The sequence below is a fragment of the Echeneis naucrates genome, chromosome 7 (genome assembly GCF_900963305.1).
Source record: "Echeneis naucrates chromosome 7, fEcheNa1.1, whole genome shotgun sequence".
NCBI classification, from domain to species: Eukaryota; Metazoa; Chordata; class Actinopteri; order Carangiformes; family Echeneidae; genus Echeneis; species Echeneis naucrates.
The window spans coordinates 1,267,429-1,329,928 of NC_042517.1; the positions used below are offsets into that span (position 1 = coordinate 1,267,429).

General features: G+C 45.7%; 2 protein-coding genes across 6 annotated transcripts in view; both read right to left on the minus strand.

The window, feature by feature from the left end:
* Nucleotides 1-18,092: 18,092 nt before the first annotated feature.
* gripap1 (GRIP1 associated protein 1) lies at nt 18,093-44,376 on the minus strand. Of its 4 annotated transcripts, none has more exons than XM_029506895.1 (29): nt 44,240-44,376; nt 42,348-42,414; nt 41,151-41,212; nt 41,019-41,045; nt 40,529-40,636; nt 39,955-40,117; nt 39,527-39,693; nt 39,234-39,273; nt 36,253-36,323; nt 35,787-35,834; nt 35,654-35,685; nt 35,525-35,572; nt 35,252-35,351; nt 34,644-34,721; nt 34,034-34,126; nt 32,363-32,497; nt 32,039-32,134; nt 31,824-31,934; nt 31,529-31,630; nt 31,249-31,362; nt 30,620-30,697; nt 28,183-28,278; nt 27,569-27,625; nt 27,217-27,316; nt 25,711-25,841; nt 24,769-24,885; nt 24,411-24,504; nt 20,258-20,430; nt 18,093-19,652 (listed from the first exon to the last, which is right to left on the minus strand). In XM_029506895.1, exons 1-29 carry the CDS (start codon nt 44,285-44,287, stop codon nt 19,572-19,574), a joined length of 2,637 nt encoding a protein of 878 aa, XP_029362755.1. In that variant the 5' UTR covers nt 44,288-44,376; the 3' UTR covers nt 18,093-19,571. The 4 variants fall into 4 exon arrangements, with proteins under 4 accessions (XP_029362755.1, XP_029362753.1, XP_029362756.1 ...); XM_029506893.1 differs by having other exon boundaries at nt 36,253-36,419; XM_029506896.1 differs by lacking the exon at nt 44,240-44,376 and adding an exon at nt 42,743-42,844 and having other exon boundaries at nt 36,253-36,419.
* A 2,876-nt stretch (nt 44,377-47,252) lies between these two features.
* LOC115046480 (neural cell adhesion molecule L1.1-like) overlaps nt 47,253-62,500 on the minus strand; it is a 27,995-nt gene continuing 12,747 nt past the window's right edge. The window contains exons 3-28 of one of the 2 annotated variants that reach the window (XM_029506888.1): nt 62,433-62,447; nt 60,999-61,101; nt 60,156-60,325; nt 59,545-59,667; nt 59,253-59,423; nt 58,912-59,023; nt 57,556-57,740; nt 57,206-57,337; nt 56,707-56,850; nt 56,501-56,612; nt 56,146-56,306; nt 55,574-55,733; nt 55,177-55,304; nt 54,992-55,093; nt 54,680-54,886; nt 54,497-54,567; nt 53,772-53,997; nt 53,529-53,635; nt 52,754-53,012; nt 52,295-52,417; nt 51,669-51,839; nt 51,478-51,588; nt 50,923-51,072; nt 50,491-50,622; nt 50,331-50,403; nt 47,253-49,839 (exon numbers count right to left, since the gene is read on the minus strand). In XM_029506888.1, the coding sequence (XP_029362748.1) occupies nt 49,581-49,839; nt 50,331-50,403; nt 50,491-50,622; nt 50,923-51,072; nt 51,478-51,588; nt 51,669-51,839; nt 52,295-52,417; nt 52,754-53,012; nt 53,529-53,635; nt 53,772-53,997; nt 54,497-54,567; nt 54,680-54,886; nt 54,992-55,093; nt 55,177-55,304; nt 55,574-55,733; nt 56,146-56,306; nt 56,501-56,612; nt 56,707-56,850; nt 57,206-57,337; nt 57,556-57,740; nt 58,912-59,023; nt 59,253-59,423; nt 59,545-59,667; nt 60,156-60,325; nt 60,999-61,101; nt 62,433-62,447 (3,707 nt within the window). In that variant the 3' untranslated portion in view covers nt 47,253-49,580. The remainder of the gene's footprint in view (nt 49,840-50,330; nt 50,404-50,490; nt 50,623-50,922; nt 51,073-51,477; nt 51,589-51,668; nt 51,840-52,294; nt 52,418-52,753; nt 53,013-53,528; nt 53,636-53,771; nt 53,998-54,496; nt 54,568-54,679; nt 54,887-54,991; nt 55,094-55,176; nt 55,305-55,573; nt 55,734-56,145; nt 56,307-56,500; nt 56,613-56,706; nt 56,851-57,205; nt 57,338-57,555; nt 57,741-58,911; nt 59,024-59,252; nt 59,424-59,544; nt 59,668-60,155; nt 60,326-60,998; nt 61,102-62,432; nt 62,448-62,500) is intronic. The other variant, XM_029506889.1, reaches the window with a different exon arrangement.

Sequence of the window (62,500 nt, forward strand, 5' to 3'; positions counted from 1 at the left end):
TTAAAACATTAAAATTTAAATTTTCTTTTCATTCAGTTAAAACTTAATAAAACAAAATAAAGTGAAGGAGTCATCCATCAGCTCAGGTAATAAAAACTGTCCTGGGTCAGATCTGAAAACTGAATCCAGATCAGCAGCAACATTTATAAACATTTATTCTAAAATGGCTACTTCCTGTTTCCTTCATCATCACTGTCACATAAAAAAGTGTTCCACACCGACTGATTATATTAACATCTTTACATCAGCTTTTAGACTATGATGATAAGTTCTTGCAAAAATATAACTATTTTCTTTTTATTAGTGAGAAAATGTGAAAAACAGGAAATGACAGAAGATTGTGTGACCACAAAAGATAACGACAAACAACAAAATAGTGTATGTAATTTTAGGACGTGTGTGCATCGTTATAACAACAACATGGATAATATTATATCCATGATAATGGGATGATAGTGCTTAAAGTTGTTATAAAAATGTTACAGAACTACAGAGCCGCAACTAAATACACAGAAAAGTTGATCAGTAATAAATGTGTATTGCAACAATAAACAGTAAAACTAAAAGTTATTTCAAATGGATTTAGATTTGATTTTATCCATGTTTTATTATAAAACGACAAAGACTGAAACCTTACGTCTCTGTTAAGTTCTGTTTTTAAGGTGAACTCTTCAGTTTTGTTGGTTGAACTGAGCGGAGGTCAGCTGTCATTGTTTGCTGAGACACGTGAAGAAACACAATCAGCTTTAACCAATTAGTGAGACAAAACACCACACACACACACACACAGCTGGACACTGGAGCCGTTTTAAACATTTAAAGAGAAAACTGAGGCTCAACAACACAGTCGTCCCAGCAGGTTGTGTATTTGTCGATATCTGTCATGTTGTGGTATGATTGTGTTTGACTGCCGGAGGTGTGAAGTTCTTCTGCAGTTTAAATGATTTGGTATAAAAATTCACCTCTTTTAATCACATAAGTGACTGAAATGAGGATTTCCACAGCCGGAGGTGGCCCGATGAGGCTGCTCCGTGTTGGGCCAGAAGTGTTTTTATTTTGTTCGTAGCTCAGTGGTTAGCCTCGGTTAGCAGTTAGCATCATTTGAACGTATTGTGTACCGTTTTTATTCAGACTCAGTAGAGGAGTCCACCATCAGCCTTGGTCAGTTTTGTTATTTTTGTGGTTTACAATCACCTGCTGTAACCTCAGTGGGCGGTTAGCGTAACTTCATTAGCCGTTAGCATTTATGTATGAGGTTGTTGTCTCTGTATCTGTCACAACAAATGTGTACTTTTGTGAGTGTACGCAACAACAACAGTTTTAATGGATATGTTTTCCTCCAACTCTGACCAAGCGTGTTCAGAGATTTAGATTAGTGTCAGCATAAGGCAACAACACGCACACACACACAGCTTCAAGGTGAATGTTCAATATGTGTATATAACTACACAAAAACAAACAACATGCTACATCCCATGATGATTATAAAGACACAAACAGTTCGGCTCCAGCTAAATATTAATAATGAATGACCAGAATCATTGGTCAGCTGTCAGAGTGTCACTGAGGTTGTCATCACACACACACACAGACACACACTGAATGAATATTAAATGAGGATGTTTTGTGGTTCAGTCCTTTAAAGCTTTGGTCCATCTGAGGCTCAACTGGATGACACGTCTACAAAAAGAAAACCAGAGCCTACATGTCCCATGATGCAATTCAAAATTGGGTCTGATTTTATAGAGTCCTGACCCGAGTCAGGATTTTTGATCAGGCTGCTGAGATCTGGCCTTTCATTGGACCAGATCCTGAACAGGAAGTGACAAAAATGGGACCTGAACAGAAGGATGGTTTCTTCTTCTCCGTCCTTCCCGCCTTCTGCTGTCTCTCTTTCAGTCTTTCATTCTCTCTACCTATTTTGTCCTCCTCCGCTCTGCTGAAGAATAACCTGTAATTGTGTAAACTTATTTATACTGTATTGGTAAGACGGGAAACACCAATACACACACACACACACACACACACACAATGGAAAAATCAATGGTTAATCAGGTAGTGGGGGGAGGACAGGGGAGGGCATTAGGACTCAGGGGACCGTTTGTTTAAGCCCCCATTACTGCTGCATTCCCCAGGTAGACACACACAGACACACACAGACACACACAGACACACACACTCTGGGTTTCCATTAATATCACAGACTAGTTTTAGTCTCTGTTGCTCACGCCGCTCTTTGCTTCCTGATTCTTGTTCTTTTCACAGTAAAATTAAAGTGTATTCTTTCATATTCAGATTGGACGATCTAATCTGATGACATCTGATCCTGACCGCCATTTTGGTTTTTATTTCTAATGATGGCGTCACACAATGAGACGTGCTGCTGCTGCTGCTGACGGATAATCCAGCTTCCTTTTTAAAGTCTTTACAATCATCCAGTCGTTGGCAGACGTTTGTTTTCAGGTCAGCATGGAGTCACAAAATCAAACTGAAGTAACACAAAACTAAACACGTCTACATGGTGAGAGTAGTGTGTCTATAGTGTGCATAGGCTATGTGTTGTGTGTGTTGTCTCCTCCTTATCACACCTGGGAGCGATGACAACCGTCCGTGTCAGGAGGTAAAGTGGGCGGATCCCCTCATCTCCTTCAGCTCAGAACACCAGAACCTAGTAAGGAGCTCACTGTGCGTGTGTGTGTCTGTGTGTGCGTGTCTGTGTGTGTGAATTGCTGAATAGAAGAGAACAGAAGCCACCATCAGTGATGTTTCAATAGGAAAGAACAGAAATAGAAGAAGAAGAAGAGGAGGAGGAGGAGGAGGGTCGAGGAGAGGCTTTTTGTGGACATATTGATCGTAAGAGGAGACACACTCTGACTCTGTGTGTGTGTGTGTGTGTGTGTGTGTGTGTGTGTGTGTGTGGGACCTCATTAATAATTCAGCGTGGCCCAGTGCAGTCTGCGAGGGAAGGACAGAAAAATGAAAAACGGGAGGAATCCAGAGAAAGAAGAAGAAGAAGGAAGGAGAGGTGGAAACACACACACACACACACACACACGAATGGTGATATTCCCCTGTGTGTGTGTGTGTGTGTGTGTGCGTGTGTGTTGTTGTGTCTATATATAGGCAGCTGCACCGAACAGACTGACATTTCCCAGACAAACAGGGAACTCCCAGACGTCCCAGAGTTCATAGGGAGGCGATCAGATTCAGACTGGGTCTGCAGGATTCAGCCCTCCTCAGCTCAGGCCCCTCCCACCTCATCAGAGTCACAGAAAGAGAGCTGAGCGGTCCGGAGTCTCCTTTTCATGTTCATTTCATCCCGTTTCCACAAAAACAAACTTCCAGCCATCATGGTGCTCCACAGGGGTCTGTCCTTGGACCACCGAGCACCTCTATCTATATCCCCCCTTTGTCTCTTCCTGTAGTTTGTGTTTTGTCCGTCCCGTCCTCCCTCTAACTGTCTCTCTCTCTCTTCGCCTCTCCTCCGTTCCCACTGTGATGTCTTCCTGTCTCTCTCTCTCCTCACTCCTCCGTTCCCACTGTGATGTCTTCCTGTCTCTCTCTCTCTTCGCTCCTCCGTTCCCACTGTGATGTCTTCCTGTCTCTCTCTCTCTCTATCTTCTCTCCTCTGTTCCCACTGTGATGTCTTCCTGTCTCTCTCTATCTTCTCTCCTCTGTTCCCACTGTGATGTCTTCCTGTCTCTCTCTCTCTCTATCTTCACTCCTCCGTTCCCACTGTGATGTCTTCCTGTCTCTCTCTCTCTCTTCACTCCTCCGTTCCCACTGTGATGTCTTCCTGTCTCTCTCTCTATCTTCGCTCCTCCGTTCCCACTGTGATGTCTTCCTGTCTCTCTCTCTCTCTCTCTTCACTCCTCCGTTCCTACTGTGATGTCTTCCTGTCTCTCTCTCTCTTCACTCCTCCGTTCCCACTGTGATGTCTTCCTGTCTCTCTCTCTCTTCACTCCTCCGTTCCCACTGTGATGTCTTCCTGTCTCTCTCTCTCTTCGCTTCTCCTCCGTTCCCACTGTGATGTCTTCCTGTCTCTCTCTCTGTCTTCGCCTCTCCTCCGTTCCCACTGTGATGTCTTCCTGTCTCTCTCTCTCTTCGCCTCTCCTCCGTTCCCACTGTGATGTCTTCCTGTCTCTCTCTCTCTCTTCACTCCTCCATTCCCACTGTGATGTCTTCCTGTCTCTCTCTCTCTCTTCGCTCCTCCATTCCCACTGTGATGTCTTCCTGTCTCTCTCTATCTTCGCTCCTCCGTTCCCACTGTGATGTCTTCTTGTCTCTCTCTCTCTCTTCGCTCCTCCGTTCCCACTGTGATGTCTTCCTGTCTCTCTCTCTCTTCGCCTCTCCTCCGTTCCCACTGTGATGTCTTCCTGTCTCTCTCTCTCTCTTCGCTCCTTCGTTCCCACTGTGATGTCTTCCTGTCTCTCTCTCTCTTCACTCCTCCGTTCCCACTGTGATGTCTTCCTGTCTCTCTCTCTCTTCGCCTCTCCTCCGTTCCCACTGTGATGTCTTCCTGTCTCTCTTTGCCTCTCCTCCCTTCCTTAAAAGTTTTTCCCTCCACTGCCTCGGGCTGCTTTCTCTTGGAGGGATTTGTTGGGTCTGTTAAGCAGCTCCGTAAAGAGCCTTGATGTAACTATGTTATGATTTGTTGCCATATGAATACATTTGATAGATCAGACTCAGCCAAGAGCTCGGCCCCTAAAATCATCCCCCCGCCCCGACGGGGACTTGGTCACCTCGTCTCTCTGACGGAGGGGGTATCTGTCCCTGACCTCCACTCGTACGTCCTGTCCCTTCCTGTCAGCTGCTGCCATCTGGTTAGAACTCATCTCACCGTCACCATCTGTCCTGAGTCAGACCCTCCAAGACCACAAGACCTGGTCCCTGAAAACCTCATGGGACATCCTGACTATGATCAGAGGACCCGATGTGGGCCCTGCTCTGATCCAGGACCTGGACCTGGACCTGTTCGGTGTTTGGACCTTTTCACCCTTCTGACCCCGGACTGCCCTTCACGGTGTCGCCCTCATCAGTGTGAACACTGAAGCACTCAGACTGGGAGGTGTTGTTGTTGGTCGAACGCGATTTTCCTTTGAAACGTTGTAGTTGTGTTCACTATCCTGTTTTCTGTTTTACTGAAAGTGGATTGTGACCCCCCCCGCACACACACACGCACACAAAAACACACACACACACACACACGCTATGCTGCTGTTTGTACGCTCAAAGCTGCACATTTTAAAGCCATTAGATAAAAAAACCAAAGTGTAATTTTGATGAGGCTGATGTTTGGTTTGCTCTCCGGTTCTCCACCAGAATAGACACATGACTTCCTGTCATCAGTCATAAGTTAAAAACTCATCTCATCAACAAACACTTCACAACCCGCTCTGTCATCCCCATTCAATCACAGCCTCTAATATCATCCCCGTCCTCCCCGTCCAATAGTCTGGTTTGAAGTCCCCTGAGGGAAAAACTAATAAAGCCCACTGACTGTGTTGATGTATATAATGTGATGATGATGTATGAAGTGAAGCTTATTTTACTCGGAGCATTGTAAAGCAGCGCTGACTGTGAAAAGGTCGCCACTTCTATCATGTTATTCTTCAAAACAGCATTTTTATTTTCTGTGTAACTGATGGCTCCATCATCTGTGCAGCCGACGGGGCCAAAACCAATCAGTCAAACTGGTTTTGGCCGTCCAGTGTGGAGGTTTTCAGTCAGGAATCGAACCCTGAGGTGGCTCTGAGAACTGAAAACTCTTATTTTCTTGTAGCCAGCAGCAAAATGTGCGTTTCATGTCTAATTTATAGGAGTTCCTTCTTGCTAAATGATTCATGCGGAGGTGTAAATAGTTTCGCAGATGTTAGCCCAGATTAACTGAGCCAGCGTGGTTCGGTGTGGAGCTGCTGTTGGCCCACATCAGGAGGAACCGGCTCACATCACCAACGCCGCCCTCCGTCTGAGGATGGATGTGATTTCCTGCCTTACTGCACCTCATTCACACACCGTCTGTGAACCTGGACCAGAACCTTAAACCCTCATTCTATCTCGTTCCCATCAGGAGGTGACTCCGCTGGTGGTAAACATAGGTCAGATTGTATTGAAGTCTATGGGAAAATGGGGGTTTTTCACCTGCAGCCTAAATTACATTCTTTTGATTTACTAAATCATTTGCACATTAATGAAGTGTGAAAAGGGTCATTTTGGACTGGTGGGGTGGCGTCTGACGGCCATTAGAGAGAACGAAGGTTTAAAGCTGTTCGGCGTTGGCTTTATTTCTCAGACTCAATGTCTTTTATAGTCTTCGGTTTGAAAGTTTGTCACATTTATTAAGAAAAATCTTTTTTTCTCGCTCTTACAAAACAACAAAAAGAGCCATTAAAGTCTCGGATCGATGAACAGCATCAGTGAAAGTATTCTGGCTCCGGCATAAAGCAAATCATCCATCCTGTACAAAAGGATAAAAAAGTACACTGAGTCCACGTGGATGATTCAGATCCTAGAAAGTGGTCTGAACTCTGGACCTGGATCCACAACGCAGACCGGACTTCTAAACCTCCAGATACAGAAGACTGCTGCAGGACAGATGGAGGGAGAACAACTTCAGCGTGTTGCCCGATAACATCGAGACCTGCTATCCATCTCCTGTTAGCTCTCTCTCTCTTCCCCTCCTTGTGTCTGCCTATGTCTCTCTGTCGGAGGCTGAGCATGTTAGTGGAGGACGACGCAGTGACCCAGAGTTTATTTAGCACTCATGAATGATAGATGAGACACTCACACAGAACGAGCCAAATCCAGACACAAAGTTCTGCATGTGAAAACTGGAAAGAGAGAGAGAGAGAGAGGGAGAGAGAGAGGGAGAGAGGGAGAGAGAGAGGGAGAGAGAGAGAGAGAGAGGGAGAGAGAGAGGGAGAGAGGGAGGGAGGGAGGGAGGGAGGGAATATGGACGGAGCAGCAGAAACAGTAAGTGGAAAGAGAGGAAGGAGTTTTACTACGTGTCTATAAAAGGAGGAAGAGGTGACGAGACGAGGCGGAAGGAGGGAGATGAGTGTGGAGCCAAAAAGGAAGCGAGGAGGACGGCGGCTAAAACTCAGCTGGTGGAAGTCTCCACCCCTGGAGAGCTGAGGACTGTGGAGTCAAACTGCTCAGAGACATTTATCAAAACGTTTAATGGACTCGTGTTTCCTTCGAGACGCTCCAGCAGTTTTAGAAAGGCAGAACGGGCGAGGACGGGAAACGGGCACCAGCAAAGAAAGAGCAAACAAAAGGTCGAGTCCAAAAATACACAGAGGGTCAGGTACAAAAGGCCGGAGGACTCCAGCTGGGCGGCACCAGATACTGTGGACCAGGGGACGAGGAAGGAGACGAGGAAGGGAAGGAGGGAAGGAGGGAAGGACTCAACTCATCATCAGCATCTTTTTTGTTCCACTGTTTCAAAGGGAACAGGTGAGAAATGTGGCTGAAAGCTAAATCTCCACTTTCCGTCCCGTTAAACTTCAGCAGACAAAGAAATCCTTTTTAGGACTTCAGCTGTTGAAACTTCACAGTTCTTATTTTGCATTTTGGCAAAAATCACAATCAGGTTGGGCGCCGTTCTTTTTCCAGGTGGAGCTGCCGTTTGTGACCAGAACCAGAGCTGGACCAGACCAGAACCAGAACTGAACCAGACCAGAACCAGACAAGAACCAGACCAGAACCAGACCTGGACCAGAGCTGGACCAGACCAGAACCAGAACTGAACCAGACCAGAACCAGACAAGAACCAGACCAGAACCAGACAAGAACCAGACCAGAACCAGACCTGGACCAGAGCTGGACCAGACCAGAACCAGAACTTAACCAGACCAGAGCTGGACCAGACCAGAACCAGACCTGGACCAGAGATGGACCAGACCAGAACCAGAACTCAACCAGACCAGAGCTGGACCAGACCAGAACCAAAGCTGGACCAGACCAGAACCAGAACTCAACCAGACCAGAACCAGACAAGAACCAGACCAGAACCAGAACTGAACCAGACCAGAGCTGGACCAGACCAGAACCAGAACTTAACCAGACCAGAACCAGAGCTGGACCAGACCAGAACCAGAACTGAACCAGACCAGAACCAGAGCTGGACCAGACCAGAACCAGACAAGAACCAGACCAGAACCAGAACTGAACCAGACCAGAGCTGGACCAGACCAGAACCAGAACTCAACCAGACCAGAACCAGACCAGAACCAGAACTGGACTCCAGCCTGATGGTCACAGGTCCCCACAAAGGCAGAGAAACACGAGCAAACCGCACACAACATACTTATATGTGATCGTGCAGCCGAGCAGATGACCATCGTCACACACATGCTGACACGCAACTGTGTGTTTAAGGACACACACACCCAGAGAGAGAGAGAGAGAGAGGTCAGCTGATGGTCGAGTTAGATGAGACGGAGCTAGTTGGCTTCTTCTTCTCACGCAATCCAGTCACACACTCATTCATATGATGGAGGCTGTTTAACTTCTGATAACATCTGCCTGGCTGATTACACACAAATCCACACAACGCAAGCGAAAGTTCACCGATGACAAACTGCACAATGGTGAGCTACAGTCTGTTTCTGTGTCTTTTTGTCCTCCCCATTCAGGTTTTTCTGGCCGTCTCTCTGGTTCTGATCCGTCATGTTATCATGTTTGTGAGGTCACAGTCGTCGGCGTCATCCTAATCTCCTGTCAGTTAAAGCCTCAAACCTCCGAGTCCGCAGACACAAACAGCCGTCAGGACTTCCTGAACTATGTGATGTCACAACAAAGCAGTCCCTGCCCGCAGGCCCCGCCCACCTGGACCCAACGTCCAACCTTTTAGGATTTGGTTCCTCTGAGTGTTGACCTGAAATCTGCTTTATTTTTAACTGCTCACCCAGAAAGCAGTCGGCCAATCAGAAGAAAGACTCCAGTCCTCTCTTCTGATTGGCCGACTGAAGCCTGAGCAATGATCTCAATGTAATCTGGACAAACCAATCATGAGACAAAGTTCATTTTCAAAGTGTGAACCAGGTCCTGGTTTGGTTCTGGACTGAATTCACCATCAGCGGCTGTCTTCTACAAACTGGACCTAAATATTTTATGACTCGTCCCGCAAACAGGCGGGCACGGCGTCCTACAGGTGACTCCATAAAACATCACTGTGAGCCCGCTGCTGGGTCAGAGGTCACCGTGGGGTCAGAGGTCACAGTGCCTCCCATTTAGAGAGAGGGGAAGTGTCAGATGGTGGTGATCTATGGTTAACAACACCGTCCTCAGACTCGGGGGCAGATATCATCTCGACATGCTTGTTCTATAATTAAACTGTCGTCCTCAGGATTAAACTGCAGCTGCAGACACACAACTGACCAGCTACTGTTACACAAAGACCCACACAGACACACACAAACAAAAGGAAGATGTTCGAATCCAGAACTAATGAGGCCAGACCTGATCCTCAACATCAGACAGGTGGAGACACAGATGGACATTTAGGGAGGGAGAGACAAACGCAGAGAGAAGGAGACGACGGTCCAGAAAGACGAAGTGAAAGAGACAGAGACAGAGACAGAGATAAATAAAGACGGACAGAAAGACAGAGAACAACAGAGAAACCAATTTAAAAAAATAATTAGACAAAGAAAACGACAAGACACACCAGAGAAAGTGTTTCACTGAAGACCACTGTCCGAGAAGGGACAAGTAATTACTGACCTGTCAGGTTACTGATCTATCAACTGATACAGGACGAGGAGGGAGGAGGAGGGGGGAGGGGGGAGAGGAGAGGAGAGGGAGGAGGAGGGGGGAGGGGGGGAGAGGAGAGGAGAGAGGAGGGAGGAGGAGGGGAGAGGAGAGGAGGGAGGAGAGGAGGAGGGGAGGGAGGAGGAGGGGGGAGGGGGGAGGAGTGGGGAGAGGAGAGGAGGGAGGAGGGGGGAGAGGAGGGAGGAGGAGGGGGGAGGGGGGAGAGGAGAGGAGAGGGAGGAGGGAGGAGGAGGGGGGAGGGGGGAGAGGAGAGGAGAGGGAGGAGGAGGGGGGAGGAGGAGGGGGGAGGGGGGAGAGGAGGGAGGAGGGGGGAGAGGAGAGGAGAGGAGGGGGGAGGAGGGAGGAGAGGAGAGGAGAGGGAGGAGGAGGGGGGAGGGGGGGAGAGGAGAGGAGAGGGAGGAGGAGGGGGGAGGGGGGGAGAGGAGAGGAGAGAGGAGGGAGGAGGAGGGGAGAGGAGAGGAGGGAGGAGAGGAGGAGGGGAGGGAGGAGGAGGGGGGAGGGGGGAGGAGTGGGGAGAGGAGAGGAGGGAGGAGGAGGGAGAGGAGAGGAGGGAGGAGGGGGGAGAGGAGAGGAGGGAGGAGAGTGGAGAGGAGGGAGGAGAGGAGGGAGGAGGAGGGGGGGAGGAGGAGGGGGGAGGGGGGAGAGGAGGGAGGAGAGAGGAGGGAGGAGAGGAGGGAGGAGAGGAGGAGGGGAGAGGAGAGGAGGGGGGAGGAGGAAATTGTCTGTCATCTTATAATGCTCCACTCTCTGTCTGGCCTTCAACAGGCCCTTTAGAACCAGCACCGGCTCCACACTGCCGACACCTTGTGCCCGGTTCTTATGTGTCAACCAAATGTCCAACTTGGCAGAACCGGATATAAAGTCTATCAGTGTGTGAGCGTTTTTCTTCCGTACTTTGGGCCAAAGATGAACACGGTGAAAGAAAAAGTCTCTCCAAGCACCTGAAACCACCTTTTAAGTGTTCAAACAAAGCTGACAGCCGGGAACACTGTACAAATAAACGAAACAGAGTCTCCCTGTGACCACAGAAAATGCACTCCCCCCCCCCCCCGGATCCAGGTGCCCCCTGTACCACCCTCCATTGGAGGTCTGCTGTCCGTTTTTCAACAGGCAGCTTGTACAGGGACCGCCAGCTGCCTTTTGGAGAAGCTCAGTCCACCTCGACTCCTTCAGCCTGCAGTGGTAGAGTGCCTTTTTCCTGCATCTTTGAAAGTGTCCAGATGAGGGGTTGCAAAAGACAACAACTGACCTCCTCCTCCCTGCCACTCCCCTACTGCTGGGGTGATGAGCAGGGAGGGGAAGCTGTATTCACCCTCTTCAGTTCATTGGTCGCACCGAGTTCGACTTCCTGCACCACTGTGTTAATGAGCCTGACAGAAGTAATGTTGCTCCTCATTCTCAGTGCCTTCATCAGATGGCCCAGTTTGGTGCAGCCAGCTTCTCTGAGGCTGGCTCGCAGGCTGGTAGACTGCATCGTCTGAGTCCCTAAAAAGTTGTTAAAAAACAAGGGTTCCTCAAACAACGAACATTCATTCGGGTTACATGTAGCCTTGAAAACCCTCCATGCCTGCAACATCGAGCTGTAGAAGAGTGTCAGTCCTCCAGGCAGACTAGGTGCTGCCTGATCCCTCCAATGTCCCAACAGAGCTTCACTTTTGAGGCCTTTTCATACAGGGACAGAGTGTCCTGCAGACACTGAACATCCCCCTGATTTGTAATAAAAACACGGACGTCATCTGCATAAGCAGACACAGTTAGGGGATGATCAAGATCCCAGGACCCAGCTAACAAGAGGCCACTGAGTCGATCCCTCAATTTACACAGCAAGGGCTCAATAGCCAAGCTGTAAAGCTGACCTGAAATAGGACAGCCCTGCCTGATCCCTCGCTGTACAGGGACTGGCCGACTGAGCACTGCCCCTGTCTTCACCAAACATTGTGCCCCACTGTACATAAACCAATTCAAGCCAGAAACCCATCACCAGAACTGAAAGCCCTGAGTGCATAAAATAAATATGAGTGATCCGCCCTGTCGAAAGCCTCCTGGTCCAAACACACAATGCCAAAATTGACATTAGTATCAAAGTACTTTATAGTCTACAGAGGAGAGCCACTGGCCTCCAGTTCTTAAGTAAAGCCAGGTCTCCTTTCTTGGGCAGCAGGGAAAGTACTGACAGGAGACAGGGAGAGATCCTGCTCTGAGGCACTCCAGAAAAACAGCATGCAACTCAGGTCCAAGAATTTTCCAAACACGCTTCAAAAAGTCAGCAGAGCCATCAATCTCAGGCGCCCGTCCTGATGCCAACTGGTTGACAGCAACCGTCAGCTCCTCTAGAGTAAGCTCACAGTCCAGCACAGCTTTCTCCTCCATACTGAGCTGAGGAAGCCCCTCCAGGAGCTCCTCACGACACTCTGCCCCGAAGAGGTCAGTGCAGAAATCCAAAGCACAGCTCCGCATCTCATCTGCGTCATCTGCTTCCTCTGTGCCACCGATTTCTCCAGATTAAAAAAGAAATAAGTCGGGGCATCCGTTTCTTTTAATTGAAGGAAGCGAGACCTGACAAGGCCTCCCCTCCTCTGTTCATCTGTGATGACATCATTAGGGACAGCCAATGAGAAGATGAGCTGTGACGGGAAGAGGAATGTTTGATTTCCTTCACAGATGAACAGAATGAGGTCGCCGACCTTTTGGCGAGAAGTTTCTGTCTGCTGTCATTTTGTCACTTCGATGTAAATTTAGACGTCTGACGGCGTCCTGATGGAGCGAAGGCTTCGGGTCAGACCGTCCACGGCTGACAGGGCCCTGAAGGTCACGTGATGCGTTCAGGGGCTTTTCTGCCTGTCTGTTATTAGAGAGTCACACAGTCGACTGTCAACGGAATCGTCTCAAACATCAACATGTTTTTATTTATTTATCAATAATCGGTGGACACCTCGACCACCACGACACAAACACAAACAACCAATCCAGGCCAGGGGGCGGAGCTAAAAAAATGACCTGAAACCTCAGAATCAGAGTTAGCATTAGCACAACACAAGCTAACAAAGCTGTCCTCTCATCTTGTCTCTCTGTCCTGGTGTCCTTTATGTCCACGTCCCGTCATACTCCGCAGCAACATGATCACGAGCGCGGAGTCGTACCTGTCGCCTCACCTGCCCGTCTGTCCTCCCTGTCCAAACCCCTCCAGGCTGTTTGTCCTGATGAAACCTGAGCTGTCCGTCTGCTGGGGGACGCACAGTGACAGAAATGAGACGCTGTCCAACCTCCAAACAAAGTGAACCAACGCTTTGGAGCGACTGAGGAGTCCCGTCCACGTGTCCCCGGAGCTGGGACGTCCAGCAGACAGAAAGACAGGCCGCCGGGTCAGGTGAAAAATACAAATCCAACACACAACAAAAATTTTTCTGTTTTTAGTAAAAACAGAAGATGACGTGATTATTAAAGAGCAGCAGATCGTCTGAGGGTCAAAGGTCAGGGATCCCAGAGAATCAGAACCTTTACTGCGTGATATGGCAACTACAGGAACGTTTACTGCAGTACGGCTGTTTAGCCATTGTAGTATTGGTATTCTGTCCTCCACCTGGTTTCTCTGCGAGGCGTTCAGGGACCACCGTTTCAGCTTCATTATGTTTCCATCTACCTGTCATCGTCCTCCACCTGTGGATCAGTCGGCGCCTCGCTGAGCCGACAGTCTGCCGCTGCTCTGCCGAGCTTTGGCCTCGGCCCCAGATTCAGTCCGTCCCGTCTGCCAGCTGGAGCCTTCGCACGGCTTCGTTTCACTGAACGCTGATTTGGCTCCTGCGTGAGGCCTTCAGGGACCGGCCTGCTGCACCGACGATGCAGGAGGTTCAGAGATGGAGGCCGTGAGTTCCGTCGGAAACGTGATGAAACGACAAAATGGAGCAAAAAAAATGTATCCAACATCGGATCAATAATTGAGGTTGATTAAGTTGTCGATCAGGACGAATAAAGAAACCAGGAGGTGCCAGATATTTAAGCAGGATCAGGATCAGACCGGATTCTGATTCACAGATAATCAATTTTAAAGGTCTCAGATCTGGATCAGGACCAGATGGACCAGAGGAACCTGATCCAGCCGCTCTAACGAAGTCTCATTAGGACCAGATCACAGAGATCAGGTCAGTCTGCCTCTGTCTCAACACACACAAAGACACAGATGGACGCACAATCAGAACCCGATGACGCTCTTCACAATAAGAGCTTAAAATGTCCTCCATGAACAACACAACCCTTAGACTGCACTGAAGTCTATGGGAAAATGTCCCCCTGATGAGTTCATGGTCTCAGTCTGAAATACAATGTGATGTTCATTTTGAGGGAGAGGGGAGGGGTTGGGGGCGGAGCTACTGTGTGATTGACAGGCTACCTCGCTGTCTTTTCATTATCACCACGTCACAGCTCGTTTTCACAGCAGACTCGAACTCGAAAAGATTAAATTTTCATCTGAAATTAAATCTGAAGGTCCATTAAATAAAGTGAAGTCTCAGTTTGTGTCTCCTCTGAACGGAGCAGCTGTAGATTATTCATGTTTTTATGTTTTAACCTTAAATAACCCGCCGTGAGCGAGTCCACATTGTACACGTCCGGGGTCGCGACCTCAGCGTTACGTCTGACTGTGACAGCTGATGAATAATTCATGAGCTCAGAGAAATCCTCTTATTTTATAGTTTCGCTTCCACTGCTGCTTTAATTTATTCCTCCTCAGGATGTTAAAGATGTTACTTTAACCCAGTGCTTCTCCATTATTTTCTGTTACGCCCCCCTCCCACTCTCCGCCGCGACTAAAAGTTGTGTCATTTGTCTATGAAACTGTTTTAAGTACACCTCTGCATAACACGGCATTCTTATTATCATTAAAGAAAACAAAAAAAGAAAAAAGAAAGGAATACAGATCACACTTTATTCTAGTACGGCAGAAAAAGCGTGTTCTGCGGGGTCACACATGCCCCCCCCGGCATCGCACCGCACCCCCGATATTTGAGAAGCACTGCTTCAACCACAAACTGAGCTGATCAGAGATACACAAACTACACAATAAAAGTTCTATCAGAACACTTCATGGCTCCACTGGATCGCTGACACACAAACTGTGTAGGTGCTCATTTCTGTTTAATTTGTGTGTTTCACTGTTTGTTGTTTAGAGGAAAGAAAATGACACTCAACAGTCTTTTTAGAGAAGAGGTCTTATCATGGACCAGCAGAAACCAGGAAGAGGTCACATGGACCAGCAGAAACCAGGAAGAGGTCTCATTATGGACCAGCAGAAACCAGGAAGAGGTCACATGGACCAGCAGAAACCAGGAAGAGGTCTCATTATGGACCAGCAGAAACCAGGAAGAGGTCACATGGACCAGCAGAAACCAGGAAGAGGTCTCATTATGGACCAGCAGAAACCAGGAAGAGGTCACATGGACCAGCAGAAACCAGCAGGAGGTCTAACCATGGAGCACCATGAAGCAGTAAAAACCAACCCCTACCTCAGCTGAGTTCCTCCAGGAACAGATCCAAAACCATCAAAGTTCTGCAACGTAGGAATGTTGTTGATTGTCAGGCAGCTTCTTCTTCTTCTTCTTCTTCTTCTCTTTCCTCCTCTGTGGTTCATCACTGCCACTTACAGCTCTGGAGGGGGAACAGAAGATAACATCTTTGATATTTTCACCAATTAATCCAAATGACGCAACGACTAAAAAATATTCATTGTAATATTTCCCTGAACTCGACCTGAACAAGGTCAAACAGTTTAGGTCAAAAGGTCAAAATGGAAACCAACGCGGCCCTGAACGTCTCAGAGTCTCTGGGGTCATTTAACAACGTTGAAGTTAAACTCAGCGATTAAACGTGACTCTTCACAGGAAAGAGCTTTAAAACGAGGCGGTTCGTCCTCAGGAGGTTCATCCATGATGATGTTGTTGCTATGAGACCACTTTGGCTTTTACAGACACACAACTCAAAGGTCAGTGTCTGCTGTGGACGTGGTTTGTCTTCAGAGAGGACGAGATGAAAGGAAAAAGAGGGCAAGGTCGCTCAGAGGGGGTTCAACAGCAGCAGGGAGTAAAAAAAGGAAAAACATCCGTCCTTTAGAGAACAAAACACTTTCACTGCACAAACTGGAAACAAGTATTTAATGAACACAATCATGAAAGACACACAAGTTCATGTCGTTCACAACACAAACTGACAAGCTGCATTTTTTCATCCACAAAAGTTTTTGACTTCATTATTGTTGTGATTCTGGTTTTCATTGTAGAATATAAATTTTTAATGATAGATGTGTCACTTCAAATGACCTTTGACCTGTGATGCCCAAAATAAGCCTTAACTTTGGTGCAGTGAGTCAGATGACGACACTGATTATTGATTTCCATAGCTTGGCTGTTTACAGTTCATCCCCAGGAGAACACGAACGCCACGTTTCGGCGGCTGAAAAGAGACCGAAGGACAAATTGAAATGACAGAAACGGTTTGAAAGAACGAATGAAAACAAATGACATAAATTAAAATAAACAAAAAGAGAGAGAGGTGCTGCAATCAGACCTCAGGCTGTTCCCTCAATTACAGCCTCCCACACTGCTCACTGTGCGGCTATATAAAGACACGGACATCTCTGCTTATACATGTGTGTGTGTGAACGTTTGTTGTGTGAGTGTGTGTGTGAACGTTTGTTGTGTGAATGTGTGTGTGTCTTGCCGCAGTGCCACATCTCTCTCCTCCCACTCCGAAGCTAAAAGCAAACGCAGCGGCTCTCATTACACACACTGAGAGTCCAATCAATACACCGAGGCCTCTGGGGGCCCACACTCTCTGAGTGTGTGTCTGTGTGCGCGCGTGTGTGAGTGAGTGTGAGAGTGTGTTGTGAACAGTCAGCTATAACTTCAGTCTGTTTAAAGTGTTGAGTGTAAAGTTTGGCTTCAGAGAAATAAACAAACAAAAGAAACAGGAGAGGAAAACATGGTGATGCATTCACTGCCCACTCTTATTTCTTCTCTGCTGATGAGTTCACGGCCACCGTCACTCTCCCCGCTGCAGTGGCTCGGACAGACATGTTGGCTTCGCCGTGGTGACCTTCTGGTTTCCGGGGGCGATGAGACAACCCCGTTACATCATCCTGTCTCTCCCCTGAACATCTGGGAGACGTTCACTGACTCACTGACATCACAGACATGATCATCTACTGGACCCTGAACCCATCACAGGGTCTCTGTCCTGTGAGGCAGCAGCAGTTATTATTATTGTCTGATCTGACTGATTCCTTCCTTCCTCACCGGACCTCGTCTCCTCTTTCCGCCCTCATTCCTACGGCAGCCCCAGAAATGAGATGTGACCGGACTCTGAGGAAGAGACGGGTTCTGAGTCCAGTTCCAGCAGTCGGAAGAGAGACTCCCGATCCTCTGAGATGTGGAGGAGAAACTTCTCCCAGACAGCTGATGGACGGACGGAGACACATCATCCCTCCCTCCCAGTCCTCCTGTTAATCAAAACACCTTTTTAAGACCTCATCAGTTCCTTCCCTTCAATTAACCCCGGGCTCAGCCAATCAGATGCTATCTCGTTAAGGCGGCCCCGTTCGCAGCGAGGGGTCACCTCTCTAATCTGTCCTCCTCTGTGGGACAGGAAGTACTGGACAGTTAATTAGCGCTGAGCGAGACGGCGTCTCCCTGCTGAGGGACCCCAACGCGACCTCAGACAAACTTCACCAGCTGAAGTTTGAGTCAGAGAGGATTGTGGGAAAGGGGGGGGGGTCTGCCTCCTTCACAGAGCTGAAATCTGTGAAACCGAACCAGGAAGCAGACGGAGCCTTTTCAAAAATATTTTCAAAACGCAGAAAGAACATTTAATTCATGATTCAGCTGACTTTATGGAGGCAGTCTCCTCTTCAGCGGTGTTCATTTTTCACGACAGCTGTCTTCTTCCTCCTTCTGACACAAAAACCGAATTCATAAACTGAACAAGGACCTTAAATAAATCTAATTCTAATTATTAATTCAGATTCAGCTATTAGATTTTTTTTATGCTACAGCCACCATGTTGTTTTGTTTTTCAGTTCAGGGAAAACAGGGTTAGAGTTCTGAACCTGAGTGTCTCCGGTCCGGTCTGGAACCTGATTCAGTGTTTGTTCTACTGAATTTAAACCAGAGAACCAGATCGGCCTGAGTCCGAGTTCAGTGTTAGTTGTTGTGTGAGGTTTGATTGCATTGTGATGACATCACTTCCTGTTTTGAATCCTCAACATCTGATATCTGATCATTTTTACCTCGAGCCGAGGAGTTGACAACAGAGACGGACACGGACACGACGTCTCCAGACAGCCTTTTATATTTTCACATCATTAGAATAATTAGCGTCGTGATCAGTCTCATAAATAGATAAGTTGATTCTTCGTACAGTTAAAGTCACATCAGCAGAAATATATATACAGTCACACAAAAAAACAAAGCTGGGACTGAGAGGCAAACAGAAATAAACCCAAAACAAAGTGTTCAACACACACACACACTCATATGTGTGTGTGGTGTTGTTGTTTTTTTTTTTTTTTTACAAAAAAAATCATAAAAGCAGATTTAACGACACTCAAAATAATCTCAAGCAGGAAGTAGACCCAGCTGATCATTTCAGCTTTGTTTTTTTTTTTTTTTTTTGCATCATTCGGTGTCCCCGAAAGCAGAAAGTGGCCAGTGAGGGAGAAATTAGTGCCATCTATGCCAAGACGTAGACACGGCCCGGCAGATAGACAACGGATTCAACAGAAACCAAACAAAATCAGACACACACACTAGCGTTGAGTTTTCGTTGAGCCATTTTGCATCCCAGGGTGAAATGGATCAAAATATCCAGAAAAAGGCCACAAAGAAAATACTACAACAGAACTTTTGTGGTGAGAAAATCCAGATCCTGATGCTGATCCAGGTTTTCCATCCTTGAATGCTGACTACATGATTTTAATATTAAAAACAGTTGAACTCATTAAGCTGTTGATGGATTAAAACCTTCACATGTGGAGTCCAGATCCCGTCCCTCCGTTTTTGTACCCCAACTAATCTGAGAGGAGATAAATAAAAGGAGGGATGCAAAATAGCTTCATGTCGCTGTAATGCCAGGGATGTAAATCAGCTGACTGGAAATAGCCACAGCCAAACACAAAGACAACAATGTGAGTGTAACAGCTGGAGACTGAAGCGTCAGAGATCCTTCGCTGTCCGTTGGCGAAGGGTGAACGTCACTCAGCTGTTACCTCTGATCATGTGACAGGCTCAGTCCAGGACATAGACCGGCCCCAGGAAGTCATGATCCAATAAAGCAACATATTCAGTCAGTTTTCCAGAGCATAGCCAGGGCCCATCGGGAGAAACCACGGCCAGCATAAGCAGAGATTTACAGTCAGTGACAACGGAAACCATTAGTCTTTTACATTGTCAGTGTTCCAGGTTGTAGCCAGAGCGGTGCATTCTAATTACAGTACATTCAAAAGCAACATAAATGAGCTGAGCTCAACTTCTGAGGTTTCCATTTCGCCTGGAAGTCAGATTTATTTTATATATCTTCAGTTCGAAGCGTTTTTCTTGCCTTTTAAAAAACAGATGAAGGATTCCAGCATTTAGTCACAGCCCAGCAGGCAGACTCCAGACAGTAGTCAGAGCCTGATGATGAATGGGAAAGAAAGAAATGCTGGTTTCAGGTGTTAGTCTGAACCCAGCCCACACTGTCCAGCTGGGAAGAAGAATAGTGATGAAGACGGGGAGGTTGTGTGGGGGGGGGGCAGATGGGTCCAGGTGATAGCCTCATCCCGACCCAGCTGCACCACCACCAGGACTGTTCTCCTTACTGAGACGGACTAATTCCTGGGACAAAACCTCCAGGTCCTGAGGAGAGAGGAAGAGAGAATCAGTTGATTCTAATGATGTCACAGAGAAGTTGACCTTTGACCTTCATTAATTTAAACTGTCAGACACGTGTCAGTGTTGGTGGATGACTTCTTAGGCCAACAGTGTGATTGCGACATCGCAGTGACCTTTGACCTCCACAGTCAACCCAATCGAGTTAGACGGATCAATTCACCGTCAATCGAACTGACAAATGCAAGTCCTGGAGGGGCGGAGCCTCAGGTGGTCGGACGGCTAGTCTGGACTTATTAAAGATCTCAAGACTCCACAGCAGCGGAAACAGGAGGCAGTTTGTGTTAGTCAAGGTCACCGCAGACTGTGTGTGTGTGACCTGGACCCCCCTCTGGGCGATCTGTCCTCCGACACACTCCTAAAGACACAACTTGACTCCCTGCAACGAATTAACCGCATTACACACAAACACACACTCATCCATGCTCATCGTCACGGAAACCGTTACCACTACCAACCACACACACACACACGCACGCACACACATCATTCCTGGCGTGTTCATTAGTGTGTGTGTGTGTGTGTGTGTGTGTGTGTGTGTGTGTGTGTGTGTGTGTGCGTGCGTGCGTTACCTTCTGCAGGTGCATGTTCTTGGTCAGCTGTTCCTCCAACATGTTCTGCAGCTTCTTGTTCATCTCTCTCAGGTTCTCGTCTCCTGGTTTGACCAGATCTCTGAGGACGGAGCCCAGACCACCTCGGTCCCCCTGAGAGCCGCTGTGACCCCCAAACGCACTGCCTGACACATCTGAGGAGACGAGGAGTTATTTACAGGATGAAGTCCTAAACCATCATTTAAAAAGTGAACATCATCTTGTATTGAACACTGAAACCAGAAAGTCATCAGGAAAACATTTACTGAGGAGGAGGAGGGACATTTTCCCATAGACTTCAATACAGTCTGGCTTCAATTAAAGGGTTAGTGTCTCTGAATATCCAACGTCAGGGTGAATGTGACGAAAGGAAAAGAGAGCACATGACACACACACACACACACACACACACACACACACACACACACACACACACACACACACACACACACACACACACACACACACCTAAAGGGAGACAGAATGAGAAAAAAAACCCAAAATAAATAAAAGACATTCTGATTAAAACTAAGAGACAATGAGGTTTTATGGAGCAGTTCATCAGACACACACAGACACACACAGACACACACAGACACACACAGACACACACCAACAGGTGCTGACATGGCAGAATGTGTGTTGTAAATATTTAACACCAGTAACTCAGGTTGGTTCCACATCTGGAGACCAGCTGTTCATATCCTGAGGAGTGAAGTCCAGACTCCAGAGACCAGAGTCCAGAGACCGGAGTCCAGAGACCAGAGTCCAGAGACCGGAGTCCAGAGACCAGAGTCCAGAGACCGGAGTCCAGAGACCAGAGTCCAGAGACCAGAGTCCAGAGACCAGAGTCCAGAGACCGGAGAACGGAGACCGGAGTCCAGAGACCAGAGACCGGAGTCCAGAGACCGGAGAACGGAGACCGGAGTCCAGAGACCAGAGACCGGAGTCCAGAGACCAGAGTCCAGAGACCAGAGACCGGAGTCCAGAGACCGGAGAACGGAGACCGGAGTCCAGAGACCAGAGACCGGAGTCCAGAGACCGGAGAACGGAGACCGGAGTCCAGAGACCAGAGACCGGAGTCCAGAGACCAGAGTCCAGAGACCAGAGACCGGACTCCAGAGACCGGAGACCAGAGACCGGAGAACGGAGACCGGAGTCCAGAGACCAGAGTCCAGAGACCAGAGACCAGAGACCGGAGTCCAGAGACCAGAGACCGGACTCCAGAGACCAGAGACCGGACTCCAGAGACCGGAGTCCAGAGACCGGAGTCCAGAGACCGGAGTCCGGAGACCGGAGTCCAGAGACCAGAGTCCGCAGACCAGAGACCGGAGACCAGAGACCGGAGTCCGCAGACCAGAGACCGGAGACCAGAGACCAGAGTCCGGAGACCGGAGTCCAGAGACCAGAGACCAGAGACCGGAGTCCAGAGACCAGAGACCAGAGACCGGAGTCCAGAGACCAGAGTCCAGAGACCAGAGTCCAGAGACCGGAGTCCAGAGACCAGAGTCCAGAGACCGGAGTCCAGAGACCAGAGTCCAGAGACCAGAGTCCAGAGACCAGAGACCGGAGTCCAGAGACCAGAGTCCAGAGACCAGAGACCGGAGTCCAGAGACCGGAGAACGGAGACCGGAGTCCAGAGACCAGAGACCGGAGTCCAGAGACCGGAGAACGGAGACCGGAGTCCAGAGACCAGAGACCGGAGTCCAGAGACCAGAGTCCAGAGACCAGAGACCGGACTCCAGAGACCGGAGACCAGAGACCGGAGAACGGAGACCGGAGTCCAGAGACCAGAGTCCAGAGACCAGAGACCAGAGACCGGACTCCAGAGACCAGAGACCGGACTCCAGAGACCGGAGTCCAGAGACCGGAGTCCAGAGACCGGAGTCCGGAGACCGGAGTCCGGAGACCAGAGACCGGACTCCAGAGACCGGACTCCAGAGACCGGAGTCCAGAGACCGGAGTCCAGAGACCAGAGACCGGACTCCAGAGACCGGAGACCAGAGACCGGAGAACGGAGACCGGAGTCCAGAGACCAGAGACCAGAGTCCAGAGACCAGAGACCGGAGTCCAGAGACCAGAGTCCAGAGACCAGAGACCAGAGACCGGAGTCCAGAGACCAGAGTCCAGAGACCGGAGTCCAGAGACCAGAGTCCAGAGACCGGAGACCAGAGTCCAGAGACCGGAGACCAGAGACCAGAGACCAGAGTCCGGAGACCGGAGTCCAGAGACCAGAGACCAGAGACCGGAGTCCAGAGACCGGAGTCCAGAGACCGGAGTCCAGAGACCGGAGTCCGGAGACCAGAGTCCAGACTCCAGAGACCGAAGTCTAGAGACCGGAGTCCAGAGACCGGAGTCCAGAGACCAGAGTCCAGAGACCAGAGTCCAGAGACCACAGTCCAGACTCCAGAGACCGGAGTCCAGAGACCGGAGACCGGAGCCCAGAGACCAGAGTCCAGAGTCCAGAGCCCGGAGACCGGAGTCCAGAGACCAGAGTCCAGACTCCAGAGACCGGAGACCAGAGTCCAGAGACCGGAGTCCAGAGTCCAGAGTCCAGAGACCAGAGACAAGAGTCCAGAGACAGCGGTCCAGAGACAGGGGTCCAGAGTCCAGAGTCCTGTGTCTCCCCTCTCTATGACATAGTTTTCCATAAAAATCCAGTTTCTTTTTAGCATCATGTTGATAATGACAATATAAAGTTTATTTAAACGTCACTTTGTGAACAAAGTTTTCAGGGCATGTGAAACCAGGTGACAGAGAAGAGGAGGAGCCAGAGAGGACAGCAGGTGAGAATAAGAAGCAGAATCAGTCTGATCCATTTTATTTATTGATCATCTCATATTCCAGAGAGTCAAGGCGATCAGCGAACAGCAGATGTTGGGAGGCCCCGAAGCAAGGCACTAAACCTCCTCCTGCTCTATCTATGGTGTTGCCTAGCAACCCAGCATCAGGTTACAAAAACTGTAGTACACTCAAGAGGAGTCTTAACTAAACACACACACAGACACACAAAACAGGGTTTTACTGCTCATTAGATTTCACATCATTTCAGTGTTAATGGGAGAGAATGAGAGTTAAAGTCAGTGAAACATGAAATTAAAAACAGCAGGAGAGAGAACAGAGAGGAGAAGAGGGGGGAGGAGAGGAGGGTGGAGGAAAGAGGAGGAGAGGATGATGGAGGAGGTAACAACAGGAGGAATGGTAGAAAGAAAGATGAAGAGGAGGAGAGGAACGAGGAAAGAAAACTCTTGGAGCAACTGCTTTCACATTAATCGTGTGCTTTTGAGAAAACACCTGATCAATCAAACTGATCGATCAGGTTAGAAACCTACAGACCTCAGCTGTTTGGTCACCATGGTGATGAGCGTCAAGGAGACAAGAGGAACACCTGAGTGTTTCGTGTCTGTCACAGACACAGACTTTAACAGACGATGAAAACACACCTGAGTTTGTGTTGCTTAGCAACAGCTATGGTGTGTTGGAGGGGTCGGGTTTCCTAACTGTCCCTTCGGGTGGATCCGACTCCTCTACAGATCCCGTCCAGTGAGCCGTGGTAACAACACATGTGGTGAGAGCTGCAGACTCACGAGCCGGCAGGTGAGTTTGTCACCTGAGTCTCTGAGAAGAGACAAAGGCTGAACTGTGTGTGCGCGCACAGGCTGAGGCAGGAGATTAAAGTGGCCGTAATGAAGTGTCACTGTCAGACGAATGGCGTGCTGAGCCAGCTGACCCAGCGCTGAATGACATCATCGGTCCACACCCAGCAGAGTTTCAGAGTTTGAGTCAGACTTGAAGACAACAGCAGTGACAGCTACAGGTCCTTCAGTGAGGACGTCTGGCTCCAGATTAAAGGAGGAGGAGCAACAAACTCAAAACAGACTAGACCGTACAACTCCCATGATGCAGTTGGACCGGTCTTCTCTGCTTGGTTAACTGACACAAGATAATTAATGGACTTATTATTGTCCTTTTTACTGATGCTAATGATTAGCTCTTAAAATTTCTTGACCAGTCCACAGGTGATCAGCTGACTGACCACGTGACACAGATTGGACCTATCACCTGCTTCCAACTGACCACGGCTGGGCAGCAAACATGAAATAACCCCACCCACCATCCTCTGTGTGTGCGTTACCTATGCGGCTGTCCATCACATATGTCTCTATGATGGCGCTCTTCCTGCAGATGTCTTCAGCCATGGATGAGCAGCTCACCTCCAGATGTTTCACCTGAGACAGAGGGAAAAAAATATATCTTTGTTTTCTAATTACAGGTCAGTTTGTCAGATTTTATGATGTAAATATGTAGAACACGGATGAGGCTGATAAGTTAATGAGCTCCACCAGTCTGGGACGATCAGTCACAGGTGTCCAAAATGGGGGACTGTCATGGTCAAAGAGTCTTTTCTGTGGAGCTGAAATAATCTGGAAACACTCGGGACAGAGATGGGTACATGTGACGTGTGGTCGTCATGGTAACAGAGAGCTCCTCACCTTCTCCTCCAGCATCCACTTCTCCTGCTGGACTTCGGCCAGACGCTGGAACAACTCCCCCACCTCGTCGTCAGATAATTCAGCTGGACGCTGGGACTGAGGACTTCCTCCTCCAGACTGAGAGCCGAAGGTAGAACACATCATCATCATCGTCATCGTGACCGTCATCACAGATAGTTGGTCGATGATGAACAGAAAAACATCATAAAGAAAACTTCTTCCGAAAGTCCATGTTGGGACTTTCAAAATAAAAACACACAGGAGGCAGAGGTTTTAAGATTTATCCAGCTCTATGTGAACCAGCTGTGAAGGTTTGTGTTGATAATGATGTTGTGCTGCTGGGAGGTGCAGTGGTGAGCAGCGTCACCATGGGTGTGTCTAAATTATCAGCAGGATGGACCCCCCCGTGATCCTCTACAGAGTTCAGACTCTGATTATCTGTCCTTCCTCTTGTTGTGTTTTCATAGTCACTGTTACGCAGGACTCTGTCTCAGCTGTCAGAGCAAGTCAAACACATCACACCCTCACTGTCATGTGATGCTGTTGCTAATGACGACCAGACCACCGCAGTAAACTAACCCGACAGTTGACTCTGCTCACTTTCATGTTTTGACAGAAACGCTCGGTTACATAAACCAAACCTGTCGGCTCTATTTACAGTGTTTCTATCGATAGGACTACGTGCACGCACACAGTCACCGTGACAACAGTGGGGAAAAAAAAAGCAGCAAATGAAGTTTTGAGAGAATAATTATGAGGTATAATGAAACTAAACCAAAGACATTTAAATCTAAAGTCTGTAAGTGAGGGAGGAAGATCGTGGGACATTACAGCTCCACGTGCCATCACCACGGTAACAGATGTCATAACAGGGAGGTCATGACCCTGAACTGTCATGCAGTAACATAGCACTCCACTTTGTCTCGTGGCGCCTCTACCTACCTTGTTCTGATTGGCTGGCTGAGGCTCCTTCATCATGTCCCTGTAGGAGAACGAGGAGACAGAGGACGAGTCTCCGGTCTGCTGGGTCCTACTGGGACTGTTGATCTCGGACAGAACCAGCTCCTCCAGCCCTGAGACAGAGAAAATGAGTCTGAGACCAGGTCCACCAACAGTACAGGAAGTCCATGACCCTTTCACCTTCTCTACGTCATTATATCCTACATTTTTGTTGGAAAATAATAAACACAATATGCCGGTTTAGTGTGAGCGTCACTTTTAAAGGACCAGGAACCAATCTGAGGGGGACCATTTGTTCCTGTGTCTACCTTACTGGTCTTCATAATCTGTGGGGTCCTCCATCAAGTGTGGCTGTGTCCCTGTAATTTCCACCACCTCCGGCCATGAATGGACTGTCCCTGTAAGACCAAGGGCATCCCTGTTATGAGGTCAGCTGTCTCTGACTGTCCCTGTCCTGCACTGGACTGTCCCTTTAAGGCAGCGGACCATCCTCTCTCCCTTTAAAGCAGGTGGTGGGAATGGGCAGGGAGATAAGTAGGCTACTTTAAAATGTCTGATTCTCAGGTTTGCGCAGAAGAGCCTTTTAAACATTCATAACTACTCATAGATTATACATGAAGCAGAGGACTGTCCTGCACCGCTCTGAATGTGTGTGTGTGTCTTTGTGTCAAAGAACGTGTGTGTTCTTCATAAAAGCGACTATAGTGTGGATGCTCTATGAAGAAAAAGAAACAAAAATAAAGGTGAGAGGCAAAAAAAAAATGTGGGGGAAACAAATTTAAGGGGGACGAACATAAAGTGACTGAGTGTGCGGTTGTGTGTGACTGTTGTATTTATGTGTATTTCTTTGTGTGTCTGTGTGTTGTGCCAACAGACGCCAGTGTGTCCACCTCAGCTCTGGGAACCAGAGCACGGTATTAAATATTAAGCAGAAGGTTCCGGGCTGAGCCAGAACCTCCTGACGCAGGATTAGCATGCTGCAGATTATTGGCCCCACCGGCCACGTTCCAGTCACACTGCGGCCCCTCACTCACTCTCTCTCACACAAACACACAACACACACTCACACCTTCCCGGAGCATTTATGGCACTGCACCGGTGTTTAGCAGCTTCCAGCGCCATTTAGCTTCTGTCTGACCTCTGAGGTGATAAACTGTAAGCCTTTCAGTTGGAGACATCACCAGTTGCTGCCACTTTCATTCCTTTCAGGACACAAAGAATTTAAATCTGGCCCTAAAAGAAAACTGCAAGTCCTGAACGCTGTCTACTGGGAAACATTCACGCACTTTGGTTTGGTAAAAAAGTTTTTATCTGACCTCTCAGCAATAAGGACTTAAGGACTTTGGCTCTGGCTGGTTTAAATTAGCACGTTAGCCTGTTAGCATCTGTTCAGGGCTTTCAGACTCCAGGATTAGGATCATCTGGGTTGTTGTCTGAAGAACACAGCCCAGATTTGATGACACAGTGAGGTCTCAGGCGTGCAGCTACCTGTCCTGGTCTTGCTGTTGGTCAGGATCTCCTGGAGTCTCTCCTGGAGTTTGTCTGCTCGTTTCCTCTCCAGCTGCAGCTGCCGCTTCAAGTCCTTCAGCTGCGAACACGAACACACACACACACACACACACACACACACACACAACCAGGGATTTACTTTCTAATTATTATTTTCCATGCCCTGCTGCTCTTGAATTACTCTGGAAAATATACTTCTCTCATCTCTATTCAAATTCTACTGTCTGACCGTCATCCATCAGCCTGTCTTTCCATCATCTGTCTCTGTCTGTCCACAGTATGTCTCTTTCCATCTGTCTGTCTCTGTCTATCAGATGAACCTCTGACTCACCGCTGCACTTCCCTTCTTCTCCAGGATCCTCTGTCCATCCACAGTGTCCTTTATCTCCTGCAGACAGAGCAGATTGAAACACAACTGAAGAGCCGTGTGTGATGCTGAGGCAGCTTCTTTACCCAAACCAGTGACTTAGATAGATTACTATTTATTCTGTAAATCTGCTTACTGTTGAGGTTGATATCATTGTATAAAATGAATTTATTTAAAAAGCCTCTTTCTGGAGCAGACACTGTGAACATCTTGATGATAAAGAAGCAAAATAAAGACAAAAACACTGACGGTTCTTTGGCTGCTCTTTAAAGTTGTCTGCAGTTTCTACAGATTCTGAGACATTTACAAAAGCTTCACATTGACTTTAAAGGTCTAAATTCTATATTAACGGTTCATCATTTATATTGAAGGTCCTGATTTGAGCCCTTTCAGTGTTTTATTAGTGTTGATATCCATATCAACGCTAATATCTCGAAACAACAGGTCAGTTTGATCTGATACCTTCAGACTGGTCGCAGCTTCCAGTAAAAAATCTCAGTGTCGACCAAGAGGTTCCGTGTAAATCTGCTCATTTCTTTTCGTTTCAGCAGATGAGACCAGGACTGACCAACAGTTACCTGTCTGAGCTTTCCGATGGTGTTGCCATGCTCGTCCCTCTGTTTCTCCATCTCCACCAGCTGCTGCTTCAGGCCCTCCATCTCTGAGTGCTTGTCCTGTATGAAATGGACAGACAGCGGGTCAACAGAGGTAATGGGTTGTGGAGGAGCCCGGCGCAAACAGACGTTCATCACATCTGGAGCAGAAACAAAGACCTGACACGGAGGAGTGAAGCACTGCTCTCCTGGTCAAACAAAGTCTAATAAAGATTTAAACCAGCTACATCTTCCTTCACCTCCAGTGATTTGCCTCATTCTTAATCCATCTGACTGGAGATTAAGATACAAAAAACTGCTTTTAATTCTCCTCTAATCCCCTGCTGCTAATTAATTTGACTAAAATCTACATTAAAAACACCCACAGGCTACAGCCGCCCACCTGATGGACATAGAAACATGTCATTCGGGAGCAAAACAACCGCCGGTTAATTCCCTGTAATGTTACACATCTTAATCAGCAACAGTTACACACACATTCACACGCCTCAAGGAGCAGAAATGAGTTTTTATGTTAATTTCCGAGGCACCTCGATTTTATCACTCTGGCAGAAGAGAGGAAACAGAGGCAGAGGTGTGTGCAGGTGATCAGTGGAGGATGAACCACATCATGTTAGATTTAATAGAGCGACATTCAATGTGTTATGACTGCGTGACAACCTTCCCTGTAGGTTTCAGTAACCACGTTAATGAGACCTGGATCAGCAGCTTCATTAATAAACATGTGTAACTGGCTGAAGCGTTTCTTTCTGTACTGTCACCTACGGAAGCACAGATATGTCAACACAACTGCAAATTAAGCTACAACAGAGGTGAGCGGTGAGATGAAGATTGTTTCCTGGCAAAAGGAGGAGAAATTAGAAATTTGGTGTGTTTGAAAGAGGACAGTTCAGTTCCTCAGGTTGATCCGTCACAGCCACTTAGCTTTTACTGCAGGGAGAGGATCTTCACCAATGTTTCTACAAAATGTGTTGTCAATTTAACATTACGAAATATTATTTTTTTAATGTCTTCACTTCCCATGTTCTTGTTCTCATGTGCACAGTTTGTGTCTCATTGGTCATGATTTTCCATCTCTATGTGCTCTGGAGACAAATAAATTGAGCTGATTCCTACTTTAATCGGGAGTTAACAAATGTCTGACTGAAACTTTACAGCAGGGAGAGGAGATTTAAGAGCTTTAAAAGAAATGTTAGCTTTTCAAGCTCTCAGAGGCTTCACTGAGGAAACCTGCAGAGATCCTGATGTGTGGTGAGCTGTATCGCCACTGTAACAAAAACTCTGGACAACATGTTGATGTTATCGGGTCATTTTTGGTTGTGTATGTTTTATCACAGTGTGTGTGACAGATCATCTTGTCACATCTAGTGTTTTATGGCGTTTGAGAGTAAGTAAGAGTGAATGGCTGCAATCACATCTGTCCATCATCAGCACACGCTGCTCCACATTAGGCTTCCTGACAGTTTCCTGTGTGAGTTTTAACTCTGGCAGCGTTCACTCACAGGAAACGATACTGAAACCAAACCCTCGCCAAGCGGAGCACCTGCCGAGCTCCCGACCTTCTGCTAATTAGACTTCCTCTATCATTAATTAACTTTTCCTATTAAGTTTCCTCACTCTGCTCTTAGTGCAAGGCTGTTATCCAACAGATAACACACACATACACTCTTCTCTGTGAAGTCGTTCTCTGAGGAAACAGGTTCTCCCCAAAGGATTTCATACAACTATGTGGGGACCAGTCAGTCTGGTAATCTAATTGGTTACATCAACACTGACACATCCCATGATGCACTGCAGGTTGTGCTTCACAACAACAATGAGGCCTGAACCTCTGCTGGCCCGCTGTATAATCCAGACTCCTGACACGAGGCCTCTTTAACACTCAGGACTTAAGTTTTAGAAACTTCAAGAGGCGCCTGATATGACAAGAAAAAGGCCAGCACTAAGGAGATCTGGATCTTGTTTAAAGTCGAAAGGGGGTCACATGAAAGCCTGATATGATTCAGGTTTCTCACGACGTTAACTGATGACGATCAAAACGATTCTACTCAACAGCGGGAGCCAAATGAAGAGGCAGAAGAAGAAGAGGAAGTTGAAGAGAGTGACAGGTCGTGTTGGGAACAGACTGTCAGTTTAACACCAGCCTCCTCCTCTGATCTGCTGTTAACACGATTTGTCCTCCCCAAGTTACCATGGAGACTACAGGGCTTTAATTAGAAACACACATTCAATTAGAGCTGGACAAAATTCAACACACATGCACACACACACACCTACACAAACAATGTGTATAAACAAACTCCCCCACACACGTACATTTATTTTTTTACAAAGATGCTTCCAGAAACATGTTTTTTTGAAAATCCATGTGTTTGTGTTTGTATGTGTGGTGTGTGTGTACCTCCAGCTGAAGTGTGTGTACTCTCTTCAGCTGCTTGACCTCCTCTTGATGTTCCAGAGAATTCTTCTCAATGTTCTCCTGTTCGCACAAAGAAACACAGAGACCAACAGTAAGTTTTTACTGAGGCTGAAGTGACAGACACACAGGAGACAGGAAGACATAAGATGGGAAATGGGAAATCACACAGGAAATAGGAAATCACAGAGGAAATAGGCAGATGGAAGCAAAAACCTAAGATTCTGAAATCATGAACACATGTTCTTGCAATATTTCTATTTCCACTTCTACTTGTAGAAGAAATGTGTGTGTGTGTGTTTGTGTTTGTGTTCTCTGCTGGATAACAGTCTGTCTGCACTATCTGTAAAGAACAACTCTTTTCCAGGAGAGTCATTCATTATTTCTGATTCTGAAATTATTACTTCACTCATTCTTCAACAGTTTTCTCCATCATAACTATTCAAAGCAGAGCGTGTGGATATGATGTTAACTGGTTTTAAGAATGTGGAAGTTAGTGATAAAGCTGATGAAGATGATAATGCAATTTCTTGTTCTTTTCATTGACTCAGGCCTAATTAAACATTCTTGTTTTCTATCACATTCACTGGTAACTGGTCAAGAGTCAGACTGACCTCGGCCTCCTTGAGTCGTCTCTCAAACCAGCCTTTGGTTCCCTCCATGGACTGAACCAGAGCCTGAAGCTCCTCCACCTTTGGCTGAAGACCCTCCAGTTCTTTGGTCCGAGCCTGAAGACAGATTTAGACTTTTAGAAGCATTATATTGAAATCAAGAAGTCTTAGTTTCTTCCCTACTTCTCTTGCTTCTTTATCACTTCCTCAGCCCCCAGCTCATTTCTTCTCTACTTCCTACTATGTCCTATTTCCTCCACCCGCATTGTCTCCCCCTTGTGACCTTCTCATCTCTTAGCTGCTGTCGAATCTCCTCCTCTGAGCGATTCTTGTCTTCATGGAGACCTCGGAGCTCCTTCTCATACCGGGCCCTCACCCCGAGGACCTGGAAGGTGGGGTGGACAGGGGTGGACAGGGAGGAGAGGAGAGAGGAGATAAGGAAGGTAAAGGAAGCAAGGTGAGGAGAGATCGGAAGCAGGGAGGGAGAACACATAGAGAAAAACAGAAAAAAACATCAACGTATTAGAGAAGAACCAAAAAAAGCAAGCCAACTGAAGAGGACCAGATCTTGTTCTCACCTCCTTCTCATGCTGCAGCTTCAGGTCTGACAGCGCCTCCTTGTGGTCTGACTTCTCCTGGTTCAGCTGAATGGCCATGTCATCCAACATGGACTTCCTCTTCTCTGCTGTCTGCACATACGCACACACACAGACACACACACCTGTGATGATCCACCCTAACAACAGAAACTAAAATGTCCATTGTGTTTTTTTCTCAGTTTATTTGTGTGGACCTTCTTGGCCTCGTCCAGTTCTCTCATCAGCTTCTCCTTCTCTTGTCCTTCTTCTGTTAACTGCTCCAACAACTTCCTGTTTGCAAAGCTGGATTCCTGTTGGAGAGCAAGGACAGAGACTTTGTTTGTATCATTATTCACGTGCTGATCAAACAATGTTGTTTAAATTAATTATATATGCCACTCTATAAAGACTGTTCACTTTATATTAGCTCATTAAAAAAAGTCATTAGAGTTTTTCAGATTTTATAGGTGTAAACACTGCGGACCTTAGTAACCAAAGAAAAGTGTAATAATGTCATGTTGTAAATATGTGTGTTTCACCTGCAGCTGGGAGTCCAGGTCGTCTCTCTGAGCTAACAGACTCTCTTGTTCAGCTCGTCTCTGCTGCAGCTCTGCCGTCAGCGCCTCCTGCTGCTCACGCAGCAGATTCACCTCCTGCGTCTTCACCGTTTGGATCTAAACACGATCCAACAACTTTAATTATCCTCAGCTTTTTTAGGGAAACTGTTAGTTTGGTGATGTCGATAATGACACTATCACAGTAGGTGAAAGGTGATGACAGGTGGTGACAGGTGGTGACAGGTGGTGACAGGTGGTGACAGTAGGTGACAGGTGGTGACAGTAGGTGACAGTAGGTGACAGTAGGTGACAGGTGGTGACAGGTGGTGACAGTAGGTGACAGTAGGTGACAGTAGGTGACAGTAGGTGACAGGTGGTGACAGTAGGTGACAGTAGGTGACAGGTGGTGACAGGTGGTGACAGTAGGTGACAGGTGGTGACAGGTGGTGACAGGTGGTGACAGTAGGTGACAGTAGGTGACAGGTGGTGACAGGTGGTGACAGTAGGTGACAGGTGGTGACAGTAGGTGACAGGTGGTGACAGTAGGTGACAGTAGGTGACAGGTGGTGACAGGTGGTGACAGGTGGTGACAGGTGGTGACAGTAGGTGACAGTAGGTGACAGGTGGTGACAGGTGGTGACAGGTGGTGACAGTAGGTGACAGTAGGTGACAGGTGGTGACAGGTGGTGACAGGTGGTGACAGTAGGTGACAGTAGGTGACAGGTGGTGACAGTAGGTGACAGGTGGTGACAGTAGGTGACAGTAGGTGACAGGTGGTGACAGGTGGTGACAGGTGGTGACAGGTGGTGACAGTAGGTGACAGGTGGTGACAGTAGGTGACAGTAGGTGACAGGTGGTGACAGGTGGTGACAGGTGGTGACAGTAGGTGACAGTAGGTGACAGTAGGTGACAGTAGGTGACAGTAGGTGACAGGTGGTGAAAGATGATGTCAGGTGATGGCAGGTGGGGACAGGTGGTGACAGGTGATGGCAGGTGGGGACAGTAGGTGACAGTCAGTAAGAAGTATGGAGTAAAGTCAGTAAGTGGAGGTGGATAAGTGGGATCTATGAAGTCCTGATGATTTCTAAGGATGCTGGTTGACACTGATCACAACATGAAGTTCTAATCGGGGTAATCCTCAACTAATCATTCATTGTATTTTGAATAACAGTACCATTCTAGATGTTCTATCATTAGTACTGTCAGTTTTACAGATTTTAAAAAACGTTTCAAATGATTAGTGTACGACTTAGGACCAATGCTGGTAGGTGTACTGTCCAAAATTAGGCTCAGAACAGGTTCTATAGAAGTTCTACCTAAAGTCCAAGACCTGTTCAAGGTTCAAGAGCACACAGAGTCGTCCTCAGAGCAGAGTTCTCCTGTCAGATGGTTTACAATTCCACAGTCAGTGAGGTTTTAACTCTGTGAGTCTAAAACTGCCCCAAATAGTGTTGGTGTTTAAGGTACAGTACTTTTTCCAACACTGTAATTGTTCTTTGTAGAAAATTTACCTTCTTACAGGAAAATTATGTGTTCTAAAGCAGCTGGGTTAGTCCCCAGAGATAGTGGAGCATTTGGAGTTAATGTTCTCCTGAAAGCAGGTAGGCCAGTCCACTGAACTCTGTTTTGGACGATGTTCTGCAGGTTTATTACCTGTTCTAAAGCAGCTAGGTTTGTCCTCAGAGCATCGTTCTCCTGCAGGATGTTGTCCACCTGCTCCTGACTGACTGCACTCTGATTGGCTACCTGCAGCACCGGCCAGCCACAGGTAGGGGGCAGCAGAGAAAGGTCAAGGCAGAAGGAACCAGAGCAAAAAGAACCGATACCAATCAAACGCCAGCCAAAGGGAACGAGAAAATTATATAAGCAAAGAGACACATCGGAAAGAACACAAATACAGAAGACAAAATAAGATGAAAAAGAAGAGATAAAGAACAGCGGAGGAGGATTAGAGAAGAAAAATCACCAGTAGTGATACACAAAGCATCTTTGTATGTTTTTGTCGAACTTCCTAATCTCTCATTTCCCATTTTGACACAGAGCTGTCCGATGAAGACCAAAATGTAAAAAACACAGATGCTGCGACACTTTTTAACAGTAGCCTTGCTGGTTTAACTTGTCCACCTCTGCCTCGGGTCTAGTCTTTCAGGCTCCTGCTGCAGAACGTGTGAACTTCAGTTCGTCAGTCACTTCCATGTTCCATTTCATAATCCACCATCACTCACTCTAGTTCTCTGAATGTGTGTGTGTCTTTATGCTGTACCTGGTCTTTCAGTGTGTGCAGAGCCAGTTCGTGCTCTTTGTCCTTGCTCTGCAGCTGCTCTTTCAGTTCTGCTGTCAGCTGAACACAAACACAAGTCTGTCAGTCTCACAGCAGCAGCTATGCCAGACACACCATCAACCAAACTTGAAACTTGATTTTCAATAATTGGTAAAACGTTAAAACTAAATACTTTAGTTCACTGCAGTTTTTGTAACCAGGCTGAATCTGATATAAGTGAGAGACATTTTAGTAAATCAGACATTATTTTAACTCAAAGACAAATTCAACATGTCAGCAAGGTTGATGTAAACAGAGCAGCTGTGATGTACACCCCACACATCCAGTGCCTGGTGCTGGATTTCCACCTGAACGCTCATTTCAAAATGTCAAACAATGTGTCGTCTTTATAGTACCAAACAATCATGCTCCTTAACATTTGGAGAACATGGTCTGGGCATCTCTGCTGCAGATTTCATAGTGATCATAAAAATACCAACTCCTGCGGTTTGGATATTTCACTTGGCCATGTTGTGTTTTCATGGAAAATTTGATGTATTATGCAGGTCTGACGTCAAGTCCAGAGAAAAGATCAGTCTGAGCCATCTGACCTGATTGGCTGCCAGGACGTCTGACTGTAGTTTCTGCATTCGGATGTTCGCTGCCTTCAGCTCGTCCTCTTTCCTCTGGTTGATCTCATCGATCTTTGTCCTGCACAGAATCATGATCATCACCAATGCAACAGCATGGTAACATCATAGTAACGCGGTTACATACACAGCTGCAACAACAATACGACACCTACAATATAGGGAGTATCACTGACAAGAGAAGGGCAAACAGGAGTGTTGTAGTATTAACAGTAGTAATGCTGTATGTCTGACCTGCTGTCGTTGTACAGAGCCTCCTTCTCTCCCTGCAGACGCTGAAAACTACAGAAAGACACAAACTTCATCTTTGTCGTCCTCGTCATCATTATCAGACTGATTTAATTTATTTTCTGTTGCTCTCACCTCTCCTGCTTCTTCTTTAACTTGTCCGACAGCTGGAGAAGGAGTAAGACAGACAGGAAGTCACAAAATCAACATTTTCATATCAACAAAACTTCACAATTACATAATTCAACAGTCGGCCACTGATCTTTACCTTTGTCACCTCTTCCTGCAGTTTGGTGATCTCAGCCTGTTTGGATGCCTGCAGACAGAGTGACAGCTAGTCTCCTCAGACTGTACATGGTTCCTCCTTATTTGTGTTAGTCTCTTTGTAGGTCACTTGCATAAATGTTATGCATTTTATGATACAGACTTAAATAAATGTAAATATAATTGAGATATTAAACCTGGTAACATTGTGGCATCCTCTCTGTTTCACCTCTGACCTCATCCAGACCTGGGTCTGGATGAGGTCAGAGGTCAGAGGTGTGCACTGTAGTAGCTGTAACCATGCCAATCAATGATGTAATCGGGTCCTGGAGTTCACCTGATGGTTTTTAGTTCACATTTAGCAGTAGAATATTCACCTGGGCTGGTGGTTATTTATCTGATGACCATGAAAACACATGGGGTGAGTGTTTGTGTGTTGTGTCAGATTGCGTTTGTGTTGTGTGTCATACCTCCAGGTTGTGGATCTGCTCCCTCAGCAGCCTCTTCTCCTCCTGCTCAGTGTTCAGTGCCATCTCCAGCTCTGGTCCAAAGCAGTGAGTTATTGGACAGAGAGCAGCCGACCAGCCTAGCGCTGCCTGCTTAGCTACAATCTTCTCTACGCTCTTCTCTGACAGGCCTAAAGGGGGCGCCGCACACAGCAGGGGCAGTCTGTTAGGCCAGACACACACTACACAGCGCCTGTCACACTCTGTCACGATGCCTGAAGGATTTTCTCTGAGGGAGCAGGGAGGAGGGTGGGGGTCCTAACCAGGTTGGAGTCAGGGATTTTCTAGCTGAGCCGTAAAGTCAACTGAGTTGGTTTCTTGAGGTGCGTTCACTGGCACCATGTTCATCCATCAGAGTGTGAGCTTTTCTCTGTTGACTGAGAGCTTTGACACCTTCACTGTTTTAGTACAGAATGTGGAGCTGATTTAGATTCAAAGACCACATGGAGGTCTACCTTTAGACTGTTCAGACCTTTAAATTCGGCTGCAGTCCTGCCAGAAAACGCCTGACTCATAATTCAGGGTCCAAGTCCTGATAATTCTGGAAGGCTTCAGGAGTTAACAACAGTAGTTGTTGACTGGGTCAGATTGTAGTGTGTGTCTGCCCTGAGCCAGCTAGCTGCTCTACGCTTCAGTAAAGACCGGCTGCAAGGTCACCATAAATATTCAAATCAGAGCCAGATGCTGGTCCAGCAGGAGCAGAATGGGCTGAATTAAACATTTTTTCCGTAGACCAGGTCCGGGTCTGTGGACAGTATTTGAGAATTTATGGTAACAAGCAACAATTTACAAAAACACTCTGAACAGATTTTAGACCGATTTCATTCAGATGCCATTTCAATAAAAATAAAAATAAAAAAAAAGAGAAAAAAAAAATCAAACTGCAGAGGCTCAATGACACTGACACACAATACTGGACTGAGAATTTTATGGAGTTATATTAAAAAAAAAAACTAACAAATGAATTCAGTGAAAGCTGTTGATTAATTTTCTCTCAACCAACTTATAAAAATCTTCAGCTCTATGGAGGCTTAAAATAGTAAATGCTGAATAAATCAAATTAAACAAAATTAATAATTTCATATGTACTGAATATTGTTATTGTTCTACTGTGAAGATGTATTTTTTTCAAATACATAATTCGGCCAAATGATCAAATAGCATACAATGAAAATTTTAATTTAAAATGTTTCATATAAAGTATAAAGTAAAGTATAGTAAAGTATAGTATATAGTATAGTAAAGTATAAAAGTAAGTCATATAGTTCTACAGTAATCAAACTCCTAATTGTGAAAGTTGACTTTACTGTGAAAATTGTGAGGATTCTCATATGAGAGGCTCTGTGAAGTTTTGGTATTTGTTATTAATAAAGTAAACAACCACAAATTCATTTCCAAAACTCAATTAGCATCAGGACTGGATGATTTCTGAGAGCCTGAGTATCCCCAGCATCACTGGTGTTCTTGAAAGCACCTCAGTAACACAAAAAAACCATCACTGTGACAGGAAATGTTGACTAACCCTTAATTATTATTGTATATCAGGTTTCGATTCTCTGCAGGTTAATTTTCACTCGACCAGTTTGGTCCTTTGAGGTTTGATTATTGGTGGTTGACTGAAATGGATCAATAAAGTCTGTTCACTGAGCCACAAGACACAACACAAGTTGAAGCACAACTCTGGTGATGTTCTATGTTTACGTGTCTGTGTGTCAGAGTTTATCTCAGTCGGAGCCAATGAGCTTGGAGCTTTAAAAAGGATGGCACATGTTGGGAGACGGACCAACACACTGTTGGTTTGAAATATAGAACAACACCAGACTGACCCCTTCCTACAAAAACTCCACGATTTACATTAAATAGATCAGAATCAAACCAAGCAAAGACACAACGACTTCCTGTTTGATTTTCAGAGTAAATCTGAACAGTTTGTGTCAAGTGAAAGCGTGAAGGAAGAAAACAGCAGCAAGCTAAGCTCATTGTCCTGTCTCTCTTCATGAGATGGTTCACTGGTCTGTGACTGCACCTTTGACTGAGGAGGTTAAATCAACGCAAATGTTTACTGACAGACCCACAATCGTTAACACAAATTTCACATCCTCTTTGAGAGTTCATGAGGACACATGGATGTGTTTTCATACTTTGTGTTCTTCCACACTAAACATACAGGCAGCAAACACACATGGAGGTAACAAACAAATATGGCATAGCACAAAACCAGAAGATCCTTTACTTGGTTAACACAAATTTAAACACAACACTTGTTTTTCTCTTGTTCAATTTTGGATGTTGATTAAATGTCTGCACAGCTGTGCCAATACTTGTAACTTTATTTTAAAAAGGCATTTATGGATGTGCAGTGAGACAGAAACTGGATTGAAATCATCTCAAACCTGCTTTACTATGCTAACACACACCTGTACAAGAATCCAGCTGTGTAACAACACATGTGTCAGGTGATGGGACAATGATGTCTGACTCTGATTTCAGAGGAAAACCTGCTGAAATCTTTCATTTCAACTCATGAGAAAAAAGGGCAGAGTTGTGTTTATATTTTTGTTGTAAAATTGTGAGTCTCCTTTGTTTACTTGTGTTATTTTACACAATATGTGTGTTAGGCTTATGTGGATCATGCGTATTTGCTGTTTTAAATCAATCAATACAGCTTATTTTGTTACCGATGAACTGAAACTGGTCTAAATAAAAGACAAATAACCCAATAATTCTTATTCATAATAAAAAATATTAATTTTAGTTGATAGAAATTAATTTAAAGCACGATGTAAAGTGTTTCCTGATTTTGCATAGATTAGCTGGTTTAGGTTTTGGTCATGTCCTTTGACTTATTTATCGATTATTTCGTATTTTTTCAGTCAGACCAGAGAACAAGAGAATGTCACGAGAGAACAGGACTCATTCTTTTGTGGAAAGAAGAAGAGACTCACCATGTAACTGCTTCTCTGTCTGTTCCAGCTGGGTCTCCGTCTGCAAGCGACACAAAACATCCTTTAACCCGTCAGAGCCACATTGTCCATGCCTCTGTCTTTACTCTGTCAACACAATAAATAACAGCTGATCCCCAGGTTAGGTAGGCAATCCATCAGTTTTACTTTAGCGGCCAAATCCTGAAAGAGTTTGAGAACCAGAGTTTTTTCCCATAATGCCATTGGCCGATACAGAAACACTGCTGTTCATGGAACAACATCAGAGCTGCTCAGAAAAAACAAGGAACACTCACGTTCTCCAGTCGCTCATTGGTTCCCTCTGCTGCTGGCTCCTCCCCTTGCCCTGTGACATCAGAGACTCCGTTGGGACCGGCTGACCCATCGGTCTCTGTAGTCGCATTCTGGTTGCCCTGGGCAACGGCTTGTCTCTGCAGCTCTTTGTCGTAGCGCTCCTGGAGGGCTGGAGGGGAATCACAATTCAGTATGACGGTAAGACATAGTCAGGTTTGACCTGAATGTGATTCCATGGACAGATAATAATAATAACAATAATAATAATAATAATAATAATAATTTAAGGCCTTTTACATGTTCATATGGTAACAGCCATAAACATATTTAAACTGCACTTTTAATTAAAGTCACCAATGAAAAGATGACGGATTAGAACAACTAATAGGGATAAAACAGGGTTATACAACACATCAGAATACATGCAAACCTTTCATTTTCTTCTGGAGAGTGGAGTTCTCAGCTTGGAGGCGGAGCAGTTCTCCATCAACAGGGTTGGAGGCGGGGTTGGGCGGGGCTGCTGGTACAGAGGCTCCTCCTCCTTCCTTCAGGCCCTGGTTCTCCTGCTCCAGCTGTTCGATCTGTGTACACAGCTGGAAAACACAACAGTCATATGGGTTAGGGTTAGACGTGTGAAACAGTTTCCTCCACAGTGGGGTCGCTTTGCTGTTTTAAAGGTAAAAATCTTTGAAATGGAGTGGTAGCTTTGGTGGGTCATGTCCTCCGAACACCAGCAGTCTGGGTTTGAGTCCAACGCTTGGCCATTTGCTGCATGTAACCCTTCCCTGACCCTGCTGTCTCTTTCTCACTACTTTTTGATGAAGGAATAAAAAGCTTAAAAAATATATATACATATATTTTTACAAATCATGCATTTTTTTATTCTTACAATTTAGACATTGTTTCTTCCGGCTTCAACAAACTACAGACTCAAGGCTTCATAGTGACAGCTCACAGTCTAATGTGGATGTGTTGGCAGTCCTGACCCGCAGACTCGGACTGACCTTGGACAGCTCGGTCATCAATGTGCTGTTCTGCAGCCTGAAGTCTTCCTCCTGACTGTGGAGTTTCCCCTGAAGCATTTCATTCTCGCTCAGCAGAGCGTCCACCTCCTGCAAGAGGACAGCACGAGTCAGTCAGAATGAAGGCTTCAGGTGTCAGCGATTCAAAACAAAATATACAAAACTGATAAAAAAGGAATACAGCAATTGAAAGACTCCAATAAAGAAAGTGTATTTGTCTGGTTTTGAACATTTAGAATATTTTCCCCATTTTTTTAACAATTTCCGTAATTTTCTCTTGAACTGCGTCATGTCTATAAAATGTGTCTCAATAAAGTGTTTTTGGTGTTATTTAACAGTCAGAGGGAGAAAATAGGTCATTAAGTTACAAATATTCAAATATCAAAGACCAACATCGGTGTGTGCAGCTGATGAACAGCAGAGGGAGCTGTAGAACTGAGGTAACCATGGTAACAAGACAAAGTGGACTCACCTGAGCTTTCTTGCTCTTATTCAGAGCCTGAGGAGATAAAAACAAAAAAAGATCTGTACAATGAACCGCAGCTGAAAAAGACTAGAAGCTGTTTGATTACTACTGATGATAGCTCATCATTATATTTGTTACCTTCTGTGCCTTGACAAAATCTCTTTCCAGAACCACATTCTTCTGACGGACGGAGTTCAGCTCTGAAACATCAACATACTCGCTTCAGTTCAAACTGATTGAGTGATAGATTTTTCTACACACAGCAGATTCAGTCAGCAGTTTGAAGCACCTATCAATTAAATAACTGATAGGTGATTTACTGGTTTTTAGACACTCTGTCCAGTGTGTCCCTCTACACCTAACCCAATGCATGCTGGGATACATTTCAGCCCCTAGTGTTTATACTTTAGTTTCTTCATTTCAAAGTCTTAGGTATTTAAATGTATTTGATTCTCTTGCATTTATTATAAAGTAACATCAAATCTAAAATAATAAATCAGAAGTCAAACAGAGATCTGAGTTCAGATTAATAGATTATAGAAGAAAAGCAGTATTTGACTTTATCAAAGTGAAGAAGAGATAAGATGTTCGGATTCCTGCTGTTCCTCCTGTTTCTCTGCTGTTTGACTCCAAGTGAAGGCTGAACTCTTCCTGACAGTCTGTGTGGTGAAACCTGTTTCTACTTCCTCGTTCTTAGAAGCGTCTCCATGGTTTCTATATGTCTCATGTCCAATCAAATAAGATTTATTTGTAAGATACCTGGTCAGCAATAAAATTAAATGGAACAGAACAGAAGGAAATTGGTAGTTAATCTCACACCTGTTCCATCAATATGAAAATAAAGGGAAAAAACTATGAGAAGTTTTTCTTTTTTAACAAATTATTGAAATTGCATAAATGATTCATCAATTAAAGGAGAAAATAATAAATATATATATATATATATATATATATATATATATATATATATATATATATATATATGCATGTGTGTATTAAAACGTTAATCAAACAATATTAACAATAATGATATAAGAAGCTTTTAGAATCAATAATCACTAAACCTTTGTGCTATTGGACATAATGTTTATTTGTGTGATCATGATGGATTCAGCTAGAGCTAGTTGTTATTGTGTGTATCACTTTGTGTACCATTGTGTGTTGTGTTGTTCAGACCTCAGAGGAAATTTAATGGGTCTAAACGAACAAACTGCAGATGTTCATGTCTGTTGTTTCTTCACATCGTTATCGTGAAGCTGCAACCTTGTTGACTGGAAATTCAAATAACACAGACGCCAATGACATCATCATCATCATCAGTGACAAGCGTTTTACCTGCCGTGTTCTTCCTGAGGTCATCAGACAGCTGATAATTTTGAGTCCGCAGCTCCAGCAGCTGAGCCTGAACACACACACACACACACGCAAATTAATACCTTCCATCAAATCAACTTTTGCCTCTCCTCTTTCAGCCTTTTATTGTAATCAGTTTTTACTTATTCTAACACTCATTCATTCAATATTCACACCCCGCCGCCACACAAAAAACAAAGCAAAACAAATAAAATATAAAATCAGTTAAACACAAAAGCAGTTGCTGTATGTCAGGAAGGTTAGTTCAGGTACCACCACCCCTCTCTCTGCTGACATGACAGAGGGATCACCTAACAGCGGGGGTTCTGGGGGTTCGAGGCTCACTGAATGAATCCTGTGATCACCAGTGTGTTTACCTGGTTCCTTCAGGTGGGGTCAATCCAGCCTTGGTGCAGACCAGGTAACAAGACCAAAACCTGATCTGCCGTGATAACTGATCTGTATGAGCAATGTGTACGGGACAGGTGTGTTTGATATTTGGTCACCGCGGTGACCACAGGACAGGTTTGCTGTGGCCGGCCACCAAGGCAGTGTGATGTGTTTGTTCCTCTCTGTTCATTGAGTCCATGAACACAGCAGTGAGTGAAGAATATGACAGGATGCCTCCCTTCCTGTCGGCTGACCTGCAGAACATCATCAGCCTGAGAACACCAGTGACTCATAAACGGATTTGACTTCATGTGTGTACCTGTTCAGATCATTTGGTGGTCTCAAACCCAGTTTATTCAGTCTAGTCCAGGTCCTTCCTGGATCACTGGATCTGATCCCAAATATTGTGTATGTTTATAATACTATTATTACTGTCACTCTCTCTGACTCTGTCAGACCCCCCCCATATATATATATATATATATATATATATATATATTTATCTATTTAAAATTTTTATTTTATTTTATTTTTATACTCCTCTGTGCTTGCTCCACCACCCTTGCTTCCCTTCTATTGCTAATCTTTCTCTCTAATCTATTCTCCAGAGAGAACCAGACCCTGAGTCTGGTTCAGGTCTGTGTCACCTGAAGGAAGCCCGTCCTCTCTTCTGTCTACTGCTCTGGTTGTGTGTCTGTAAATATTGTTATAAAGAACAGAACTGAACACAAACCAGAGCAGACAAACGGTGATATCAGTCAGAGTTTGGACCAAAAGATCCAAACTGCAGACACACAGCAGTATGTTGAGGAACACAACTTGAGACAGACTACATCAACACAACCTGCAGCTGATCTGTAATGATCAGATCACACCTGTCCGCACCTGCAGGACCGATCGGCTTCATCCAGATGTGCTCACCTCACCGCGTAAACACCAGCAGTGTCACCATGCTAACAGGTGTGTTAGCTGACGCTGTTAGCCGCCGAGCACACACAAACACACAGCTGGGTGTGTTACCTCCAGGACCCCGTGACTCTCCCGTGGCTTCCATCATGTCAGCCAACACACAGAGAGGGCCGAGGGTTAGCAACAGGAAGCTAACTCCAGCTAGCTCCAGAGTGCAGGAGGCGAGGCTAAGCTAATCTAAGCTGAGCTGAGCTGCCTCTGCTGTAGATACCGAGCTAGCTGCCGTGAACCGCCAATGAAATCGGAATTTGATCGTTAATTAAATCGGTAATGTAAAACTCCAGCTGGTGCCGAGCCTGGCATCGTCAAATCAACCCCCCTCCACCAGCACCAACGAGCTAACGAGCTAACGAGCTAACGGCAGGTTAACCGTTAACTGCTCACATCCTCCTCCAACGGTTAGCTTCGGTGCAGCTAACGCCCAATGACAGGTGTCTCATCCGGGCTAACAGACACCGTGTCAGCCCCCCACTCCTCCCCGACCCTCCGGTAAACCACCGCCGTGTTTTTCTCACCTGCATCCGATGAAACTCCTCCTCTGACAGAGCCTGCGACATGGCCATGTTTACCTGGAGGGAGGGCTGCTAGCCAGCAGGCTAAGCTAGCGGAGGAGACGGAACGGCTAACAGGGAGGACAGCGGCAGAGAGGAGGCGACGGGACAGAGGGCTCACTCCGCCGGAGATTCCGAGACTCGCCAACCGACCTCACGGGGGGGGGGGGGGGGGGGGGGGGGGGGGATAAGATAATGTATATGTAGCTGTAAAAAAAAGAAAAGTGATGAAGTTCGTCAAAATTGGTTTGTCTGTTCTTTGGATCCTTTTTTGTTTGGTCAGCTGGCTTTTCTTTTATTTTCCATGAATGCTGTCTGTGTGTTGTGATCAGCTCCGTGTTTTGTTTTGTTTTTTTATTAATTATCATTTCTTTGGAGTAAATCTGAATGAAAAGAACGTATATATAGTTTCATGCATGATTTTGGCACGTTTTGTGATGGTTTTAAAGTTTTGTCATTTTTTAGTTCGTATGTTTTAACGGCCAGCTGTTAACGTTTACACGGTTTCAGTTTGTTGTTTATTGATTGCATTTTTATTCTTGTATCGGGGCAGGACCGAGCTCATAATCATTTGTGTGTGACCATCCGCCTGTTGTGTTGTCTTCTTCAGCTGTGTGTCTATCTTTACTGTTTATTCTGTTAAAAAATATCTTAATAAAGCTTTATCATATCCGATCTTATTTTAATAATAATAATAATAAAATAATGTTATATAATATTACCAATACAGTGTAGAGTACAGTAAAGATAATTTTATTGACGTAACCTTTTCATTTACGGGTTTATGGGAATTTAAAAAAGAAAAGAATAAGCAGAACATGAAGAAACATCACCACAGTAAAGGACAGAAGAATAAGTTTTATTATTTATTTTCACATAATATTCAAAGCTTTGTTAGTCATTGCACATTAACGATGTGTAGAAACACCAGGTAAGTTTTGGTAGTTGCGTGTTTTCAATCCGCGCATGTGCATTGTGACGCGCATACAGGACGCATGCGCTAGGTTATCCGGTCAGGTGTGATGGAGTCCGTATGTTTCATTGTTTTATTGTGTTTTTGCTTAAATGGAAGTAATAAAGTTTTCAGTAGTATCAGAAGAAATTGTCTATATTTCATGACTGTCTCGGGGCTAAATTTGCTTAAAATGCTCAAAACGGAATTCAGAAAAAATTAGTTATCAATAATATCATGTCCGACCGTTGGTGGCAGCAGTGAGCAGAAGACTGGTGACAGGAGCCCTCCAGAGACTGGACCCCCAGAGACTAGACTGGATCAGACCAGATCAGAGACCAAAGACACCCGGACCCCTCCAGAGACTAGACCAGACCAGAGACCTCTCCAGAGACTAGACACAGTGCCCTCTCAAGCAGCAACGACAGCAAACTGTATCACAAGCAAATGTCAGGTAAAAAAAATGACACACACAGACACACACAGAGGCAGCTCAGGTAAAAAAAATGGGTGTGTGTCGTGGGTTTACCTTCATCACAGAACATTGTACAACATTGAACAACAATGTTCCAAATTAAAATGAAGCAGAATATATGTTTAATTTTGAACTTAGTGTTGGGCCACATAAAATGAAATGTATAGACAAATTGAAAGGACCTTCTGATGTTATATCTATTGTAGTGATATGAATACAGCTGTAAACAGATGCTTGGTCACTTCAGAAAAAATTGAAAAAGTGTTGTTAAATTAAACAGTCAGTTTCAATAATCAAGAACATTAAGATCAAATTTAGGCAATTTAGGCAAACTGCAGAAAAGTTATGTAAAATGTGTAAATGTTACTTAAATATAGTCCATTAATAAAAGTTAGAAAAACTATTTAAAAGCCGTTGGTTTTAGCTGTGACTTTTCAGTTTGACGCAGTCAGAGTCTACGTAAAACTTAAAAAGAAGGAGAGAGTAAAATTCAAAGACCACATGAATAATCATCAGTAATATACTGATCTGCACAGTAATGTATAATGATTCGCGTTGTCTCACACAGACACACACAGAGGCAGCTCAGGTCTGTTCAGGATATGCGTAGTCCAGTTTATTTATTAGTTGACAGTCGGGTTAGTGTGTCAGATACAGAACAGCGCACAATGCAACAAGCAGGTACAACATCAGCACACCTCAATATTGCAGTACACCCCTCCTCCATTACCCCCCACCCCCTCCCCTGCTTTGTGTGTATGTGTGTGTGTATGTCAAGCATCCTACACAAACACAAACACACACACTGTAATCTCCCTGCTAAATCCTGTGATACTGATTCATCTCAGTTATTTCCTGATCATATCATCGCTACTGACGACAATACTGACCACGTCATGGTAACAGATAAAAGCACTGTTGTTGTTATCGTTAGCAGTATTGTTATTATTTATATCTAAATTTTTTTTTGTATTTTTTATTTTTTTAACTAGTTTTTATTTCGTATTTTCCCCCCCCAATGTGTTTACATGTATAAAAGAAGGCTGCAACAGAGATAGGCGGACAGACAGGGTCATACAAACAGTCAGCATTAGTGTCGGAGCAGAGAGACGGGCCGGAGCAAAGGAGACATTCAACAAGGCAGCAAATTGACGTTGGGCGGCGGCTTATTACAATTATGGATAATGAGAACATGTTTCAGTCTGAGACATCAATGGACAAAGAGGAAGTAAAAACACTGCTTCTTCTTCAAGTTTCATGCCCTTCAGATCGGCTGGTTCCTTTAGCTTAGCATTTAGCTCTACCTGCTCTCTGTCTTGGACCAGCGGACTGACGAGTTGATGGTATTTATAATTCCACTGATGTCTAATTTCTACTTTAGCTACTTTAGGTTTAAATAAATAATCAGAAAATGCTGAATTTTGGGGTTGATAATCAGTCGGTCCCTGATAAACATCCTGCTATAAGATACTGGTTTACTTATCAAACTATGGAAGAGCCCCAGATTATCCAGATGAATCAGCCAGCAGATCAAACTTTATATTTAATTAGCTCGGTTTTTCGCTTTGGTTTTTTTTTTTTTTTCTTACTGTCAGCAAACCCCATGAAACGAAGACAATCTACGAGGAAGTCTGTTGAATGTTAGGAATTTTATCAGGAAAACAAGGAAAATGGAACATTCCTCAAATAAATGATGTGTGACTGGTGCCGTCTTCTTCTGCGCTGCTTTAACTGTACCAAAGTCCAGAATTGGCTTCAACAGTTGGTTAAAAATGGTTTAAATTGTTCCTGAAAACATGAATTTGCACGATTCTTCATCACCTCTGCTTCAACACTCACTGGGGCACCTGTGGATTAACCCACCACAGAAAAGAGGCCCTAAAAGTCAAAAAGTCCCTGGTTGCTTCTTCTTCACTTTAGCTCAATAAATAAATATCCGTTAGTTTGGGTCTTTTCATGGGATTTGCTGACAACAGCTCAGATATAAAAGTCAGAAGAGCCGACGGACTCATGGGGCTCAGCGCTGCCTCTCTGCTCCACAAAGAGTAAAAACTAACTTCAGCTCTGGGTCCAAACGTGGGAGGCTCCCTGACTGGAGATCTTCTGTTTAGTTTGAGTTTGTCTGGAAACAGCAGAGCAGCCGAGGAAACGATTTCCAGCATTGATCGATCCAGAGCTGCAGAAGACATCTCTCCACACACACGTCCATGAAAACAGCTCCACCTCCTCGAGGCGTATAAATGTTAACGTTTATGACAAGACTTTTTAATAATCAGTATTATCTGCTGCATCTCTAAGCGCTATAAAGAAACAGGATGAGGAGAGGGGCGGTGCTTCTCACTAAGATCCTAGTCTTCTCTAAATGTCTCTGGGCTACTAAGCGACACGGGAGGTAAACCGAAGAGGAGACAATGGAGGGAGGGGTCATATGATACAAACGCTGTCGTACAAAGTCAAACTGAGCAACAGATATTATTAATTCTAATAATAATAATAAAAATAAAAATGATAAAAACAAACGTACAATTCAATCATCTTATAAAAGAAGCAATGTAAATAAAAAAATGACAATCTCAAGGTTATATTTACATTCAGAGAACGTTACATCAGATTCTCCACAGCCCCCCCTTTTTTATGTCCTGCCCCTCCTCCGTCCTCCCTCTCTCCCTCAGAGGGTCCGATGGGGTTTTGCTACAGAGAACCGGCCCTTCATAGGCCCCCACTTCAGGTTTGCATCATCATATATAAATGTGTGTGTGTGTGTGTGGAAACACTGACTCAGACTTGTGAACCAGCAGAATGGCGACACCTGCTGGTTCTCATCGGTGGGTTCAGCTTTAAATTATTTTTGTTTTGGTCAAGAAAGGTCTAAAGATTCTGATCCAAATGAATATTTCATGGTCAACCGAGTCCTGTTTTGAGTAAATTTAATTTAGATTCAATCACACAGACTGTCCGGCTGCATAAATACAGCTGTGAACACCAAAGTGGATGAACAATAATGATAAATATCGTCATTCATCTTTAAATTAATGTTGAGCTGTTTGGAATATTAAATTAGCACAGAATTTGTGTCAAAGTTGTCAAACTCAGGTCCAATTTAACCCACCAAGCAAACTGAAGAAGGAATCTGTGTGTGTGTGTGTGCAGAATGGATGGATGACTGACAGGCGGATGGACAGACAGACGGAGGAGAGGAGGCCCGGCTGGACTCTCTTAAGGCAACAAATCTCTCATCGCTGCAGGGATGGAGAGCGTGAACAATCACACACCAAGCATACATGCAGACGCACAAAAAACACCAGTCGCTGCTTCAATGAAAGACTCGGGGGGAGGGGGGGGGGGGGGCATGCAGCCATACACTCATCAATAAATATCAGAGTCATTCCCAAACACGTGCACACGCACAAACATGGAAAGGGCTGGAAAACAACAGGAACAAAGACAGACGGAGGTGACGCACAAAAAGTGTATGACAACTTGATAAAAAAAAAAAAACTTCAGAGGGTTTTAAACAAACAAGCTTTAAATGTTTGTGAAAGGAAACCACATCAACTACGTTTTTAATTCCCTTTTCTTCGTCATACCTGCCGTCGTCTTCCTCTCCTGTCTCTCTCTCCTATAATGTGTGAGTGTGTGTGTGTGTGTGTGTGTGTAAACTTGGAGTAGAAAACATGAGACTTCCTGTAAACAGCTTCACTGCATAAATCTGTGGAATGTACTGAGACTGTGTGTGTGTGTGTGTGTGTGTGTGTGTGAGTTTTTACAGGCAGTGGAGTCAGGAGTGGTCTGTCCCTTGGTGTTGTGTTGTTGGCAGGTATTCTGTGTATATATGTGTGTGTGTGTGTGTGTGTGTGTGTGTGTGTGTGTCTGTCTGTCTAGCTGGGCCGGTTCAGGATGCTCGACATGGACGGAGCGATGGGAGGAGGTGGGATGGCGTTTACGGGCGAGGCGGGGCCGGAGCTCTCGTTGCCATGGGGAACAGGCCCCCGGCCGCTGTACTGGCCGATGAAGGAGCCGTCCTCGTTGAACTGGATGTCCACGCTGTCGCCGTACTCCGCCAGAGAGTCGTCGCTGCCCAGCTTGCTCTCGCCGCACAGAGACGGCTGGCTGTCCGAGCGCTTCTCGTCGCCGTCACTGCAAGAAGACAGACAGAGTGATCAGCTGACTGGCGGCAGAAACTGATGCTGCTGACGTCACACAGAATTTCAAATGAACAAATCAGGAACAGAATTAAAAAAAACAAACAAACAAACAAATACCCAGACGTCCCTTCTGTTCTCTGTTGGTTTTTCATAAACGACAACAACAACAAAAAGCCAACAACACGAACACACAAAGAGATGACATCAACCCGCATGCAGGACAAAGACGAAGTGAAGGTCCTCACCTCTCCAGGGATCTGCAGGCAGAGCATCATGGGAGGAAGGACAGTGAGACAAAGAGGAGGAAGAGCTGAGAGACAAAACAGCAGCTACAGGAAACACATTTGACTCATTCATTCCAAAATAAAGTTCATCTACATTTGTACTCAAATGATAACCTTTTATTTTGGAATGAAAAGGTTCCAGTTGGAAAAGCAGAGCAGGAGACTCAGTCTTTAATCGGTGTCCAACCAATCAGCTCACCTGTACTCTCCGAAGGTCTCGTCTTTCATTGGCCGAGCCTCAGAGTCCACCTCCTTGTCCTCTTTGTCTTTCACTGTAGAAACAAACAACTCTTCACTCCAGACTACTCGCTGTATTTGTGTATTTCTCTGTCGTGTTGTGTGCGTCATTGTGTTAGTACCTGCGTATTTGCCGCCCCGGCTGCGTTTGATAAGGCAGAGGATGAGCAGGATCAGCACAAGCAGGACGATGGCGCTGATGAGTCCGATCAACCAGCCTTGGGTGGCAAACCCGCCGCGCATCTCAGTCGGCACTGACGGACAAAGAGACCGGTGATGTTCAGACAGCTGCTGCTTCTCCACCGAGAGAACAGCAGAGAGACACAACTCAGGGACTGCATCCTTCAGAGGACACGACCCGAGGCTGTCCTCTTTATCCTCTGATTGCCCTTCACAACAGGAGGAGGCATCTGAAAGATGTGGCCTCAGAAGGATGCAGTCCCAGACCGGAAGACAGAGCCTTTTGTCCGATGGTCAGTGAACTCATCAGCGTCTTACAGCAGCAGAGAGGCGACATCTTGTCCTCTGAGATGAATCGAGCTGAAAGCTCCTACCTGGTCCCAGCGTTGACACCCTGTGATCCCACTGAGTGTTGTTTCCATGCATGATCTTCAGTTGGTACTCAGTTCCTGGCTGGAGGCCGCTCAGCGTGTAGAAACCCTGCGTTGAGTTCACCATCTCCGAGGTCTCCCAGTCATATCCAGCTGCAGCAAACACAGACCGACAGACACACAAACAGCACAGATTAGAGATTTCATTTTTGTGTTCTATGATTGAGGTGTCCGAATGTTTCATAATGTGAAAATGGACCTGATGGTTCTGTCTTTCATCATTTCACCCTCAGCATCACCTAGAGCTTTATTTTGAAATCTTTACCTGCGTGAAAAGCCTCTTTGTATTGAACTCCTTCAAAACAGCAATAAAATGATTCAACCTCCAGCAGAAAACATCAGCCGTCAACATTGATGTTCTGCTGTGATCCAGGTTCCTGGATCTTTCCCTCGTACAGCAGTGATGACAGGCAGCTGACTGCTGCAGAGCTTTTAAACCTGTGTTCATTTAATAATTGATCGCCTTCCTCGCTCGCTCATGCAGAGAACTGAACTCACAGCTCTTCCTGACTTGGATGAAGAAGCCGTGGTTCCTGTCTCGCTCTCCGGGGGTCCAGCTCAGGTTGAAGGACGTGTTGCCCTGCACCAGGGTCACGTTGGACGGAGGAACTGGAAAGCGAGACAGAAGGAATGTGAGTGAAGGGAGAGAAATAAGTTGAACATCTTTAAACCAATGAGCGTCTCTTCACCTCCGTCCAGCAGGGTGGCGCCCCTCCTTATGATGGGTTGTCCTTCTCCTTTTGAGGTCCGTGCGATCACGCTGAAGATGTAGTGGCTGTTGGGGTCCAGCGGCTCCAGCTCCAGGTGAGTCACACTGGGGTCGCTGATGATCTGCATCAGGCTGTCGCCGTTCTCCACGTCTGCACATCAGACAACAAGGTGGGAGGTGAGCGGCGCCATGTTCGTACATCGAGCACGGTCTTTGTGTCACGTTCAAAACGGCTGTGTTGTTACTTTTATTGAGCACGAAAGTATTGATCACTTCTGCTCTTCCATGTGACACACACTAACCCTGTTTTTAAATTAGCAGTTTTTTCAAAACATGCTGGTGAGTTGACTCAGTTTTCAGTCTGTATGCTAAGCTAAGCTAACCGGCTGAGCGATGCCAGAATATTTATTACACACACAAGGCTCAGTTTAATTTTTATATTCCCCAAAATGGCAACTGATCAAAAAGAGTTAAATGCATAAAAGACAAATAAATTCTGATATTTTTAAAATAATGGCTTAATGGCTCTCCACTTTTCCTCAGTCCTTTTCTGCTTCTTCTCATCACAGTCATCTAAAATAATCTGATTATTTTAGCGCGCCCCACCTTGTTGGTACTGGACCATGTATCCCAGCAGGATGCCGTTGCTTTCAAGTGGAGGGGTCCAGTGGAGGATCAGGGACCTCTCTGTTGGACTCTCAAAGCTCAGTGATGCAGGAGGACCAGGAACTAAACAAACACACACACAAAAATCTCTGCAGAAAACAAAACTTTGAGGGAAATAGCTAAAGAGGAACGAAGAAGAAATCACATTGAATATTAAAGATCTTTACTTCATATATAACTGGGGGGTCCATCTGAGAGGAGAAGATTTATATATCTAAACATATTAACTGCACACTTTTTTCTTTTCTTCTGCAGATATTGTTATTTTAGTTTTAAATAAAGATGGTGTGATTTTGGACCCTGACATCTGGAGAATTTTTAGACTTAGGGGGGCAGCAACACAACACTCAACAATCTGATCAATGTGAACCGTCGTGTTGTGGTTGTGTTTGTGCTCACCTCCCTCCGGGGTGTTGAAGTGATGGGGGAGGGACTGGGGGCCGTCCCCTTTGCTGTTGAAGGCGGAGACGGTCAGTCCGTAGCTGGAGAAGAGCTTCAGGTCTTTCACCTCGCCGTACGTCTTCTTGCCGTGGACGACCACCACCCGGCTGTGTTTGTCCCTCTCCCTCGCTCGGCCCTCTCTCTCCTCCTCGTGGTGCAGTTTTCCCAGAGACCTCCGACCCCTGATCCCATCAGGACCCAACCACCTGACGTGGATCTGACCAGGAGGGAGGACACACACAGTTCAACCAATCAATAATCAATAATCAATCATCATCAGGACAGCTTACTGATTTACATTAAACATTTAAACAGTGACGGCTCAGAGTTTCTGACACGTATTTCTCACTATTTCATTATATTTAATTAATTAAAATCAATAACGTTAAGATCAACACGATGAAGAAAATTATTTACAGAGAAGGGACGTGATTTTTCTCTCTGGGAAGAAAACAGTTTCTGAAGCAGAATTTTTGTTTTTTATTTCATTTATTTATTCATTTTAATGTAAAATCTAATTTTTTTCATTTCTCTGAGTTTCTTTAATAATCAGATTCTCGTAGAAACGAAACTCCATCAGAGTTCCCTGCAGTCCGAGTGGATCAGGTCTCTGACTAATTAGTTTTTGTCATCTAATGAACGAATGGACTGATTGTCGAACAAATGTGGTATAAAAGAAAGAGAATAGCAGTGTCCACATGGTGGTCTGTCCCCTGGTCCAGGTCTTCAGTACCTTGTATCCAAGCAGGAGACCTCGGACGTTGTGGACTTCGTTCCAAGTGACTCGGACGGTGCTGTTCATCACCAGAGAAGACACTCCGGTCGGAGCGTCCTCAGGCTCTGAGGGGACATTTAGACATTCAAATGATGACACTGGTCCAGATTCTGTAAACCACGTTCCCTGATCCCGATCAACACCTGCTGCTAATTTATAATAATAATGTGGATCACTGTGTCTCTGCCTCTCTGGACGTACTGTCCTCTCCAGAGTGTCCAATCTCAGCCTCCGGCGGTGGTCCTGATCCGATGGAGTTGACAGCCTGGACTTTGATCTCGAACGGCGTGTAGGGTCCCGTGCTGTTGACCACGAATGGCGGTGACTTCACGTAGCCCTCGTTCCAGTGTGCCCCCGTCCCCCCGGCCTCCCGCCAGAACACTTTGTACTGGAAGTCCTCGCCGTTATGCATATACTTCGGCATCTCCTGCAGAGACAAGGGGACAGACAAGGAGGAGGATGTGACACAGAAAACTGAATCCTGTTTTAGCAAAAGTACAAATTTATTTTCACAAAAAAATAAGTAAATAAACAACTTACAAAAGTCAAAGAACACAATGTGGAACCAATTTTAACTGATTCAGTGTCCAGTTTAAACTCTGGGTAATTTTTTGGTGCAAGCTTGCAGGTACCTTTTACATGTTTGACTGACTTACTGCTGCAAAACAAACTTCATCATGCTTTTAATTTGTAGGCAGTGATGGAGGAAGTCATAATGTAGTTTGTTCCATGATGTAAATCAACTTTAGCACGAGATGAACCCTGATCCAGAACCAGCTCACAGTTATCATAAACCAGCTTTTCTGATAAAATAAAGACCAAATAAAAAACTTTCTTCTCCATTTTCTCCACCAAACGCTCGTCATGAAATGGAAATACGTAAGTACCTGAAATCTGTTCTGTACACACACACACAGTTAGCTCACCTTCCACGTGATGACCAGCAGCTTTGGGTCGGTGGAGTCGCTGTGAACTCCGGTGGGGTTTCTGTCAGGAACTGTTGGACAGAAACACAAAACGCCGCTGTGATAACTGAGCTCAGTTCAGCGTAAAGACAGCGGACATGGAGGAACATCTGTCAGCCCGACAGGACTGGTGGGACGACTCACCAGCAGGCGGCGTCCTGTGGATGTCTGATGGCGAGCTGGGGTTGCTGCGGCCGGCGTCGTTGACGGCGATGACCCTGAAGCGGTAGGTGCAGTAGGGGTGGAGGGTCAGCTGCAGGTGGTTGAAGTCGGCGGGAACCTTCTTCCACTCCACCCACTGCCACTTCTCCTCCTCGGCGTGCTGCTGCTCCTGCGCCTCCACGATGAACACTGTCAGACAGACACACACCAGACGATGCTGCTGCTTTAAATGTTCGGCAGTGACCCCAAAGGTCACCAGAAAAGGTGGAAGCATTGTGCGTGTGTGTTAAGCACCTCTTATGGGGAGGTTGTGTGAATTTCCCGGGATCCAGCTGAGAGTGAGGCTGTGGTCGGCGATGTCAGACAGAGTCAGGTCCTTGGGAGGGTCCGGGCGGGCTGAGGGTCCAACAGAACACTGTCAGAGTCCACACACACGCTCACATGCGCACACACACACACACACACACACAGGGACATACCAACAACAGTGATGGAGCCGCTGGCTTTTACGTTGTCAAGGTCAGTGATGACCTCACAGGAGTAAGACGCCGAGTCGTCTGATTGGACGTCTGCCACCTTCAAGGTTCCATTCTCAAAGACGGTGTACCTGCAAACAAACACACACGCACACACAATAAAAAAGGTCTGTTAGATGTCAGTCAACTGAATGATCTTTAAAATCAAGTTCAGTCCTGAATGCTCGATCGTTAGCGTTAAATAAAAAAACACTGGATTATTTCAGTGATTTCATTATTCCTTTTTTATTTTCTGTCCCTTTAAAGCCATATGTCATTTGGAATACAGCTCTTTTGGGGATTTACGCAGGTCAGCTTCTCTAACAGATCGGATCAGTGAAACACAACAGTGTGTCCTTACTTGTCATCAGGAGACGACTCCTGCAGCTTCTGTCCGTCTTTCCTCCAGAGGATCTGGTAGCGGTGGAGTCGAGGATCTTTGTAGGCGCTGCAGTCCAGCAGAGCGCTGGTCCCCCTGAGAGCTTGGACGTCCTGAGGACCGTTCAGGATCACAGTCTGGTCTGAAGCAGGAAATACACGGCAGAGTTTTTATTTTATCTTTAAGGAGATAATAAACTTTTATTGTGTTTTTCTTCATTTTTTAAACACCAGCTGAGTTTGGTGGTCTAAATGTTTTCTGTAAATTATCTAAAGGCCACAGATAGTCTAAACCACAGCATCCATGTTTTTTTGATTACAAGTTGATGTTTGTCAACATGTCAGAAACAAAACAGGAAGTAAGAAATGAGAAAAATTAGCAGAGGAGGAATCAAAATAAGGAGGAACAAGTGCTCATTTGGCTTTATCTTAATTTTTCCAACACTATCCAAAGCCGGAGGGGGGGAGACGTGAGATTAGACCAAACTTCAGATTTATGTTTTGAGTGACAGCAGCCCTTGAGGTCAAAGGTCAAAGGATGTGACGAAGACTCACTGAAGACCTCCACGTGAGCGCTGATGGAGATGTTGGTGTTTTTGACGGAGCAGGTGTACGTCCCACTGTCCTCGTGACTGACGTAGGACAACTCGATGGTCCCGTTGGTCAGCAGGGAGACACGAGGGTCCGACAGCAGAGACACCATGTCTTCACCATTCCTGGAGAAGACGCACACACACACAACAGAAAAAAAATCAATAAATGATAAGACGTAACCAGGAAATTTAATTATGTGATCTTTTGGTTTTGGTCTGTATGACGTCAGTTGAGCTGGAACAAAAGGATCGCATCAAACACGTAAAGGATGAAAAGGTCAGTGTGTGTCTGTGTGTGTCTGTGTGTGATGTCTCACCATGTGATGTGTGGTCGTGGAGAGCCAAAGGTCTCACAGTGCAGCCGGACGTCTCCGCCTTCAGTGACTCTGTAGACGACGCCATCAGAGGAGAGAATCTGAGGAGGAAGCTCTGAGAGACAGGAGGCAGCGTAAAATACAACAGCACGGTGTTGAGCTGTGTTGTGTTGTGTTGTGTTGCGTGCTGCTGTGTAGTGTGTGACTACCGATGACGTAGAGGTAGGTGTTGATGAGAGCGGAGCCGTGGATGTTTGTGGCTTCGCACTGATAAACAGCTGTGTCAGCAAATTCAACGTCCCTCAGGATCAAAACACCACCAAACACAGAACGACGAGAGTCCTGATCCACCTCTATAAGGAGGAGGAGGAAGAGGAGGAGGAGGAGGAAGAGGAAGAAGAGGAGGAGGAAGAGGAGGAGGAAGAGGAGGAGGAAGAGGAGGAGGAAGAGGAGGAAGAGGAAGAGGAGGAGGAGGAGGAGGAAGAGGAGGAGGAGGAAGAGGAAGAGGAGGAGGAGGAGGAAGAGGAGGAAGAGGAGGAGGAGGAAGAGGAGCAGGAGGAGGAGGAGGAAGAGCAGGAGAGGACAAAAGATGGATGGGGGTTATTCATTTGAGGTCGATCTTCTTCGGCTTCTTTCTGTCACAGTTTTTTCTTTCTTTTTGACTTCATCTCTTTATTGGACATAAACAAGCCCCGCCCCCTCCGTCACCTGACAGCTCCCTCCCGTTGATGCTCCAGGTGAGTCTGGGAGTCGGGATCCCTTCGGCCTGACAGTCCAGTCGGACGTTTTCTCCGGGAGCATAAAGCAGATTCTGAGGCTCCTTCACCCAGAATGGAGCCGCTGGACACACAACACAACAGGTTGGTGAGGGACGACAACAACAACACAACTGTGTCTTCACAAAACTGTGACAATGCAGGTTTTTCCATCTGATTGTATATTTGGTTGACTTGTGAGTCTCTGCAGCCTGTTTGTGTATTTTTTCATGAGTTTTTGCAGCACGTGGTCCCTGACTTTGTGTGTCTCATCGAGGCCCCTGTTGTGTGTCTGTTGCCGACCTTCCACAGTGACGGTGAAGGAGTGTAAGACGAAGCCGGCGCCGTTGGAGGCTCGACACTCGTACTCTCCGTCGTCGCTCTGGCTGATGCTGCTGAAGCTCAACCAGCGGCCGTGATTCTCCACCACGCCGTTTGTCTCCTCCAGCCTGCCGTCCTTCTTCTTCCACTCCACCCGGGGCGTCGGCCTGAGGAGGAGGAGGAAGAAGAGGAAAAGGGGGAGGAGGAGGAAGAAGAGGAGGAATAAGAGGAGGAGGAAGAGGAGCGGGAGGAAAAAGAGAAGTGGATCGATGAAGAACAGCGTGGAGGAAATGAGGAGCTGAGTGCAGATGATCGTCTTAATGATGTAATTCTGTGTGTCATCGTTACGGAGACATCGTACCGACGTTTCATTTATCACCATGGAAACCAGCTCCCAGGGGAGGGAGGGTAATTAGAGCGAACATGAAACAAGAGAGATGAACTGATTTAATAAAAAGAATTAAAACACTGTGTGCATTTGTGCGTGTGTGTGTGTGTGTGTGTGTGTGTGTGTGTGTGTGTGTGTGTGTGTGGCCTTTAAGTTAAGACTTTTCTTCAGATTTCCTGAAAATCAAAAGTGATTTTTTTTCCTCACTGTCTTTCTTTCTTCTTTTTTTTTCTATTCTTCATCTCTTCATGAACACAAACAAGAACACAAACAGGAACACAAACATAAACACAAACAGGAACACAAACATAAACACAAACATGAACACAAACAGGAACACAAACATAAACACAAACAGGAACACAAACAGGAACACAAATATGAACACAAACAGGAACACACACATGAACACAAACAGGAACACAAACATAAACACAAACATGAACACAAACAGGAACACAAACAGGAACACAAACATAAACACAAACAGGAACACAAACAGGAACACAAACATAAACACAAACATAAACACAAACAGGAACACAAACATAAACACAAACATGAACACAAACAGGAACACAAACATAAACACAAACAGGAACACAAACAGGAACACAAATATGAACACAAACAGGAACACACACATGAACACAAACAGGAACACAAACATAAACACAAACATAAACACAAACAGGAACACAAACAGGAACACAAACATAAACACAAACATAAACACAAACAGGAACACAAACATAAACACAAACATAAACACAAACAGGAACACAAACATAAACACAAACATGAACACAAACAGGAACACAAACTGTTGCTGATATTGATTCAGATCATTAATCATTCATCATGAAATCACAAAGGCACACGTTACCTGAATGACACAAAGAGGGACGACACAGACCCACACACACACACAGACACACACTGGTCCTTACAGGCCTTTGGGGATGCACTCCAGGGTGAGGCTGTGGCCCCTGAGGGCCTTCACTGAGCTGTGGGAGCCCGGCGGGTGGAGAAGGTGAGGCTTTTTATGAACCACATCATTACCTGTAGGAGGGGTGGGGGGGGGCAGGATGGGGAGGGGGGGGGGTGGGGGGGGGGCAGGATGGGGGAGGGAGGGGGGGGCATTTAAATTAATTCACTCTCATATATTTTAATTAAACTCATAATTTTAATGAATATTGTCTTTCATGAGAAGGTCCAGGATCTGTGTGCTCTGACCAAATGAGGAACTGAAGCTGTGTGTTGATGATTGTGCGTCTGTGTGTGCGCTCACTGGGTTTGACGGTGAGCCTCACGGCGGCCACGGGCAGGATGGTCCTGGCCGCCGAGTACTGGGCGTTGCAGATGTAGTCGTCCCTGCTGTCGTTCTTCAGGAGGTTGGCGAAGTACAGCTTCCCGTCCAGGCCGACCATCACTCTGTCGCTCCGCGTGATGTGCACCATCTCTGAGGCCGACAACACGACAACAACAACAACAACGCGCACAAACAGAAACACACACCAGGAGAGATGAGTCCAGCGTCCATTAGTCACAATGGACACAAAGCAAACGCACAACAGACTCACTCCTGTCCATCCAGTGGATGTTTGGGGGGGTGGAGCTCTCTGGGGGGCTGCAGGCCAGGATGATGCTCTCCCCCTCGTACGCATCCTGATGAACTCTCTGCTGCTTTGGAAGAATGGGTTGAGCTAAAAACAGAAAAACAGCAGAAAGAAGACGGCTCAACCTGCCACCTTCACAAGCAGCACGTCGACAGGCGATGCTGCTTGTTTTTTTTTTAGAAGGCCAGACAGCTTTGACGCTTTTGAACATTAGCGCAGCAGCTTTTTGACTGTTTGTGAGGAGCAGCAGGTTGGAGGTGAAACTGTGAACGTGACGGGACGATTTTTGTTTAGTCAGCCTTCAGGACGTCTCTTTGCCCTGACTGGGCGTGTCTGATGGAGGCTGAGCGGTGACATCAGCACTCCGTCTCCAGGAGAAGGTTGCCACGGTAACCAGGGATGAGAGAGCAGAGTGGGTTGCCCCAGTCAACCTCAACTGAGTCACCAGAGAAGAAGAAGAAGAAGAAGAAGAAGGGTGTGTGTGTGTGTGTGTGTGTGTTACTGTACATCCTTTCATTCATCTATGACTCAGCATTGTACAGTACACACTTTGTGTCTCTGTGTGCGTGACTCACGCTCCACGATGACACGCACAGTCTTCGTCATGGCGGTCCCCAGCATGTTGGAGGCGTAACAGCGGAAGTTGCCGTCGTACACCTCCAGGGGCTCGTCGTCCTCGGCCCGTAACGTCCCGGTTCCTGGACGCTCCGACCCGAACGCCTCCCCGTCCTTCACCCACCGGAAACTAGACACAAGACGGGACACTTTGTCACTTCAGTAAAGTTTCTTTGGTCGGAAAATCTTCAGAGACCAAAGTGGAATGAAATTCAAGTCCACATTTTATACCAATTCTCAGAATTTTATATTAAAAGCCCAATTTCATATTGAAGATGCAACTTAGAACAGGACGAGACACATAAATCAAATAAGACAAACAGATAGTATTCAGGCTGCTTCCGTTTTATGTTCCAGATGTACAATGAATGTAAGATTTGTTTGGTTAGTTAGAGCTCACATTCTGGGAAATAAAGTCTGGACTGAATTTAGCCGTGACTTTATCCATTTTTAAAGCTATCACAATAATAAATCAGTTTTTCTTTGGTCGCCTCCTCCTGTTTGTTGTTTTTGTGGACTAAACTGCTGAACATCAGCAGCTTTGTCTTCTTAAAGAGCAAAAGTGAAGTTTGAAGGAGGAGTGGGAGGAAAAGGAGACGTTAAGAGGAAGAGATATGATTCTGTTATTGCTGTGATTTGATTAGAAGGACATTTATCGCCATGCCAACAGAAAGGCCAGAGGGAGGAAGTGGACAAACAGCCGGCCGTATGTCTTGTTTGCCGAGTTTATTTGTTAGCACACACACACACACACACACACACACACACACAGCAGATAGCAGAGGTCTTGTTGTCGTACGTACGTAGGCGTCGGGTTTCCAGAGGCCGCACAGGGCAGATAGATGTCCTCCCGAGAAAAGGCCGTGTACGATGTTGGCATGTCTGTCAGCACGGGAGGCTGTGACACTGAACACACACACACAGACACACAAAGTAACACACTCTGGAATTAAATACTCTGGGGCGTACTCATGATTGTACGACAACACAAAAACACATCTATTCTTCTGTGTTAACGAGGCCATCAGACTTTCTGTCTGATGAACTTCACACACGTCCAACAATTCAGAGATTATTAGTTTAAATTTACATTCAGCCCTTCAGATGAAGAAGAAGATTACCTAAATTATTTTAATTATTATTCTTACTTTTTAATTTGAACAAATGTTTAACTTAAATTTTTCAGTTTCTTTAAAGTGTTTTCTTGTATTTAAAACATTTATCTCTAACTCAGAATAATCAGAACTGTGTATTTATTTTTGTGATTTAATAATAACTGTTAAATATTCTGCACAAAACTTGATACTCAATATCTACATTTAAACTGTTTATATTTTTCACATTTACTTCATTCCCTTTAAATCTTTAGATTTAATTTTTACATTTTGTCTATATGATAAAAATTATGATAAAAATTGTACATATTTTGAGTAATATTTCTGTTTTTATTCTGGAGCTCTCACTCCTGCTGTCCTGATCAGTCTTCAGATCACCACCAACTCTTTACCCTCTTTACACTTGGGCTGTATTTACTGAATGAATCGATTATTCTCCATCCCTTAAAGGTCGTTAGCCTAATTGCAGGCAGACTAAATGATTCATATCTAATTTCTAGATCAAATTTAATGATTACAGTAAAATCTGTCAGCAAATGAACACCATTTAATGGACTTCCACCACTTCCTGCTCCGAGTGTGATAGAAAGATAGAAAACCACAAGATCAACGCAGATCATATTTATCCATATTTGTGACTCCTGTTCTGTTTCAAAGTTAAATTCAGAGTTAGAGGAAAACACAGCGACCAATATCACAAAGTCACGGAACAGGAAGTCACAACAAAACCCTGCAACTGTGAAACCGCAAACATTATTATTAACATCGTTAATGAATGTCCTTCAGCGTCACTGTTAAATACCCGGTCTTTATTCTGCACCAGTATACTTCCTGGACTACATGAGCTGGATCAATCTTCCAGTTATTATCCTTCACCAACAATCTCATCTACAGAAGAACACGGGCCAGACGTGGACCGAGCGATGGAGGCGTTTACTGGACCAGAAGTCTCATTTGTTTATCTGGGATGGATGTTGGATGAGATACACAAATAAACATGTAAACAGGAGTTTCCTCCTCTTGTCTTATTCCTGCTTTATCTGATCATCAGAACAGGAAGCAGCTGGTTCACCTCCATCGTCGGTCACACACAGTTTGTCACAACAAAGAAAGCTCACTTACTGTTATGCACTTTGTCTGTTCGTCCGAGCCGAAGCAGTGAAGGAGAACAGAGAGAGAACAATTTTAAC

Coding starts and splice junctions, on each gene's coding strand:
- gripap1 (XM_029506893.1), bottom strand. CDS start 44,287: ATGGCCATGTCGCAGGCTCTGTCAGAGGAGGAGTTTCATCGGATGCAG. Junction 36,420..39,233: donor GACAGAGAAGCAGTTACATG/GTGAGTCTCTTC, acceptor CGCCCCCTTTAG/GCCTGTCAGAGAAGAGCGTA. Junction 25,842..27,216: donor CAACAGCAAGACCAGGACAG/GTAGCTGCACGC, acceptor TCTCTGTCTCAG/GGCTGGAGGAGCTGGTTCTG.